Source organism: Lactuca serriola, chromosome 6 (genome assembly GCF_051521515.1).
Source record: "Lactuca serriola cultivar US96UC23 chromosome 6, Lser_US96UC23_V15, whole genome shotgun sequence".
NCBI classification, from domain to species: domain Eukaryota; kingdom Viridiplantae; phylum Streptophyta; class Magnoliopsida; order Asterales; family Asteraceae; genus Lactuca; species Lactuca serriola.
Window position 1 is genome coordinate 178,751,693 of NC_136413.1, and position 72,089 is coordinate 178,823,781.

Consider the following 72,089-nt stretch of genomic DNA (forward strand, 5'->3'; position numbering starts at 1 on the left):
GGTTGGTCAGCGAGTCGTTAGGAGCACGGAGGTGGTGATCAAGACGACCGAGTTGATTCAGCAGGTCCGTAGTAGACTGCAGACTGCGCAGAGTCGACAGAAGAGCTACGCCGACAGGAGGCGTTCAGACTTGGAGTTTCGGGTGGGCGATATGGTCCTTCTGAAGGTCTCACCCTGGAAGGGTGTCATCAGGTTTCGGAAGAGGGGAAAGCTGGGTCCTAGGTTCATTGGTCCTTTCAGGGTTTTGGCCCGGGTGGGTCGGGTTGCTTATCGGTTGGATCTTCCGGTAGAGCTTAGCTAGATCCACAACACTTTCCATGTGTCTCAGTTGAGGAAGTGTTTGGTGGATGAGTCAGCGGTTGTTCCCCTAGAGGACATTCAGGTTGATAGCAGCTTGAATTATATTGAGAGGCCGGTCGCGATTCTGGACCGGAAGACGAAGACCTTGAGGAACAAGGCAATTCAGTTAGTGAAGGTTCAGTGGCAGCACCGGAAGGGGTCTGAGTGGACGTGGGAGGCTGAGGAGGAAATGAGAGAGCACTACCCGGAGTTATTTGCAGATTCAACCGCAACAGACTTCGAGGACGAAGTCTGAGACAAGTGGGGGAGAATTGTAACACCCCATCTCTGTTATGTTGTTCCCGTGGCATTTATTTAGAAGTTTTATAGAGGGACTCGACGAATCTATGGCCTGACTCGTCGAGTAGGGTCGAGTTTTCGAGCACGTGTTAATCGGCGACTCGGTGAGTCCATATTCGGGACTCGGCGAGTCTGCCTGCCAGGATGAAACCCTAAATCCCCGGGTTGCTCACTATTTAAGCAATGCTATGTGCCCTAAACTCGCCTCCTTCACCCTCAGAGAGCTGTGAGAAACCCTAATCCATTCCTTGATTGATTTAAGTGTTTTTGTGTGGATTCTTGAAGGCTTGAAGAAGAAGAAGGAGAAAGGAACAAGAAGAAGAGGTGTTGAGCAAAGATCCAAGGTCAAAATCAGATTTCTTTGAGGTATTTCTCGGAATCCTCCTGTTTTATGCTTAAAACCTCCATTAGATCATTTCTAGGGCTAGTTTGATGGATTTTCCAACCTTATAGTTGTTTGGATGCCTTAATAGGTCGAGATATCCCTAGATCTGTTCATTATTGAGTTGTAGAGCCCGGATCTATTTCCTTTTTGAAGTTACTTTGCATAAGAACCCTAGATCTAGCCTTTATCATGCCTTTTGAGCCTTATAATCTTCATTGATGCTTTTGGACACGTAAAGATAGAATCTTTACGTATTAATTGGACTAAGGAAGCTCAGATCTATAAAATGTATGCGGTGGTTTTGATCAGAATCGAGTTTTTAGGATCTGCATGCATGTGACTCGGCGAGTCGTTCTTCGGACTCGGCAAGTCTGGTCGCGAGTCCCCGATCTTTACCCCTTTGAGTTTTCGAGTGGAGGCCAGTGAGCTGTGGGATGGACTCAGTGAGTCGAAGGGTAGACTCAGTAATGAGTCATACTTTGTACCTTTTGAGATGGATTGTTAGCAATAAGTAAGAGTGAAGGAGAAGAGATCACGTGGGAAGAGGGATGGGCAAGAAAAGAAGCTGATTTTTCCTTCTAGCAAGGCCATGTGGGCCCCATATGAGGTTATACCCTCCTTAAGTGCCCAAAAACACACATAACTGAGTGCATCAGGATATATATGTCAAGAATTTTTTTAATGTGCCAATAGATAGAGTTTAATTCAAGGATTTCAAAAACTCAAACAGATTAATTTTCGAGTTACGGGACTCTGGAAAATCGCGTTTAAAGTTTTGTGTCTAAATAGCCTGTAACGCCCGATTTTTCGATTTTCGCAAATATTTTTGCTAAAAATATTTTGAGTATCAAATTAAATATTAGGCTATAGCCTGAGTCCAAAAACACTCTTGGAATTTCCATCAAAGGTGTGTAAGTGACTCAGCGGATCGATTTCGGTTTTACGCGATTAAAGAAACTAGGGTTTTACTGTCTGTTTCTTAAAATTGTCGTATCTTTTGCATACGAACTCTGTTTTGGACGTTCTTTATATTTTTGAAAACATGGGAACATGTACTATAAGGTTTTAATGTTTCTTTCACTCATAACTGCTTAATACAAATTTTCAATTTTTCAGACGCATTACCTAGTGTTACAGTTTGAGCTATTTGATTCGTTTGCCAGTTTACACATTTGGAAGTAAGGTATCGTTTGACATCTTATAATATTTGAAATGAACTCATTTATTTTACATTAGATGCAATAAAACTGAATGATTTAAATTACAAAAAGATTTACTATAATATAGTTGTTCGTAGTCTATGACCTAAATTCCGAGATGTCACACACATGCAACCTAAAAGGATCTATGTCTTCACATTAAGGCAACATACTTTGAATAACAAAACCTAATATGCATCCTTTGGAGAACTTAGAAAGTTAGCACCAAAAGGATGATGCCTCTAATAGCTCACACCCAAACCCGAGAACTAGAAGACACTTGATGAGGGAGGAGGAAAGGTAAATTTTTGTTCATAAGCTTCTACGAAAGAGTAGTCATGAAAATTGATGCCCAAGGGGTCCTATTTATAGTTTAGGTAACTTAAAGACAAAGCAAAATTTGAATAATTAAATAATAAATTTAATTCTAACTCAAATCATTTCCTTATTAACATTCAGGCCTCTAGAAACCATAGTAGGGCTCCCAAAACCATCCACCCTATGATGGTTCTAGAATTGCCTCTTATGTTCAACTACTGAACAATTACAATTCATCATTGCACTTTTAATTAATTCCAATTAATTCCAAATTAAATCCAGATTAATTCTGATTAATAATTAGTCAATTCTAATTTATGTCATATTAATTTACTACTCACATAAATTAACAAATCAATCATTTTAACAATTGATCTCATATTAATTTATTAATCACGTAATAAATTAACAAATCAACTATCTATTTCCAATTACTATATTAATCATATATTATAATAATAAATCATTTCTTCACAATTTTCAATTAGTTTATTAATCATATAATAATCTAACAAATCACCATCTCTATAAATGTTATTCTAATCAAGTTTTAGTTATGAGGGCAACCCAAAAAGGAATTTGCTTCCAATTACAAGAATATACAAATTTAGTTATGAGCTTAGACACCTTAATCCAACAAAACAGTCGCGGAGATTGTCTATCATCGTGTCGTGGAGGCCAATCTTTCATGCCGTGGGAACTGCTTTGGCCATCTTAATGCATTAAGATCTTAATCGCCAAGGCCACACATTTGTGCTTTCCACAAGGCTTTCATGCTCCAAATGCATCATAAAAATCAGTGCTTTATGGACATGCATGTCCAATGCATGTCTATTCCAACTAGGTCAAAAACATGGAAGAAATGAACTCGAACTTGTGCATGAGACGAAAAAACACCATGGAACTCTAGATTTGGAACATATAACCCCAAAGGGACCACAAGGATCCATAAAGTTGCTAACTTTATGGAATCCACTCATCCAAACCAACAAGAACATGAATAACAAGCTTCTAAACCTATATCTAAAAGGTCTGAACACAAAAGATAGCAACTTGATGACTTATAAAAGTCCAGGAGGTGAGCAACAAGATGATGGGGAAGTTTGTTTGTTAGATCAATACTCAAAACACCTTCTTCTTTTCCTTCAAGGTCACAAAACACCACAATGCATAAACAATGAAACAATGGAGGCTAGGGTTTCTTTGAGGGTGAAAGGGATGTGTTGGAGGCTAAGGGTCTGCAAACCCTAGCCCTCACTTCCCTTAAATAGGGGCACAAACCCCAGAATTAGGGTACAACATAAAATGGTTGTTACTTCATGGCCAATACATTGTCACATCGTGGCGCACATTTAAGTTGTGCATTTTCATCATGTACCGCCACGTCGTGGTACTATCATCACGGCCACAAATTTATCCTTATGAGCTTGAAAGCCAAAACAACAACAACAAAAAAAGTAAATACCTGAAACTTGATGTTACAATAATTTTTATATCAATTTCCAACAGAAAGATATTTCTAAAACATAACTTTCTTATATTTCATTTAGGTTTATTTGGGTGATGAATGCTGAACCGACCCGTTCCAACCTTTTAGTGGTTTAAAGAATGTAAGATTAATGTTTAATTGTTCAGAAATAGTTCCATGACTTTTGTTTTGTTTAGAGGACATTTGAAGGTTAAACCAAACACACCGAATCAACGGTAGACCCATGTATATGACTACCCATCAGACTTTTTGGCGTAGTGAAACCTTTTTGAAATTTTTTCCGGCACAGTATAATTTCTTTGGTTTGTTACCTCTAAAATCGTGTATGCTACCACTGACATTTGGAACAGGGACATCATTGCATCGAATGTTAACTTATCCCAAGATGACTTTTCAATGGTTCCATTTAGAGATTACCAAATTACTCCTTATCTTCACTGATTATCCATCTTCACTAATTATCCTCACCGATAAGTAAGTGTTGGCCAAACAAAGACATTTCTGTTTAACGACAAAATTACCTACATTGTTTGGAATTACAAGTGAACTAAAATTGTAGGCAATAATATATATATATATATATATATATATATATATATATATATATATATATATATATATAAAAGTTATGAAAAGTAAATTTGAATGTTTTTTTGTCAATTTTGCCTCTTATTCTTTAGCCATTTTGACATTTTTAGTCATTTCAATCAAAATTTCTATATTTTTTAGGAACCTTTTAATATTTAAAGTTTGGCCACAAAACTTTAACGGTTTGACAACCTTGGTCCATTTTCTAAAAACTTGTTAATTCCTACCCCTTTAATTCTTTAGTCATTTTGATACTTTTGGTACTTGCAGTCAAAACTTTATATTTTTTCATAAAAAACACACACAAAAAAAAATGGTTCGGGGCAAAGCCCGATTTTTTCATCATTGCACTTTCTATGTCTGTCATTTTCTTCATTTGTTATAATTTTTCTGTATTGGTCATCATATATATATATATATATATATATATATATATATATATATATATATATATATATATATATATATATATATATTTGTTTTTTCCTACCTTCATCAAAGTCAACCAAAACAGTCAACAACGTCATTAATCTATAAACAAAAACGAATTCAAATCAGATGCACATGACCCATACGGAATATGGCCAACATATTGGTTGGTTTATGCTTGATAGTTTTTCTGGTCTATAACAGATGCAGAGTTAATGGCCCAGTAATAATTCTTTCAAGAAAGTAACTATAACTAATACACACACAAAACAAAAAAAAAAGTGTTCAGAGAGGTTGGCACGTAATCGTACTAGGTGGACGTGAGGTCTCTTTAGCATTTAATGTAATATAAACTTATAATTACGACAGAAGTTTAGGTAGACCTCTCAGCTTTATTTTTCGAAAAGCTTTTTGGATTCGAATTTGTTTTCTTAATATAATATCAAGAAATTAAGAAATAATTAAATGACTACAATACAATTTTGGTCGCTGTGTTAAGTACATGTTTTTGTTTGGATACAATAAATAAATAAAACTTTTTTCAAATTTGATAATGAGAAAATTTCCTAACTTTTTTTTATTCATATGTCATGTAAAATAATTATTTGATCTCTTTCTGATTTATTTTTCAATTTCTTATTATTTATTTAACGCCAAAATAATTGTTTTATATTAATTTACGCCCACCATCCTATCCACCCCAGAGACCCCACACTTCCACCAAAATAACAACTTCTTCATAGACCTAAAAATCTGCTATGCCTTATCATAAGTACTACTCAAAACTTTCATTTAGTCTAAAGAAAAATCAAATGGGTTTGTTTAGTTTGGGGTGAATTATGTAAAAACACAAAATTGAGGCCCAGTTTTGTCATTTAGATGGAAAATAAGATCTAAAGTAGATGAGAATTGATTAACCATCATTTTAGCCAATATTTGTGGCCTTGGTGGTCATTATAGAACAAAATTCGTTCACGGATTTTGAATATTCGAGAATGATGATAGAAAATGAAGAAGGTGATTCGTGGGTATCATTTTGGTTCAAGATTGAAAACTAGAGGTAAATATCCAACCATATGTTTGAACTTTGAATTGATGTTTTTTGATTTTGAAAACGATGCATACCAATGATTAGGTCAAGTTTTCATGAGATGATAGTGGTCATTACGCTAAGTTTGGAATCACTAGTGTAGTAGTGTTCATGGCCTATAAGTGGGGAAACTCCAAATCTAGGTTGATTTCGAAGCAAATACTATAAATCAATGCAAATGGTTTGTTTCTTTATTGTATTGGATAAAGTAGTTGAAAAGATAATGATGTTTGTATATGAACAAAGTAATGTTTTTTTAAATAAATAAAATGATATTAAATGGTCATTTTATCTTTGAAGCATAAGGGAATTGGATGGACTAACTCTAAAAAGCTACAATAATTTGTTTTCTTGACATTTCCGAGGAGTTAGAGGATATGCAGTCGAAATTTAGTAATACAGTTGGAATCAAAGAAGAAGAACAAAAACGATAGTTTAAAGTTGAAAGAACAAAAATCTGAACTAAAAAGTGCATTGAAATAGAAAAATGAGAATAAAAATGGTATGCTTTACGCCTTCACATCACCAATTTCTACGACCATATATGGCTCCTGTTAAACACAATAATTGCGAAGATAAATCTTAATCATGAGTGCTTAATGTTAGTGTCGTATGTTAGAAAAAGGTCCAATCATGAATTCATGGTATGATTTTCGCAAATATAGCAGTATTTGTTAAATACCAAAAAAGTGGTCCTCTTAAAAGTCTTAAAGGTGATGGGGAGGGCCATAAACTTGACTAACAGTTAAACTTAAAGACCACAAAATCTTGGACAACCTTTGTTAAGTAAACGTGGGCCGAGACCCACTACAATCATTCCTCAAGTCCAATCTACTTTATTGATTTGATTAAATATATTATGGTAATTACTACTATTATATTACTCAATTAATGTAAATAATTATGGTAATATAGGATTTATAAAAATTTCTGGTTGCTTTATGTTTTCGGACATTAGAACTTTTCTGTAGATTATTTTGCGATGCAATATAGTTATGTTTTTTTAAGAAAACTTGGAAAGACTACATGGCAATAAATCTATGTTTTAACACGGTTGATTAAAGGCTTTATGAGATTTTAAAAGTGCTATTGATTATGACAATAATTTCGACGATAAGAAAATATGAAAAGTTTATAAAAGGTGGGGATGGAAAAAAAATCCTTGTACCCAAGGAGGGCGCATCTAGGGCTCGGCTCCTTGATTTTTATATTAGAAGTGTAAATAGCCCATTTTTTATGCTTATTATGGCCTAGATATTAAAAAGTTGGGTTGTGGCCACGTGTGCTTTCCAATAGTCCGAACCAAAGTCCAAAAATCAATCGGCATCTGTCATCGGCACATCGTCATTCGTCCCTGCCCTCGTCGATATATCCTTATTCCTTCACCATTCTCCAGACGTTGTCAAGGTGATCAATGAATCAGTGATCAACTGATCACCGCTCATGCCTCCTCTTCACATCTTCACGCTGTAAGCCTGACATCAACCGATCAGTAAAGCCTGAAATCAATCAGTTATCAGCAATGGACAATCTCAATCAAGTCAGTTTTGCTTTTCATAATTCAAAAACCAGAATCTTAGTTCTCTAAGAAATCGGAGATTTAGAATCTCAATGAATGTGAATCAATGTTTTGAGTTATGTTTTCTCATACAAGTGTTAGTTAATTAATTTTAGGCTTCTGGTTGTTAGGAGCATTTTTGGTTATTTGAATTCTTAGAAATAAGATTTGTAGAATTTAAGATTATTGTTGGTTAATTAATTTAAGAATTTTGTAGAAATAAGATTTGTAGAAATAATCATACAAATTTTGCAGTTTAATGGGAAAGATGAAACGTGAGACAATTATACCTTTATTCAATAACTTTAAATATTTTTATAATAATTTTGTAATGTTTAGTATATATTAAAAAGAGCCAAGTACTCTCTCTCTCTCTCTCTCTCTCTCTCTCTCAATCTATCTATCTATCTCTCTCCCAGCCTGCCACTATTCATCTTTTATTCTTTCTATCTCTTTTCAAAATACAAACACATAAACATACTCTTAAGAAAACACAACTCCATCTCCATCTGTTATCACTGTTGTACACCACTATCTACTGCCAACCACCTCCATTCCCATTATATCTCTTCACCACAACTCTAAACCGTCACTGACATGTCATTACATCATTGCCTGTACCCACCATGACATCATTGAGCATCTCAGTTCAACAAGAAAAGAAATTGGAACCATTCAAATTGTTAATGATGAAATCATTGAGAAGAATCCTAGTTTAGAACAAGAAAATGATCATATATCAACACCCATGAATGATTCACCATCAACCCCGATAAATTAGCAATCAACCAAGGACATCAATATGTCATCATCCAACTCTTATTTACCACAACTAACGATAAGATCTTTAAGAAGTATCTATTCTAACACTCGACCGATTCATTTTGATGAATGTGCATATTTTGCTCTATTCTCTTATTCTGGCCTACTAAGCTTTGAAAAGGCCAGTAAAAGGGAGAATTGGATTCTTGCAATTGATGACGAGATGAAATCCATACTCAAGAAACTTGCGTGATGAAACCCAATTGTGGGAATCACAACCTATTTGTTTCACTTTTGATTTGGTAATAACATACAAAGATCCAGCTTCATGGGTGTTGTTTGCAGATGATCACACCCAAAGCATTGTTGGGATAATGGTTGGGACTTGACATTTGGGTTTTTCTTGACTGTTGTAGATTTAGACGATGGTGTATGTGTGTGTGCAGAGATCCACCTCCGACCACTGTTGCCTTCACTGACTCAAAGCACTGCTGCTTTTTCATCTCTGACCACCATTGTCTTTTTCTATAAGCCACCTTGCAACAACACCCTTGGGTCACCTCCATCGAACCCTTATCTCTCATGTATATCCTTATTATCAGATGAACATAAGGTGTATGTGTGTGTTTTTTGCTTCCTTGATCTGTAACACAGAAGAGGTGTAATTTTGAATTTTGATAACGTACAGAGAGAGAGGGTGGGAGAGAGGGGGGCAGGGGGAGAGAGAGAGATCAATTTTCTTTATTTATTTATTATAAAATAGTTAAAAAGGAAGAAAAATAAATAAATAAATATATATATATATATATATTAAGGGTATTTTAGTCTTTTTAATTTGGGGAGGGAGTTTTTCCACATACAAACATGGTCAAAAGGACCTCCAATCCAAAAAAGTTGAGGTTTGGACCAAAACCCAAAAAAAATACATACCACAGGGACCATTTTTGTAGTTTCGTCTTTATTCTTTGATTTTCCATGTATGTATTTAAATTTGAGTACAAAATTGTTTATAGGTTTTAAGCAATCTTTGGAAATTTTTATGTTCTGTAAAATCTTTAGACTTATGTTGGTAAAATTTAAATTTAGAGTTTTTTCTTACATAAAAGTTTTTTCCTATTAAAATAGAAAAAGAAACCTCTGATCCCCGCTAGGGATCCCAGTCCCTGTTGGGGGTGGAGATTGGGATCCATTTATATTCTCCGATGGGGACGAGGATGTGAAAGGATGACCATCCCAAAATTGATAACCAAAAATTTCATTTTTGTATTAATAAAACCATCAACCATCAAGTTTATAAAAATAAAAAATGAGATCAAATTATGTCAACAATCATCTAGAAATACACCATAGTTAAATAAGGTGGTAAATTATGGTGTGTGCGATGCGATCATCTCGAGCTCTTCCCCTTCGAACCGGAAGTACCTGAAACACAAACTAAAAACCGTAAGCACAAAGCTTAGTTAGCTCCCCAAAATACTACATACCATACATATACGTCAGCTCAAGGCTGTACCGGGTCTATTTCACCCCTGAGTCTATTTCAACTCATATGTCAAAATAAGGCTATATTGGGTCTATTTCACCCTCGAGTTTATTTCAACTCATATGTCATCATAAGGTTGTACCGAGTTTATTTCACCCTACATACATATAACTAACAGGTACATACGCATATAGACATACAACAGGAGTCACAAAGACTACAAGCACATACAGTCGTGTAACGCCCGATTCCTGGTACGCAGTTAATTCAAGCATTTCTTGTGTTTTTCTCTGGGACTCGACGAGTTGGAGGCCTAACTTGTCGTGTAGAGTCGAGATCCGCGGATAGTTTAAGTGACCTACTCGACGAGTCAGAAGACTGATTCGGCGAGTAGGTGCTGTTTGATTAAAACCCAAAATTGAGGGTTTGTATCCTATTTAAACACCTTATCTCAGCCTCCATCATCCCTATCACTCCCAGAAAGTTGTATATCGAAACCCTAGTCGTTCTTACTGTGTTCTTGAGCCTTGTGGTGCTACTTTTTATGTTTGAAGCTTGGAAAGGAGAAGGGGACTTTTGAGACCAAGGGGAAACAAGAAGATCCAGAGTTTGGAGCTCATTTTCAACTTATTGGAGGTATGAAGCTGAACCTTTGTCTATAGATCTTGATTTTGGGCCTTTTCCTACATCTTTCTAATCCATAGAGAGGTTGTATTCGGGATTAAGTGTTGTAAGTTAGTGCATGTGTAACATCCGGATTTTCAAAGGTATTATGGTGTAGGTTAATCTTGTAATCAAAGGAGAGACTCGAAGAGTTAAGGGTCCAACTCGCAGAGTTGATTCCGGTTTCTCCCTTGGATTTAATGAGTGGACTCGACGAGTTCGAGGAGGGACTCACCAAGTAGGTGTTGGGCAGAGAAACCCTAATCTCCGGGGTTTGGGACCTATTTAAAGGCACTTATAGCCTCCTTGGCCCCTTCCCAACAGTGTCTTCGTCCCTTGAGAGAAACCCTAGAGTTATTTATGAGCTAGAGAGGAAAGAGGCTTCTTGGAGGTCATTTCTTTGAGAAGAAGATCAAGGGGGTTGCAAGGATCTCAGAGGAGAGTTGGTGAATCAGTCTCATCTTCATTTCAAGCTTCGGATCTGGTACAACACTTGCCTCCCTTGTGTTTGAGTAGATTTCCTTGGTTGTAAAGTTGGGCTTGTATCCATATTGATGGGGGTTTGGGTGCATCTAAACCCTTTTTCGAGTCAATTGTAGATCTAGACCTTGTGAGGTCCAAAGATCCAGAAAGTAGGCATCCATGAGTGAGTAACCTTGGAGCTTTGAAGCTATGGAGCTTCAATGGAGTCAAAATGGTGTATAGAGCAAAATACACCATGCATGAGCCTTAAGTTTGGACCTTTGTGTGACTGTTGGGTAATAGGAGGTTAGATCTATGAGTTTGGGTTGTAGATCTGACCTCAAATAGCTGAATGAGAAATTTGTGGGAGCCATCTCGCCAAGTCCATGGGTGACTCGACGAGTCGTAGCGGGTTTGACCGAGTAGTCTTAACCCAGTGTTGGCTCTCCGGGTTAGGAGTCAACTCGATGAGCTGAGTGAGTCCTAGGTAGAGTTCAGTTGATGTGAGGGGGCTCGAAAAGTCGCATGGGTGCACTCGACGAGTAGGGTCAAATGTGGACTGTTGACTTGAGCTTGACTTCTGTTGACTTTGGGGTTTTGGTCAACATAAGTAATAGAGGCCTTGGAAGGGTAAAATGGTCTTTTACCCACTTTAGAGAGTTAGAAAGAGAAGGAACCGCCTTCGATTGTCTGAGTCGTGAAAAAGAGTTATTATAAGAGATATTCATCCTATGTGTTAGGCGGTGGGGAGTTTGAGATTCAAGTGTAAGGATAGCTGCTTTCTGCTTGCCAGGTGAGTCTTCTCACTATACTTTACCTAGAGTGGTAATTAGAGTTATGCGACAGAGTATTTTGTATGCTATTTATGTGATGTGATGCACTGCATTATTTCTATGTGATTTATGTTGTGTGTGTGTTCCAAAGTATACAGAGTTATGACCGAAAGGTCCACAGAGTTAGGACTAGAGGTTCCATAGAGTTAGGACCAGAGGGTCCATAGAGTTATAGCCTTGAGTGGCTAATATATGTTTTATGTGGTATCTTGGGTAACTCACTAAGCTTCGTGCTTACCATGTTATGTGTTATGTGTTTCAAGTTCTCAGGATCGTGGGACGGCACCGGTTGATAGTACACACCAGAGAAAGAGTTATGAGGATCCTGGATTAGTAATTACTAAAACATGGAGTGATGTTTTTTGAATTGAACAAATGAGATTTTATTAAAATGTGTCATGAGGATTTTATATGATTTTAAATGAAAATTTTCTTTTGAAAAATTTATGTTGTTACAGCATGCCTTAGATCCAGGTCTGTTGGGGGGTTTTATGGCACAAAGGTGCCCATTTTGTTGCCCTGAATACCCCATGCACCTAGGAGGCCATCTTTTATGGCTTTTTGAGCCAAAGACCCCATGCATGGACATGAAGTTCGTGACTTTTCGTATAAAAGGGACCCTAGGAAGTCAGATTTATGATTTGGATGCATTAAGTCCCACTAAAATCGACTGTATAGTAATGGACAAGGAGGGACTTAGCGAGTCATTTGGGTGACTTGGCGAGTCGAGATGCTTTTTCCCCAAAAACGTCTTCTGGAAATGCTTTTGGTTGATTGGAAGGAATGCTCAGCCTGCTAGGGGTTCGCCTTGGACCTAGAAATCATGGTACTCGACGAGTGCTAAAACAGACTCGGCGAGTCCAAGGCAATCTCCCAACTTATGAAGATGGACTTGACGAGTTCGAGAGGAGCTCGGCGAGTCATAGACTGAACATCTTCTTATCGATGAAGATGAACTCGCCGAGGTCATGAACGAACTCGGCGAGTCGAATAAAGATGGTCCCGATGGTTTGAATGAAGGAGAACCCGTCGAGTTATTTCTGTTGGATCGGGTTAGTGGAGTATGGACTCGACGAGTTGGTAGACCAACTCGGCGAGTCAGGTCAATTAGGTGTTGACTTTGACCAATGTTGACTTTGCCTGGTTTTGGTATTGACCCGGGTTAGGATTGTATGTTCGGTTTGATGACTTGAAGGTTGTCTTGTAGGCATTGAGGAGTCGAGGAGAGCCGACCTCCACGCCAAGGATAGTTCAGACACTACACGACATCGAGGTGAGTTACCTTCCAGTAGTAGTGGGTCTAAGGCACCAAGACCGACCCACTAGTAATTGATAGTTGGGATGATTGTCTTTGTGATAATTGTTTGGTCTGTTATTGTTGGATATGTGAGTATGCTAGATTGCTAGATATGTGAGTATTCTAGTTTGCTAGTTACTATGTTATGTGGGAGAGTATCAGTAGTAGGGGACTAGTCCCCGATCCGGTCGCTAGGACCAATGGGTAAGTCGGACACCTCAGATATGTCTGACAACATGATTATGATATGATATTATGTGTTATTAGTAGGGGTGAAATAGTCCCCATGTTCGGTTGAGATAGACCAGAGGGTAGGTCAACACCCCAGAATAGCTTGACACATGGGTAGGTCAGCACCCCAGAATAGCTTGACATGGGTAGGTCAGCACCCCATAGTAGCTTGACATGGGTAGGTCAGCACCCCAGAATAACTTGACATGGGTAGGTCAGCACCCCATAATGGCTTGACATGGGTAGGTCAACACCCCATAATGGCTTGACATGGGTGGAACGGGCGCCCCAGAATTGCCCGGCAGTATGTTTGCTATGTGGTATGATGAGGGAACTCACTAAGCTTTGTGCTTATAGTTTCAGTTTTGGTTTCAGGTACCTCTTCGTCCAAGAGGAAGGAGCCGGCAGTGTAGCAACACATCACACATACACACATGATTTCCGCTTAAAGTTTTCTGGGATTGTACTATGATATTTCATTACTTTGGATGATTTGGTTTTCAGACATGATATCATGATTTTATGTATTGACATGATCTTGGCAATGTTTCGATAAACTGATTTATAAACCACTTAATTAAAAACGAAATTTTTTGCCTCAATTTTTGGGATGTTACAAGTCGTTAGTGTCCTACAGTATAGTGAGCAAACTCACCTCCATCCGCTGCTAAGCAAATAGATGCTCGGTCATCTGAACCAGAGAATCCTCGGTGCTAACCAATCAAATTACAACCTTAACCAACAATTAGGTCATACAACATAATCGGGACTTTAATTTACTAATCCCGACTCCTAGGGTAAAAGACCATTTACTTTTCCCCTTAATTGGCCCAATTAACCATGGCCCAAACCCAAAAACACATGAAGCCCAAAAATTACCCAAATCCATAAAGGCCTAAGTCATAACAATGGCCCGACTCAATAAAACTTTTAACCCAACAAGATCCCAAAACGTAAAGTCCAAAAGTGGCCTACAACCAAAAGCCCAAAACCGGCCCTGATGAGTACACTTAGCGTACTAACTAGGTATGCCCTGGGTACAACTCTGCAACCAAAGTCTTATGGGACCTCAACTGCGTACGCTCATCATATGATAGACTACTGTGACATCCCCAAAATCACGGCCAGAAAAGACCGGTTTGTTTATGCTTTGTTTAAAAATCAGAGTTACATTTTAAATGAAAGTGTTGTGGAATTTGTCCCAAAACAAAAATATGATAAAGATTTATCAAAAGCATTTCCATAGAAATGTATTTCATTAAAAGACTTGGGATGTCATGTTCGTACAGATCAAAAGCATAAACAGTACAATATAAGCCTTACTACATTATTTCATATCTATAGGCCTATATCCATAATCCCTCGTCCGAAACATCACACCTATGCTCATGCGCCACTACCTGTAATACAAGAAACTGAGTGGGTTAGGCTTGGGAGCCTGGTGAGCACATAGGGTTTTCAACCCACAATAAATAAGTTTATTAATTTCATTAATCAACAATAATCCGATTACCCGTTCCTGTTATCCTCACTTTACATCCCTAAACACCTATCATAAGGGACCTAGCCTAAGGATCATTATTGGGACGGACACTACTGCTAAGGGGATTCCTCAGCAATAAATGTCCTAAAGGCAACCATGTGGGGGATGGAGTACACCAGTGAACACATCGTTCACAAACACCTACAGGTTGCGAGCCTGCTAGTGTTCCACTGGACTGTCTAGAAGAGTCCGTGGTCGTCATCCATACTCCGCTAGATGACAGAATCAACAACATCAACATCGAGGCCTCTCATCATTTTATCACACATCACCTATTACATCTACCCATGTTTTACCCCAACATTTTCGTAGATATAAAATACATATACAGTTTAAATCATTGAAAACATGTATAACAATGTTCATCCGGCATAGATAGCAAGTATTCAAATAATATGCACACATAGCACGTAATTTATATAAAATACTTCATATCTATGTGTAAGCTGAAAGTAACTATGCACTCACCTGATTAGGTGGTGACTCAGCACTCGGACAGCGCTTCGATACTCTCAAAACGATATTCCTTCGATAAAACCTAGTATTGATACCACTAGGGCTTAGTTTAACGATAACCGCGACAAATTAATTAGTCCGAGTATTATTAAGCGTTAATAATACTCGATATAACTCATAATAATAGCCCAAATAATTATTTTAAGGACTTAATAACATTCCTATAATTATTTGAAAGCTATATAAAAAATTGCGTAAGCATAGCACACTTACAGCGAATTTTATCGAAAACCGGGACTTAATTGGAGCAGCGTTCCGAAACCGAAAAACTCCTTTTTCTCGGGACTCCGGGAGCCTCGGGGCTTCCCTAGGGTGCTAAGGGGCTTAACTAGGGCTTAGGGGGTTTATAGCACTTAGAGAGAGAAGTGAAAAAGGTGTGAAAAATGAAGAACCATCGGCCTCCTTTTATAGCCCTGCGAGGCCTCGGTACGCTGGGCGTACCTCAGACCTACGCGGGGCGTAGTTATCGGATAAGAGCGCTTGATCGACTCCAGTTGTTAGCCACTTCGGACCGGATAAGACCGAGGTTACGCGGGGCGTTCCGGATCTCGTACGCGGGGCGTAGGGCGAGGCTTCGTGGCATGATTCGAAGCGAGATCTGAGACCTTCATCGGACGGCCCACAACGCGCCACGTCTCCAGTCTCGCACCAGTTTTCGCATTTTCATACTTTAACTTTTAAAATTCATAACTTTCTCATACGAACTCCGTTTTTGATGTTCTTTATATCCAAGCGAAGGTGGGAATGTACTCTACAACTTTCGTTTAGACTTCGTCGGCTAATTTTTGCTCGATTTTAAATTTTATATTATTAACGGGCCGGGACACGATTGGTCCGTTAAATCCTCATAACTTCTTCATCCGACATCCGTTTTCGCTCATCTTTTTCTCGTTATGCTGCTCTCAACGAGATCTTCGATTCTCGTTTAGGTCGTGTCAGCTAAAACCGCTCGATCTAATATTCGAATTCCGGGCTGTACACTGCTATTCCGAAACTTCAAAAAATCATAACTTCTTCATACGAAGTCAGATTTGGGCGTTCTTTTTATCGATGCACTTAGTGTAACATATTCTACGACTTTCGTTTAGATCGCTAAGGCTAAATCTCGTTCTATCGTAAATTCACTATTCACGCTTCCCGGTATCGTGTCGGTTCTGTCGCGAAACTTCGACGGGTCATAACTTCTTCGTTATAACTCGGATTTCGGCATTCTTTATATGTACGGAAACCTCGAGAAATATTCTACAACTTTATGTAGAGATATTGGGATTATCTCACACTTTAATTTTGACGCTTATTTTTATTCTTTATTAATTATACATTTATAATTAAATAATAAACACATAAACACACATAATTCACATAATACTAAAATATTTCATCTTTATTACTTCAAAAAGAGTTACAAGAGTTGACCTAGACTATTACATTGACAAAAATGCTTAGCCCTAAAACCCGGGCGTTACAACTACGCCTGTCGTACACCCCTGCTTGCCAAAACCTCAATAAGCACTTAATGCTTTAATTCCAAACATCGGTTTTGCAGATCCATACCTTGGGGAATGTCTTAAATGGTGAAGTTACCAACTTGATGCCTTTGCATGGCTCAAAGAGACTCAAACCCTAGATTTGGCATTCTACTTTCACCTAATGAGCATTAACCCATGCATGGTTGATCTACAACCATCAAAATGAAAACTTTCTGGACTAAGGACCTCAAAAGAATCAATAAGAGCAACTCAAAACTTTTGGAGTGACATTTACTCACTAGAACTCATTCATGGGACCAAAATATGTCCAAAACTCCACTAGATCTAGATATAAGCATACAATAACCAAGTTCAAGACTTCATACCTCTATGAAGCTGCAGAAGGTGAGTAAACTTTAGATCTACAAACTCCAACTTGATCAATGCTCCTTCATAAAGCTTCTTTTTCTTCCAGATTCACCAAACACCCACCAAAACACACATAAGGATCAAATCTCTCTAAAATGGGTTAGGTTTCAAAATGAGGCTTAAAGGGGCAATAGAGGCTGGTAATGAGAGAACCTTGGGGAATAAGGTTGTTTAAAAAGGGTCCAAACCCTAAAAATTAGGGTTGGACCCTTAACCACGTACACCCATCGTACTAGACGTACGCCCAGCGTACACACACAACCCCCATGTTTAATTAAATGCCATTTATGACAAAAGTTGCAAGCAATTTTCATTCCAATGGTCAAAATGTAAAATGCCTTGAATCGAGTGTTACAAAGAGGACTAGAATGAGGATTTGGAGATGGGGATTGGATTGGGGTCCTTGTATTTCCCGACCCTGTTTCCATCTCTAATAAATGGTTTACAAAAACAATGATACTTATTTTTGAATTATTGATAATTTTTATATATGGATTTCTTACATTGTAAATGTTTTTGAAATATTTGCATGGACATTCTAAATTTTGTATGGTGGACACTACACTTTTTGGTCAAAGTCGATTATCTTCCGTATTTAAGGTTAAGGGGAGTAGGTTTGACAAACATCTCCGCAAAAACGATGTGGCTTAGCAAAACACCCATTTTTGGGCTTGGAATGTCATGGTTTGGACCCCAACTTAGCAACATCTTACTAAGTATCTCATACATCTATCTTCTCCCACCACTCCTCTCTCTCTCTCTCTCTCTATCTATCTATCTATCTCTCTCCCCTAACACATCAAAACTTCTTCCCTTCAAAGTTAGAGCTGAGGTGGAGCCTGACATGTTCGACATCACTCCCCTCAACCTAACTGGGTCAAAACAAGTAAGAATATAGTGCAAGATCAATTGTAGACACATTAAGATCATTATTTAAGCAAGTAGATCTATCTATGATCATCACTCTAAAATCATATTGGTCGAGTATAAGTTAAAGTATAGATAAAATTCAAAATACTTAGAAGTTTTATAATGATTGAGGTATGTTTTAAAATATAAACATGTAAATTTTTACATATTTAGATAATATAAAACATATAAATATGTAATTTACATCAATGTTAAATTTATTGATTACATATAAAACGTATAAAATATGATTTTAGATATAAATATGTATCTTTACATATTTATACATGTTATTGAGTTATTAGTATATATATATAATGATGAGAGGAGTAGGGTCTTAGTACATTAAGCCAATTTTTGGCTTCACCCATTAAACCTATAAGTCAAAAAGAAAAAAAGTGTTAAACCTTAAATATTAATTTCTAAAACTTTAACACCATCATTTTTTTTGTCATAATATATGGAAAAGTTCAAATTTTTATTCTTATAAAGAAAAGTCCTTATTATCTAATTTACCCGACTATCTTATATTTTATGTTTAAAAATATAGTGAATTTTTCATTAATTTGGTTAAAATATTAGATAATCAAGAATTTTTCATTAACTATGCACTCACCTGATTAGGTGGTGACTCAGCACTTGGACAGCGCTTTGATACTCTCAAAACGATATTCCTTCGATAAAACCTAGTATCGATACCACTAGGGTTTAGTTTAACGATAACCGCAACAAATTAATTAGTCCGAGTATTATTAAGCGTTAATAATACTCGATGTAACTCATAATAATAGCCCAAATAATTATTTTAAGGACCTAATAACAATCCTATAATTATTTGAAAGCTATATAAAAAATTACGTAAGCATAGCACACTTACAGCGAATTTTATCGAAAACCAGGACTTAATTGGAGCAGCGTTTCGAAACCGAAAAGCTCCTTTTTCTCGGGACTCCAGGAGCCTCGGGGCTTCCCTAGGGTGCTAAGGGGCTTAACTAGGGCTTAGGGGGGGGGGGGTTTATAGCACTTAGAGAGAGAAAGAAGTTAGAGAGAGAAGTGAAAAAGGTGTGAAAAATGAAGAACCATCGGCCTCCTTTTATAGCCCTGCGAGGCCTCGGTACGCTGGGCGTACCTCGGACCTACGCGGGGCATAGTTATCGGATAAGAGCGCCTGATCGACTCCAGCTGTTAGCCACTTCGGACCGGATAAGACCGAGGTTACGCGGGGCATTTCGGATCTCGTACGCGGGGCGTAGGTCGAGGCTTCGTGGCATGATCCGAAGCGAGATCTGAGACCTTCATCGGACGGCCCACAACGCGCCACGTCACCAGTCTCGCACCAGTTTTCGCATTTTCATAATTCAAATTTAAAAATTTGTAACTATCTCATACGAACTCCGTTTTTGACGTTCTTTTTATCCACACGAAGGTGGGAACGTACTCTACAACTTTCGTTTAGACATCGTCGGCTATTTTTGGCTCGATTTTAAATTTTGTATTATTAACGGGCCGGGACACGATTGGTCCGTTAAATCCTCATAACTTCTTCATCCGACATCCGTTTTCACCCATCTTTTTCTCGTTACGCTGCTCTCAACGAGATCTTCGATTCTCGTTTAGGTCGTGTCGGCTAAAAACCGCTCGATCTAATATTCGAATTTCGGGCTGTACACTGCTATTCCAAAACTTCAAAAAATCATAACTTCTTCATACGAAGTCAGATTTGGGCGTTCTTTTTATCGATGCTCTTAGTGTAACATATTCTACGACTTTCGTTTAGATCGCTAAGGCTAAATCTCGCTCTATCGTAAATTCACTATTCACGCTTCCCGGTATCGTGTCGGTTCTGTCGCGAAACTTCGACGGGTCATAACTTCTTCGTTATAACTCGGATTTCGGCATTCTTTATATGTAAGGAAACCTCGAGACATATTCTACAACTTTATGTAGAGATATCGGGATTATCTCACACTTTAATTTTGACGCATATTTTTATTCTTTATTAATTATACATTTATAATTAAATAATAAACACATAAACACACATAATTCACATAATACTCAAATATTTCATCTTTATTACTTCAAAAAGAGTTACAAGAGTTGACCTAGACTATTACATTGACAAAAATGCTTAGCCCTGAAACCCGGGCGTTACAATTTTTTCTCCCCTAGGATGATTCATTCCCGGAATCATGCATCGGCAAACAGATGTGGATAGCGACTCATCATGTCATCCTCTGTTTCCCAAGTGAGATTCGGCCCATTCGAATGTTTCCATCGGACTAGCACTAAGTCGACCATCTTGCGTCGTAACTTCTTAGTCTTACGGTCAACAATTGCCTCGGGCTCTTCGATCAGCCTTTTATTTTCATCCATCCTTAACTCTGAAATTGGAATTATGTCGGGAACATCTCCCGTGAATTTCCTCAAATAACACACATGGAAGGTGTTATAAATACCATTGAGTTCTTCGGGCAATTCCAGCTTGTAAGCTTGGTTCCCAATCTTCTGAAGAACTTTGAACGGTCCAATAAACCTTGGACTCAACTTTCCTCGTTTCCCAAATCATATAAGTGCCTTCCACGGTGAGACTTTAAGCAAAACGGAATCCCCAACTTCAAAAGTTATTGGTTGTCTTTTCTTGTCAGCATAGCTCTTCTGACGATCCTGGGCTGCTAGCATCCTTTCCCAAATCACCTTCAACTTCTCAGCAGTCTCATGGACTATCTCGGGGCCCATAAACTGCTTCTCTCCGGCTTCAAGCCAACAAGACGGCGTACGACACTTCTGTCCATACAAGGCTTGATAAGGTGCCATCTTGATGCTCGAGTGAAAACTATTGTTGTAGGAGAATTCTACCAGAGGTAAGTGCTCGTCCCAATTCCCTTGGAATTCGAGGGTACATGCTCTCAGCATATCTTCCAACGTCTGAATCGTTCTTTCGCTCTGACCATCGGTTTGCGCATGGTAAGCAGTACTCAAACATAACTTTGTACCCAACTCCTCTTGTAGACTCCTCCAAAACGTCGATGTGAAACGACTATCACGATCTGATACAATCGTAAGAGGGACACCGTGAAGTCTTACAATTTCCTTCACGTAAGCATTTGCAAGCTTATCCATAGACCACGTCTCGTTGGCTGCTATGAAGTGTGCACTCTTGGTGAAACGATCCATGACTACCCAAATCATGTCGTGACCGTTCTTCGTCCTGGGCAGTTTAGTCACAATATCCATGGTGATGTCTTCCCATTTACCCATGGGTATAGGTAAAGGTTCTAAACTCCCATACGGTTTCTGATGTTGTGCCTTAACCCTCGCACATGTTACGCACTCGGCCACATACTTCACAACATCGAGCTTCATCTGTAACATCCCGAAATATCAAGAGTAGAGTTGAAGGGCTAAAAGAGTAAATTGGGAAAGAGTGACTCGGCGAGTCCATGGATGGACTCGGCGAGTAGAGTCGCGATTTGGTCGCGTGGTAAGTAGCCGACTCGGCGAGTCAATGAGATGGACTCGGCGAGTAAGCGCTGAGTGGAGATAACCCTAATTCTCGGGGTTGATCCCTATATAAAGAACATTATGTTTCCTTCCCAGCCTCTTTATCACCCCTTGAGTCCCAGAAACCCTAATTTCATGGAGAAACCCCATTGTTGAGCAAATTGGAGTTTGGAGAGGTGGTTGTTGAAGAGATCTTAGAGAAGAAGAGGCTTGGGCAAGGGGCTTTGCTTGGAATTGAGTTTCATTGTAGTTGGGTCGTTATTTTGAGCTAATATCTCGTTTTTGAGCTGCTATTTCCTAGATGCATCACTTTGGGGGTATTAGAGATCATATCTTTGGATGTATTGGAGTTTAGAGGTTAGATCTGAGGTTGCTACCTCAGATCCGGAATGGAGAAGAGTTGGAATGCATGAAAGTCCCTGTGTTGAGTGTTGGATGAAGCTATCATGTCTCAAACCTTAGCCCTAATGTGCAAAATGCATAGATCTCTTTGGATTCACGTAAAGTTTGCCACTTTACGTGATGGATGAGTTGTAGGAGGCTAGATCTATGTTTTGGATCAATTGCATGGCTTGGAATGCTTCTGTATGGATTCAGACCGGTGGTACTCGGCGAGTCACATGGGTGTACTCGACGAGTTGCTTGAAGATGAGCTGGAACTCAACGAGTTGGAAGAACAACTCGGTGAGTTGGATGAAGATGGCCTAAAAATCGGCGAGTTGTATGAACAACTCGGCGAGTAGGTTGAAGATAGCCTTAGACTCGGCGAGTTTGTTCTTGGACTCGGCGAGTCTTGTCGAAGAGTCCCAATATTTTCTGGTTAAGTCGAGAATCGGCGAGTCGCGGGATGACTCGGTGAGTTATGGACGAGTGGACTCAAAGTTGTTGGACTCGACGAGTCTCGGGGTGACTCGGCGAGTTAGGTCGCGGATTGAGGGAAGTTCTGAGTATGGGGACTCGGCGAGTCATCGGGTTGACTCGGCGAGTAGAGTCAGTCAGGGGTTGACTTTGACCTTGTCCAAGGGTTGACCAGTTGTCCTTCAGGGGTATTTTGGTAACTAAGGGTATTTATTGAGTGAGTGTGTTGGGGTTCAGTGGAGGAGTTCGTGTCGGAGCTTGGAGCAGCGGGATCTTATCCTTTCAGCCGGCAGTTTCGAGGTGAGTTATCCTCACTATATCAACAGGGTCTAAGGCACCAAGGCCGGCCCTTATCGGATTGAGATCCGGGTAGTTGTTATTATGTTACTGCTTTGATATGTTTGCATCCTGTGAGTTAGGATGGTATATGTTAGAGACCTGATTGAGATCGGTATCCTGAGAGATAGGGAGATGCTATGTTAGTGACCTGTTAGGTCGGTATACTGGTTAGGATGGTGGTATGTTATGTGATCTGTTTGATCTGCTTGTTGACTGTGAATTGCTATATGATTGTATGTATATGTGCACATGGTTGTTTGGACTGGAGTTGGGTTGAGGCGGGTCCTGTTGTGTGCTGTAGGCTAAGATACCCAGGGCGGACCGGTTGTCCCGAAGGCCCAGCGAGCGGTCCAGATAGGCTGTAGGCCCCGAAAGGGCAGACCAAACGTGCCGAAGGCTCGAAGAGTAGACCAGATAGACTGAAGGCCCGGCGCGGGCGGACCAGTCATACTGTAGACTCAGAGAGTGGACCAGGTGGATTGAAGGCCCGGGAGCGGGAGGACCAATCACACTGCAGACTCGATGTATGTGGATAGACTCAGAGGGTGGACCAGGTAGACTGTAGGCCGGTGCGGCGGACCAGTCACACAGTAGACCCGAAGTGCATGGCTGTTCTGTGATCGGATATGTTATGGCATGTTATGCGTGTATGGTATTTGTGGTTGGTATTTTGGGTATATCTCACTAAGCTTTCGGGCTTATAGTTGTTTTTTTTATGTTTTTCAGGTTCTTCAGGAGACCGTGGCAAGGCGAAAGCGTGATCGTACCGCTCCTCATGATTTTATAGTGATGTGATTCTGGGAATACGTTAAATGTTTTGTATTAAAAACCTTTTTGTAAAGATTTAATGAAATCGAGTTGTTTTGAAAAATTTAAAATTAGTTGTATTTTTCGGTCGTTACATCATCGTTGGCCACCAGTAGTAGGGTTTTAGGTCCCTATACATTTTAGTGCTACCGGGATGAATCGAGTACATGGTCTTGTGTGCTTCTTCCATCAGAAGATCTCTTATTCCTCCCATCTTAGGTACCCAAATTCGATCTTGGAATACCTTCAGTCCTCGACTGTTTGTTCCGAATACTAACGTTTTGCTCAAACGTTCTTCCGTTCGGTCATTCTTCTCTAAAGCTTCTTTTTGGGCTTTCCTGATAATTTCCACAATAGTCGAGACGACTTCAATTCTTAACGCTCTTGGCCTTTTCCTTTCGAGATTGACTTTCCGACTGAGAGCATCAACAACAATATTTGCTTTACCTGGGTGGTAAAGTATCTCACAGTCGTAGTCCTTGAGAAGTTCTAGCCAGCGTCGTTGCCTCATGTTCAACTCCTTCTGATTAAAGAGATACCGGAGACTCTTATGATTAGTGAATAGCTTGCACTTCGTGCCGTAGAGGTAATGCATCCATATCTTTAAGGCAAAAACTACCGCTGCCAACTCCAGATCATGAGTGGGGTAGTTCTTTTCGTGCTCTTTCAATTTTCGAGATGCGTATGTTATCACCTTTTCTCTTTGAGTCAGAACACAACCCAACCTGACTCCAGATGCATCAGTATAAACCGCAAAGTCTTCAACTCCATCGGGTAGAGAAAGTATCGGTGCTTCACATAACTTCTTCTTTAGCTTCTCGAATGCCTCATCGTGCTTCTCACTCCACGTATACGTAGCTCCTTTATGGGTTAACGCTGTTAATGGAGTAGCTATCAAAGAAAAACCTTGGATAAATCGTCGATAATATCCGGCTAATCCTAGAAAGCTTCGAATCTTCGTTGGACTTTTCAGACGTTCCCACTTCATCACAGCCTTGATCTTTGCGGGGTCAACCATTATTCCCTCCTGGTTAACAACATGACCCAAGAATTGGACTTCCCGTATCCAAAAGTCACATTTGGAGAACTTTGCAAAAAGCTTCTCCTTCTTCAACACTTCTAATACTTTCCGTAGATGCTTGCCATGCTCCTCTTGGCTTTTCGAGTAGATAAGAATGTCGTCGATGAACACTATCACGGATTTATCGAGGAATGGTTTACAAACCCTGTCAAATCCATGAATGCTGCGGGAGCATTGGTTAGCCTGAATGACATAACCAAGAACTCGTAGTGTCCATATCTAGTTCTGAATGCAGTCTTCTCAATATCCTGCTCTCTTACCTTCAGCTGATGATATCCTGACCTAAGATCGATCTTTGAGAAGTAGCTCGAACCTTGCAGCTGATCGAATAGGTCATCAATCCTCGGCAATGGATACTTGTTCTTCACTGTTTCCTTATTCAGCTCTCGGTAGTCTATACACATTCTCATACTTCCGTCCTTCTTCTTCACAAATAACACCGGAGCTCCCCAGGGTAATGAACTAGGTCGAATAAAACCGTTGTCCAACAACTCCTGAAGTTGCGTCATGAGCTCCTTCATCTCCGTCGGTGCTAATCGGTAAGGTGCCTTTGCTATCGGTGTTGTTCCTGGTAACAAGTCTAAACGAAATTCCACTTGTCTATCAGGTGGTAATCCGGGAAGATCTTCGGGAAAGACTTCCGGATAATCACACACAACCGGTATATTCTGCACCTCTTTCTTCTCCTTCTTAGCATCAATTACGAATGCCAAGTACGATGCACATCCTTTGGACAAACATTTCCTGGCTTTCATCAGGGAGATGATTCCAGAATTCACTCTGCGTTTGTCTCCGTACACCATAAATGATTCCTTTCCGGGTGGGTTTACCTTTACTATTTTCTTTCGGCATTGAATCTCAGCATCGTTGGCGCTAAGCCAATCCATACCCAAAACGATGTCGAAACCATTTAACTCTATGGGTAATAGCTCTTCGTGGAATTCGTTTCCGTTTAGGTCAATGACGATGTTCCTAATACGATTACTAACAGGTACGAATTTGCCACTGGCAACTTCTACAATCAGGGCATTATCAAGTTTTTCTACGGGCAATGCTAATTTCCCACCAAATTTATGCGACACAAAGGAGTAGTTGGCTCCGGAATCAAATAGTATATTTGCAGGCAAACCATTTACAAGAAAGGTACCTGAAGCGACGTCTGCTGCCTCCTTCGCAGCCTCGAGCGTCATCTGGAAGGCTCTCGCCTTCGGCTTCGGTGGTATGTTGGGTCTTCCTGCCTCCTTCTTCTTCGGGCAGTCCTTCAAGATGTGCCCTTCTTCATTACACCCATAACAGGCCTTCTGGTCGAGGGTGCATTCATTGGCATAGTGCCCAGGCTTTCCGCATTTGTAACAAGTGACCCCTCCGTTACACTTCCCAGAGTGCTTTTTCTTGCACTTGTCACACCACTTCGCTTCTGATCCTCCTCCTCTCGAACCAGACTTCGAGAACCTACTCTTCTTGTTGGACTTCGAGGATCCATCGAACTTCCGTTTCTCACCAACCTCAGCCCTTTCCAGACCTTTTTCCTTTTGTTGGGTCTCCACGTTCTTAGCTACTCGAACAGCTGATTTCAGAGTGGTTGCCATCTTGACTGTTGGGCCAAAGTCAGCCGGCAGTCCGTTTGCGAATTTCTCAATTTTGGAAAGTTCGGTTGGCACTAGGTATGGAAACAACTTCATCTTTTCCGTAAATGCAACAGCATAGTCATCGATGCTCATTCTCCCCTTCTTCAAATTTTGGAACTCATTGTGCAGATCAATCAGGTCTATCTCTGAACAGTACTGCGCCTTTAGTTGTTCCAAGAAATCATCCCATGACATTTTCAGAGCTTCTCCTCGTGGCATTGTATCTGCCAATAGCTTCCACCAGCTCAAGACTCCAGTTTTCAATTGTCTTACAGCGAAGACAGTCTTCTACTTCTTGCTGCAGTCGCAGCTCTCAAACACCATCTCCATCTCGGAGATCCAGTCCATAATCTCAACAGGCTTTGGGCATCCTGAGAGACTTGGTGGTTTCGCACCCAAGAAATTTTTGTACATCCGTCCATCCTTGTTGTTTCTCCCTTTCTGGGCCATCCCTTTGCTCACCTTGAGTCCCTACTTGACTCACTTGGCGGCTATAGTTCCCTTCCTCAGATGGCTCGAGAACTGGCTCCGTCGGTTCAACATGTATGGTAGGTTCGTCCCTATTTTCGTGGAGCATCCGTCTCATTTCTTTCCTTTGTTCAGCTAGCATAGCCTGAATCATGGCTTGAACTCCAGCCATGGTAACTGGCCCAGGTGCAACTTCTTCAACAACAGGTATTTGTTGAACCACTGGGGGTTGGTTCCTACCTCCATTTGCGTTCACGTTTCCGCGGTGGGTCCTTGCCATCTTGATCTATACACCGAATAAGGTGAATTTAGATCTTTATTTAGGATAGACGTTTAAATCGTCCTTATCACTCTGAAACGTTTACATGATAGTTCTAATATCGTAGTCGTACGTTTAGAATCCTAAACACATAAGGTTTCCAGATCCGGTCGACAACAGACCATAGATCCGAACAAATAACAGCATATCATGCACAAAACATTTAGCACATAAAAGCAATTTAGGCACAATTCCTAAAATAAGCAAGTGCTCACACCTCACAATCATCGCTTAGCATTCTAAGTTTAAGTCTAGAAATCCAACAAATTCCTAGTTCACTTAAACTAATGCTCTGATACCAACTGTGACATCCCCAAAATCACGGCCAGAAAATACCGGTTTGTTTATGCTTTGTTTAAAAATCAGAGTTACATTTTAAATGAAAGTGTTGCGGAATTTGTCCCAAAACCAAAATATGATAAAGATTTATCAAAAACATTTCCATAGAAATGTATTTCATTAAAAGACTTGGGATGTCATGCTCGTACAGATCAAAAGCATAAACAGTACAATATAAGCCTTACTACATTATTTCATATCTACAGGCCTATATCCGTAATCCCTCGTCCGAAACATCACACCTATGCTCATGCGCCACTACCTGTAATACAAGAAACTGAGTGGGTCAGGCTTGGGAGCCTGGTGAGCACATAGGGTTTTCAACCCACAATAAATAAGTTTATTGATTTCATCAATCAACAGTAACCCAATTACCCGTTCCCGTTATCCTCACTTTACGTCCTTAAACACCTATCATAAGGGACCTAGCGTAAGGATCATTATTGGGACAGACACTACTGCTAAGGGGATTCCTCAACAATAAATGTCCTAAAGGCAACCATGTGGGGATGGAGTACACCGGTGAACACATCGTTCACAAACACCTACAGGTTGCGAGCCTGCTAGTGTTCCACTGGACTGTCTAGAAGAGTCCGTGGTCGTCATCCATACTCCGCTAGATGACAGAATCAACAACATCAACATCGAGGCCTCTCATCATTTTATCACACATCACCTATTACATCTACCCATGTTTTACCCCAACATTTTCGTAGATATAAAATACATATACAGTTTAAATCATTGAAAACATGTATAACAATGTTCATCCGGCATAGATAGCAAGTATTCAAATAATATGCACACATAGCACGTAATTTATATAAAATACTTCATATCTATGTGTAAGCTGAAAGTAACTATGCACTCACCTGATTAGGTGGTGACTCAGCACTCGGACAGCGCTTCGATACTCTCAAAACGATATTCCTTCGATAAAACTTAGTATCGATACCACTAGGGTTTAGTTTAACGATAACCGCGACAAATTAATTAGTCTGAGTATTATTAAGCGTTAATAATACTCGATATAACTCATAATAATAGCCCAAATAATTATTTTAAAGACCCAATAACATTCCTATAATTATTTTAAAGCTATATAAAAAAATGCGTAAGCATAGCACACTTACAGCGAATTTTATTGAAAACCGGGACTTAATTGGAGCAACGTTTCGAAACCGAAAATCTCCTTTTCTCGGGACTCCGGGAGCCTCGGGCTTCCCTAGGGTGCTAAGGGGCTTAACTAGGGCTTAGGGGGGTTTATAGCACTTAGAGAGAGAAGTGAAAAAGGTGTGAAAAATGAAGAACCATCGGCCTCCTTTTATAGCCCTGCGAGGCCTCGGTACGCTGGGCGTACCTCGGACCTATGCGGGGCGTAGTCATCGGATAAGAGCGCCTGATCGACTCCAACTGTTAGCCACTTCGGACCAGATAAGACCGAGGTTACGCGGGGCGTTCCGGATCTCGTACGCAGGGCGTAGGGCGAGGCTTCGTGGCATGATCCGAAGCGAGATCTGAGACCTTCATCGAACGGCCCACAACGCACCACGTCACCAGTCTCGCACCAGTTTTCGCATTTTCATACTTCAACTTTAAAAATTCATAACTTTCTCATACGAACTCCGTTTTTGACGTTCTTTATATCCATGCGAAGGTGGGAACGTACTCTACAACTTTCGTTTAGACTTCGTTGGTTAATTTTGGCTCGATTTTAAATTTTATATTATTAACGGGCCGGGACACGATTGGTCCGTTAAATCCTCATAACTTCTTCATCCGACATCCGTTTTCGCTCATCTTTTTCTCGTTACGCTGCTCTCAATGAGATCTTCGATTCTCGTTTAGGTCGTGTCGGCTAAAAACCGCTCGATCTAATATTCGAATTTCGGGCTGTACACTGCTATTCCGGAACTTCGAAAAATCATAACTTCTTCATACGAAATCAGATTTGGGCGTTCTTTTTATCGATGCTCTTAGTGTAACATATTCTACGACTTTCGTTTAGATCGCTAAGGCTAAATCTCACTCTATCATAAATTCACTATTCACGCTTCCCGGTATCGTACCGGTTCTGTCGTGAAACTTCGACGGGTCATAACTTCTTCGTTATAACTCGGATTTCGGCATTCTTTATATGTACGGAAACCTCGAGACATATTCTACAACTTTATGTAGAGATATTGGGATTATCTCACACTTTAATTTTGACGCTTATTTTTATTCTTTATTAATTATACATTTATAATTAAATAATAAACACATAAACACACATAATTCACATAATACTAAAATATTTCATCTTTATTACTTCAAAAAGAGTTACAAGAGTTGACCTAGACTATTACATTGACAAAAATGCTTAGCCCTGAAACCCGGGCGTTACAACTACGCCTGTCGTACACCCCTGCTTGCCAAAACCTCAATAAGCACTTAATGCTTTAATTCCAAACGTCGGTTTTGCAGATCCATACCTTGGGGAATGTCTTAAATGGTGAAGTTACCAACTTGATGCCTTTGCATGGCTCAAAGAGACTCAAACCCTAGATTTGGCATTCTACTTTCACCTAATGAGCATTAACCCATGCATGGTTGATCTACAACCATCAAAATGAAAACTTTATGGACTAAGGACCTCAAAAAAATCAATAAGAGCAACTCAAAACTTTTGGAGTGACATTTACTCACTAGAACTCATTCATGGGACCAAAATATGTCCAAAACTCCACTAGATCTAGATATAAGCAAAAAATAACCAAGTTCAAGACTTCATACCTCTATGAAGCTGCAGAAGGTGAGTAAACTTTAGATCTACAAACTCGAACTTGATCAATGCTCCTTCATAAAGCTTCTTCTTCTTCCAGATTCACCAAACACCCACCAAAACACACATAAGGATCAAATCTCTCTAAAATGGGTTAGGTTTCAAAATGAGGCTTAAAGGGGCAATAGAGGCTGGTAATGAGAGAACCTTGGGGAATAAGGTTGTTTAAAAAGGGTCCAAACCCTAAAAATTAGGGTTGGACCCTTAACCACGTACACCCATCGTACTAGACGTACGCCCAGCGTACACACACAACCCCCATGTTTAATTAAATGCCATTTAAGACAAAACTTGCAAGCAATTTTCATTCCAATGGTCAAAATGTAAAATGCCTTCAATCGAGTGTTACAAAGAGGACTAGAATGAGGATTTAGGGATGGGGATTGGATTGGGGTCCTTGTATTTCCCGACCCTGTTTCCATCTCTAATAAATGGCTTACAAAAACAATGATACTTATTTTTGAATTATTGATAATTTTTATATATGGATTTCTTACATTGTAAATGTTTTTGAAATATTTGCATGGACATTTAAATTTTGTATGGTGGACACTACACTTTTTGGTAAAAGTCGATTATCTTCTGTATTTAAGGTTGAGGGGAGTAGGTTCGACAAACATCTCCGCAAAAACGATGTGGCTTAGCAAAACACCCATCTTTGGGCTTGGACCCTAACTTAGCAACATCTTACTAAGTATCTCATACATCTATCTTCTCCCACCACTCCTCTCTCTCTCTCTCTCTCTATCTATCTATCTATCTCTCTCCCCCTAACACATCAAAACTTCTTCCCTTCAAAGTTAGAGCTGAGGTGGAGCCTGACATGTCCGACATCACTCCCCTCAACCTAACTGGGTCAAAACAAGTAAGAATATAGTGCAAGATCAATTGTAGACACATTAAGATCATTATTTAAGCAAGTAGATCTATCTATGATCATCACTCTAAAATCATATTGGTCGAGTATAAGTTAAAGTATAGATAAAATTCAAAATACTTAGAAGTTTTATAATGATTGAGGTATGTTTTAAAATATAAACATGTAAATTTTTACATATTTAGATAATATAAAACATATAAATATGTAATTTACATCAATGTTAAATTTATTGATTACATATAAAACGTATAAAATATGATTTTAGTTATAAATATGTATCTTTTCATATTTATACATGTTATTGAGTTATTAGTATATATATATATATATATATATATATATATATATATATATATATATATATATATATATATATATATATATATAATGATGAGAGGAGTAGGGTCTTAATACATTAAGCCAATTTTTGGCTTCACCCATTAAACCTATAAGTCAAAAAGAAAAAAGTGTTAAACCTTAAATATTAATTTCTAAAACTTTAACACCATCATTTTTTTGTCATAATATATGGAAAAGTTCAAATTTTTATTCTTATAAAGAAAAGTCCTTATTATCTAATTTACCCGATTATCTTATATTTTATGTTTAAAAATATAGTGAATTTTTCATTAATTTGGTTAAAATATTAGATAATCAGGAATTTTATATTCAAAAAAATAAGAATTGGGACTATTCCATAAACTATGAAAAAATAATGAGACTTTTCTAACATTAACCCTTTTTATAACTATTTTATTTTCTCATCTCTTTAGAGGTTTCACGTATCAATACCACAATCACATATACAACAATGACTTGACCTTTCTTCCAACTTTATGAAACAATACTGGTGGTGCATTTGCAGTGAGATTGGCGGCACAAGCAGCCATGTTGATGTCTCAACAAGTAACTGTAGACTATGTTGCCCCACTAGGGTTATGATGATTGATGAGTTGACTAAAAAGTGGGAGCAAGACATTATTAACCTATGATGGTGCATCAACACCATTACTATACTATGTTTATTAACAACTTTCTTTAAATCCCACAACCACTTCATCTATTGATATATGATTGTCTGGTTTTCTTCTTGGAGTATTGGGTACCCCATTTGTGAACTCCAGTAAAAAAATTCATGGCGGGTGTTGTGGCATTGTTTCTCTTGTCATGTCAAGGGTATATGCATGGTATTGTCCATAGTTTTCAATAATTGTGGTTGTTAGTAATTGTAACATCCCGAAATCCAGTTAAAGCTATTTAACCCTTCCATTTTATCAAGTTGTCAAATTTGGTCCTTTGTGAGAATTAGTCTAGCAAATGAGTACGTTGGGCGTACTGGGGAGTACGTTGCGCGTACTCATGCGCTTAATTTGGACGTAGACTCGCCTGGGTACGCTGGGCATACCCAGGGTTACGCTGGGCGTAATGGGTCCAGATGCAAACCCTAAATGTTTGGCTTGTCCACTAATTAAAGGATGCCAAGGCTCATTTCCTAGCCTCCATCCAGAGAGTGAAACCCTAAGAGAGAGCCTCCATTGTCCATAGCTTGAGTGTGTGTATTTTGGAGCTAAAAGTGTCTTGTTGTGCTAGTGCAGAAGAAGGAGAAGAGCTTGTGGAGGCTAGGGCTTGAAGTGTAAGGTTGGATCTGAGATCTTTCGAGAAAGGAGCTTCATCTAGAGGTATAAAGTTCAAAACATTCCTCTTTATTTGGTTTGATGTTGCATGGACCATTTCTAGGGTTAAAAGTCCCAAAGATGGAGACTTTATGAGTGTAATGTGCTCCATGGACCAAGATCTGTCCCATTTAAGTGGTATTTGTGTTATAGATCCATAAAGATTCCATCTTGGTCGTTGATATGAGGTCGTGCTTGAGTATTGAGCTTTCTAGAGTTGGGAAATGGAATATTATGGGTGTTAGCGACTTGTCCAGCCATGCAAAGGCTTAAAGTCACCAACCTAATGGATTAAGAGGGTTAGAAATGGTCAGATCTAGAACTTGGACGTGGGTCTTAACTGAATAAGACCCCAAAAGCTTAGAGTCTGAAACTGGGAGTTACATGGGGTGTAATCCCAACGTAAATATTGGGTACGTGCAGGGTAACCCGGAGAGTTGACTTTTGTTGAATTTTAGGGTTTTGTCAATTTTAGGGTCTTGGAGCCATGAGAGGGGTAAAATGGTCTTTTACCCTTCTTAGAGTACTAATAGAGGGAATAGTCTAGCCTTGAGAGATGTATTGATTTAGAGTGTTTATTTCATATGATTAGGCGGAGGCTAGACTAGATTTTTACAGAGTTCGAGATTTACCGAGTTACCCGAGGTGAGTCTTCTCACTATACTTTACCTAGAGTGGTAATTAGAGTTATGTGATAGATTATTTGTATGTTTTTGCAAGATGAAATTTCTATGTGTTTTATGCTATGCATGTTACAAAGTTTACAGAGTTTGGACCATAAGGCCCACAGAGTTAGGGCGAGAGGGCCCACCAGAGTTCTGGGACTGGAAGGTCCCACTGAGACACATTGACCAGAGGGTCAAACAGAGTTATAGCCTCGAGTGGCTAATATGTGTTGCGTGTGGTATTTTGGGGAACTCACTAAGCATTTATGCTTATAGTGTTATGTTATGTGTTTCAGGTACCAGTGAGGATCGCGGGAAGGCATCGGCTTGATCAGTACACACTTGAGGAACTTTTACATATTTTGATCTTGGGTTGTGATGTTATGAAATGATTATGTGATACAATGATGTTTTTATAACAATTATGAATGAAAATGTGTTTTTAAAAATGTGAAAAATTATTTGAAAATTTGGGTGTTACAGTAATTGTATGTTTTTTTGGGTTATTGACATAAAATCCCATAAATTTACACTAAATGTTCAGTTTTGTCCCATGTTCACCATATCCATCGCCACAAGACCGTCTACTACATTAGCCTATTATAGTAAGATGATAAATTTAAACCAGCTAAAAGTCACCAAACCATGTTTTGTTCTACTTGGTTTTCCAACAGAGAAACATAAACACATGAAACATCATGGAAAAAGGATCAAAAGCTACACATATAAGTATCATTTGCTTTACAATTCAAAAGAAAACACCAAAAGGAAATTCTTGATGACTCATTCCGCACTCTTAGTTTTCAATCCAAAAGAATACATACATGATTATATAAAATAATCAAAAATCATAAACAAATCAATAAAACTTCATATGTAAAAGGTTCATAGAAGAATGAATGAGAGGGTAAGGTCTTTGATTCAACCCTCAAGACCATCAACACCACTACCCTTATCCCCTGTTCTCGCCATCGACACACCACTATCTCCAATGGTGGTTGTCGAGGCCAAAAAAAAAATAACCCTAAATCTTTTACACTAAAATAGTGTATAGTGATATAGGGGTCGATCCACAGAGACTGGTTCAATTTATATCTCTCTGGAAAATCCTTTTTTTTTTTTGCAAAAGTACTTGTAAAATGACAATAAAATAAAATTGGGGGTTTTTTGATCTTTTTGAAATATTTAAATTAAAACTAGAATTAAACTAGAACTTAAATGAACAATTAGGCAAAAATAAGAATTTGATGTGAAATCAATAAGAGAAAGATGGTTGACTTAAGGTTTCCTCACTTTGACTTTTGATGAACATATCATTAGAATCCAATGATGCATTACTTGATTTAAACCCTTAATTTGGCTATAGTAATCCAAGGAGCTTGAGATTACCTAGACTTTTCTTAGTTGTTGAAATGGTTAGAGAAGCTCATAACAATTTCCTTAGTCAAAGTCACTAATTCCAATAAGCATGTAATTAGTGAAAGTCAACTAGCATTAAGAACCAAAAAGTCACCAAATCCAAGAGGAGTCAAAAAGCTTCCACTACCATGTTGGATAAAATGTTTTTATAATTGTGTGAAATAAAACTAACACAAGACTCACTTGTTGCTTGCTAATTTTAAGATCGTTTACTTAATCAAGAAATTAGCCAACTAATCACCACAAACACATTTAAACTCATGAATAGAACATACAAGCAATGATAAGATGTTAAAACACAAAACATTTTCATAAAGATTCAAACACAAATTCATGGATTCTTCAATATTCAACAAAAAGTTCAAAAAATTCAACAATAGTCAACCAAGATTTGTTTAGCCAAGCTGTAACAACATAAATTTTCAAAACAATTTTTCCATTTCAAAATATAATAAAATTCATATGTAATATCAGAATCCATGTATCAACATCATCTCGATAAACAAATCCCAAGATCTCAATGTAAATAAAACTTCATCTGTGTGTGTACGATTATGCCGGCGCCTTCCCACGATCCTCATTGGTACCTGAAACATATAACACACAACACGGTAAGCATAAATGCTTAGTGAGTTCCCCAAAATTCCACATACAAGACATACACCACTCAAGGCCATAGCTCTATGGGACCTTCCGGTCCATGTGTCTCAGGGGACTTCTGTCCCAACCCTGGTAGACCTTCCGACTCTACCCGTAATGACCTTCCGGTCCTCATCATCTTGACCTTCCAGTCCATACACTATTGACCTTCCGGTCCATATCATAATGACCTTCCAGTCCATACCATACTCGTAACATAACATAACACATACATATCATATGACAACATATATCACATTCTACTCATAGCACATAAGACCTTCTGGTCACACGTAATTACCACTCTAGGTAAAGTATAGTGAGAAGACTCGCCTTGGGTAACTCGGATAATCTCGCACACATATATACTGATCTAGCCCTTGCCTAATCACATACACAATATCCTCAAACAAATAATGGCTCTCAAAGGCTAGATTAAATCCCTTTATACAATCCTACAAAAGGGTAAATGACCATTTTACCCCTCCTTGACCCAAAAGTCCAAATGTTAACTAAAACCCTAAAAGTCAACGAAAGTCAACAATGGGCAGTACGCGACACGTACCAGCCCTTGTACGCGGGACGTACTCTGATGATTCAGAATCGGGGTCTCAGACCCTTACGCTGCGCGTATTGAGATTTACGCCCAACGTAAGTCTCAGTTTCATGCATTCAGGGATTTTTGGTCTTAAACGGTTATGACATGTTCTCAAACTCCAGATCTGACTTTACTAAGGTCCCTTAATCCATAAAGTTGAAACCTTTAAGCCTTTGCATGGTTGTAAAGGTCACCAATCACTCCAAACACCTTTCCTCTTTCCTCATTAAGCTAATATCTCATGCATGACTTAATATTCACATCTAAGATTGGATTTTTATGAACCTACAACTCATATTGCTCTGAAATATGGCAGATCTAAGCTTATGGAGACCATTTGCTCACAAAGTCTCCACCTTGGGACCAAAAACCCAAAAAATTGGTCCAAGAAGAACAAATCATAAATAACAAGGAAAGATTGGAGCTTTTTACCTCTAAAAGAAGCTCCAACCTCTATAGAACTCAGATCTACTCTTGTCCACCAACTTCTAGCTCCTATAATGGCCTCCTCTTCTCCTTCACCACCTTGAAATGGCACTTTCAAGATTAAGAGCACACGCACAATCTTATAACAGGTTTTTGCTCTCTTAGGGTTTCACTCACTGAAATATGATGGTTGGGGTAAAGGCCTTATCATTCCTTGAAAAGTGCACAAGCCACAATTTAGGGTTTGCATCTGGGCCGGTTACACCCGGCGTAACCTTGGGTACGCCCGGCGTACCGAACCGGGTCCGCGTCCATTGTAAGCGCATGAGTATGTGCAGCGTACACTTCAGTATGCCCAACGTACTCATTTGCCATAACATTCTTTTAAGGGCTAAACTTTACAACTTGGAAAAGAAGAAGGGTTTAAGACATGCACCTGAATTTCGGGATGTTACAATTCTCCCCCACTAGAACCAGACTTCGCCCTCGAAGTCTCATGCCGTAAACAACTCCGGATGCTGCTCCCGCATCTCAGACTCCCACTCCCAAGTCAGCTCGGACCCCGATGTTGCCACTGGACCTGAACCAGGGGCACCTCCTTGTTCCTCAGACCCTTGATCTTTCGATTCACAATCGCGATTGGCCTCTCAACATAATTCAGGCTCACATCCACCTGAATGTCCTCTAGCGATACAACTGTCGTCTCATCGGCAATACACTTCCTCAACTGAGACATGTGGAAGTTATCATATATTTGGCTCAACTCCGCAGGTAGCTCCAAACGGTACGCTACCCTACCCACCCTAGCGGTCACCCTGAAAGGACAAATGTACCGGGTCCGAGCTTGCCCCTCTTCCGGAATCGGATCACTCCTTTCCAAGAAGAAACCTTCAGGAGTACGAAGTCTCCTACTTGGAACTCGAGCTCGGACCGTCGCCCATCTGCATAACTCTTCTTGCGACTCTAAGCTATTAACAACCTCTGTCTGACCTGTTGTATCTACTCTGTCGTCTGAAGCACTATCTCAGTGATGCCTATCACTCGTTTCCCTACCTCTCCCTAGCAGATGGGAGTCCGAAACCTCCTCCCATACAACAACTTGAAGGGAGGCATACCAATGCTCGAATGGTGGCTGTTGTTATAGGATAACTCAGCCAATGAAAAATACGTGTCCCAACTTCCTCCGAAGTCCAACACAAACGCTCGAAGCATGTCCTTGAGCATCTGAATCGTCCACTCACTCTGTCCGTCCGTCTGTGGGTGGTAAGCGGTACTGAAATGCAGCCTCGTGCCCAACTCCTCATGGAACTTCTTCCAGAACTTGGAAGTGAAACGTACATCTCGATCTGCCACAATTGAGATCGGTACTTCATGTCACGATACCACCCCCTTACATACAAATCTGGTAGTTTCTCTACAGAAAAGCTCTCACTGATAGCAAGGAAGTGAGCGCTCTTCATCAACCGGTCGAGAATCACCCAAATTGCATCGACACCCCTCACGGTCCTCGGCAATTTGGTGATAAAATCCATAGAAATCTGTTCCCGCTTCCACTAGGGAACCTCAAGTGGCTGCAACTTGCCATGCGGACACTGGTGCTCGGCCTTCACCCTGCGACAGGTCAAGCACCTCTCAACGAACCACACAACATCCCTATTCATACAGGGCCACCAATAGTCTCTCTTCAGGTCTAAATACATCTTAGTGGCCCCGGGATGGATCGAGAACATCGACCTGTGCGCCTCCTCCATCAGAATGGTACGTTCCCCGCCTATAAATGGCACCCAAATCCGACCCTGAAAGGTCATAAGCCCTTGGCTATCGGTAACGAACTCAGATACCTGCCTGATCACCCGCTCTCTCTTGCGGTTCTCCGGTCTCACGGCCTCTGCCTGGGCCTCCCGAATGGTGTCCAACACCGGATTCATCACCGTCAATCTCATACAAACGTCTCGTATCTGGGCACTCTTCGCTTTACGGCTCAGGGAATCGGCTACAACGTTAGCCTTACCCGGGTGGTACAAGATCTCATAATCATAATCCTTTACCATATCCAACCATCTCCTCTGGCGCATATTCAGGTTGGGCTGATCCATCAAATACTTCTAGCTCTTGTGGTCCATGTATATGGTACACCGAACCCCATACAAATAGTGACGTCACATCTTAAGGGCGAACACCACTGCCCCAACTCTAGATCGTGGGTGGGATACCTCGTCTCATGAGGCTTCAGCTGCCTCGATGTGCATGCTATCACGTGCCCTCTCTGCATCAGCATCGCACCCAACCCCAATATCGATGTGTCATAATACACCACAAAATCCTCCATCCCCTCCGGAAGGGCTAACACCGGGGCTTCGCATAATCTCTGGCGAAGTGTCTCGAATGAGGCCTGCTGCTCAGGACCCTAACTAAAAGCCATGCCCTTCCGGGTCAACCTGGTGAGAGGAACGAAAATCTTGGAGAAATCCTTGATAAATCTCCGATAATAGTCGGCCAACCCCAGAAAACTCCTGATCTCGATGGGGGATCTCGACACCTCCCAACTCATCATAGCCTCAATCTTGGACGGATCGACCAAAATCCCATTCTGGTTGACGAGATGCCCCAAGAACTGGACCTCTCGTAACCAGAAATCACACTTGGAGAATTTGGCGTAAAGCCTCTCCGATCTCTGAACTCTGAGGATCTCCCTCAAATGCTCCTCATGCGGCTCTATGGATCTCGAATAGACGAATATGTCATCGATGAATATGATCACCGAACGATCCAACATCGGCCTGCATACCCTGTTCATGAGATCCATGAACGCCGCCGGTGCATCGGTGAGCCCAAAAGGCATCACCACGAACTCGTAACGCCCATAACGAGTCCTAAACGCCGTCTTCTAGATATCCTCATCCCGCACTCTCATCTGATGATATCCAGACCTCAAATCAATCTTGGAGAACCAAGACGCTCCCTACAACTGATCGAACAGATCATCGATCCTCGGTAAGGGGTAACGGTTCTTGACTGTCAGCTTGTTCAACTTCCAGTAATCAATGCACATCTGGTGTGAACCATCCTTTTTCTTGAGAAACAGGATCTGCGCTCCCCACGGCGAGCTACTCTGTCGAATAAACCCCTTCCTAGCAGCTCCTGAAGCTGCGATGATAACTCTTGCATCTCTGGAGGCGCAAGGCAATAAGGCGCCTTGGCAATAGGTGCCGCTCTCAGGACTAAATTGATACGAAACTCCACCTGCCTCTCGGGAGGCACACCCGGCAACTCCTCGGGGAAAACGTCTCGGAGCTCTCGCATTATCGGTACATCATCAACTGAACTCGGTCTCTCTGTGGCCACTCGTGTGTCCATCACATAGGCCACAAACCCACTACAACCCTGTTGTAGACTCTGCCTCGCTCTAGCAGCCGAACAGAACGCTGACCCAGAACAGGTACCCTCTCCGTACACCGTAAGAACTCCCCCAATAGGGTCTCATATGGTCACCAGCTGTCGCTCACAATCGATAACCGCCCCAAATCGACTCAACCAATCCATGCCCAGTATAACGCAAACGTCCCCCATCACAATCAGGACAAGATCTATCGGAAACTCAATGCCGAAGATCTCAAGTATACATCCTCAGATCACATCAACAGCAAACACCGCTCGCTTGTCAGCTATGGAAACTCGTAGAGTTCGACTCAGCACCTCTCGTCGAATACTGATGTGCTGACTAAACGCTAACGACACAAATGATCGACTCGCACCCGAGTCAAATAACACCAAAGCAGGTACGAAATTCACAAGAAAAGTACCTACGCATATCATAAAATAAGCACTATATCTCAACTCAACATAAATAAATGAAAGAATACATACCAGCCACGACATCGGGCGCTGCACGGACCTCCTCCATTGTCAATTGAAAGGCTCTCCCGTGAGCCTTCGGTGCCTCAGCCTTCACTGGCCGACCCTCAATAGCTCGTGCAGTGGAAGGGGCAGATCCTTGTGCTGATCCCTGTAACAACAGCGAGCACTCGGCCTTCTGATGGCCCGTCTGGTTTCAATGAAAGCAAACCATAAATCCCTTGGGGCAGTCCTTGGCAATATGCCCATCCTTGCCACATTTGTAGCAAGCACCGACCAACAGACTCCATCATGTCCCTTTCCGCACTTCCCACAAGTATGGCCCTTCTTGCCTCCTGATCTCGCATTGGCGGGCTTAGCCCGCTTGGCTGCTGGCTGAGACTGGATCGGCCGCCTATCCCTCCCCTAAGACTTGGCCTCCTCCTTGGCCTAAGTCTCCATCTCAATCTCCCTCTTCAGGGCATTTTTATGGAGCTCAGAAAATGTCCGGTAAGTCAAGTTCACCACGAACTTCCAAATGTCCCTCCTCAGAATGCTCAAATATCCGCTCATGAGTGCCTGCTCAGACGACACGTGCTTAGGGAAAAACAACGCCCTCTCATGGAACATCCGTGTAATCACAGTCACGGACTCCGTCCCCTGCTTGAGGGACAAAAACTCCTGCGCCAACCGTTCTCTCTCCACCGGGGGCACATACTCGTCTCTGAAAATGGCGGTGAATCTCTCCTAGGTCAGCTCCGAAATCTCTGCAAGAGTGAAGTTCGTCGTTACGAACTTCCACCAGTCGTTCGCCCCCAAGCGAAGCTGGTTCAGTGCAAACCGAACCCTCAGATGCTCCGGACACGAACATGTGTAGAAGCATACCTCGATATCAGAAACCATCTCATCTCAGAAATCGGGTCCTGTGTCCCATCAAACTCTTATGGCTTCGTGTTGTTAAACTCCCGAAACAGCAACGAGTCACCCTCCTAAGGTCCAGTAGCAGCCATAGTTGCAGTAGCTGCAGCAGCTGCAGCCTCAGTAACTGTTGCATATCTCTCATCAAACGTCTCAATCAGCGTATCTCTATGCGGATAGCCGCAGCCACCTCATCGTGGATCATCTGACGAAGCTCCTTGTCACTCACGCTGCTCGTCTCTGGTCTGTGGCGTGTCCTAACCATGATGTCTCTAAAATACAACATAAAAATATCAGAGACTCGCTCGAGTATACTCACACTCGATAACTCAACCCTACTTGTTCCTTAGTACCCTAAGGAGTTTTACTTGGGATGTGCACTGATGCGTTGTCTTCAGTAGTACGGGCCCTATACTAGTGTCCACACCGCATCAATATTCACCCCAAATCTTCATCCTAGGATCCCAGATCACAAGTACTCTAATCTCGCTATGCATAGGCTACTCTCCAGCAAACCTCTCGTAAGCTCCTCGCTACTACCTACTCACTCTCAAGCATCTCATTGTAGCAGTAATCTCCTAGGCTAAGGCATCACAAATCAGGCCACTCTATTCCTAATATGAATACCTATCCTAATCTAGCATGCATACCATATCATATCTCATAACACATAATGTAAGGGTATTTTGGGAAATCACCGTTCGGGCGCTGGCTGATCGTACACATTGCTCTGTTTTGCTCATTTCAAAATCTTTTACTCTTTTAGAAAGATTGTTTTATTGTGAAAATTTCTCAAATCCTCAGTTTGAGTTCAGATACGCCCGAAGGTGCATCCGAATCCCTCAAACCAAGGCTCTGATACCAACTTGTAACAACGTAAATTTTCAAAACAATTTTTCCATTTCAAAATATAATAAAATTCATATGTAATATCAAAATCCATGTATTAACATCATCTCGATAAACAAATCCCAAGATCTCAATGTAAATAAAACTCCATCTGTGTGTGTACGGTCATGCCAACGCCTCCCCACGACCCTCACTGGTACCTGAAACACATAACACACAACACAGTAAGCATAAATTCTTAGTGAGTTCCCCAAAATTCCACATACAACACATACACCACTCAAGGCCGTAGCTCTATGGGACCTTCCGGTCCATGTGTCTTAGGGGACTTCCGTCCCAACCTTGGTAGACCTTCCGACTCTACCTGTATTGTGTTCCGGTCCTCATCATCTTGACCTTCCGGTCCATACACTGTTGACCTTCCGGTCCATATCATAATGACCTTCAGGTCCATACCATACTCATAACATAACATGGCACATACATATCATATGACAACATATATCGCATTCTACTCATAGCACATAAGACCTTCCAGTCACACGTAACTACCACTCTAGGTAAAGTATAGTGAGAAGACTCACCTCGGGTAACTCGGATAATCTCGCACACGAATTTACTGATCTAGCCCTCGCCTAATCACATACACAATATCCTCAAATAAATAATGGCTCTCAAAGGCTAGATTAAATCCCTTTCTACAATCCCACAGAAGGGTAAAGGACCATTTTACCCCTCCTTGACCCAAAAGTCCAAATGTTGACTAAAACCCTAAAAGTCAACGAAAGTCAACAGGGGGCAGTACGCGGCGCGTACCAGCCCTTGTACACGGGGCATACTCCGGCGATCCAGAATCGGGGTCTCAGACCCTTTCACCGCGCGTACTGAGATTTACGCCCAGCGTAAGTCTCAGTTTCATGCATTCAAGGATTTTTGGTCTTAAACGGTTAAGACATGTTCTCAAATTCCAGATCTGACTTTTCTAAGGTCCCTTAATCCATAATGTTGAAACCTTTAAGCCTTTGCATGGCTGTAAAGGTCACCAATCACTCCAAACACGTTTCCTCTTTCCTCATTAAGCCAATATCTCATGCATTACTTAATATTCACGTCCAAGATTGGATTTTTATGAACCTACAACTCATATTACTCTGAAATATGGCAGATCTAAGCTTATGGAGACCATTTGCTCATGAAGTGTCCACCTTGGGACCAAAAACCCTAAAAATTAGTCCAAGAAGCACAAATAAAAAATAACAAGGAAAGTTTTGAGCTTTTTACCTCTAAAAGAAGCTCCAATCTCTATAGAACTCAGATCTACTCTTGTCCACCAGCTTCTAGCTCCTATAATGGCCTCCCCATCTCCTTCACCACCTTGAAATGGCACTTTCAAGCTTAAGAACACACACACAAGCTTATAACGGGTTTTTGCTCTCTTAGGGTTTCACTCACTGAAGTATGGTGGTTGGGGTAAAGGCCTTATCATTCCTTTTTTAGTGCACAAGCCATAATTTAGGGTTTGCATCTGGGCCGGTTACGCCCGGCGTAACCTTGGGTATGCCGAGCGTACCCAACCAGGTCCGCGTCCATTGTAAGCGCATGAGTACGCACAGCATACTCTTTAGTACGCCCAGTGTACTCATTTTCCATAACTTTCTTTTAAGGGCTAAACTTTACAACTTGGAAAAGAAGAAGGGTTTAAGAGATGTACCTAATTTTCGGGATGTTACACAAGCATGGCTAAACTTAAGAAAACATACAAGCAATGAGAAGATGTTAAAACACAAAACATTTTCATAAAGATTCAAACACAAATTCTTGGATTCTTTAATATTCAATAAAAGTTCAAAGGATTCAACAATAGTCAACCAAGATTTGTTTAGCCAAGCATGGCTAAACTTAGGAAAACAAAGTTAGTGAAGATTGTACCAAACATTTAGCAAGAATTAAGAGATGAAATGATGAAGTTCTTGAGGGTTCTTAGCCTTCAAAATGCTCCAAAACTCCAGAGAGAATGCCTCCAAATCAGATGTAAAAGATAAGGCTGAAGAGGCACACCAACGTTCCCAATTTAGAGCTCCAAATGAAATTCCGAAATTGCCCCTGCAGAAACCCACGCGGGCCGCGTGGATTCTTACGCAGGCCGTATGACTATGACGGAGTTTTTGGCTTCTTCAATTTTTGGGCCCCCACAACTATTCAATTGGCCCAGTTCGATTCTAATCAACTTCTAGCCCATTTTTCTTCAATATTTCATCAATTTGAGCCCAAATTGCCTCTCCAAATCACTCGAAGCTTCCACAAACTCCCGATCATCGATCTTCGCAGACTTGAAACTTCTCCCGCACCTTGCAAATTTAAAGTTCAAATCTTCCAAGCCTTCGAGCAATTTACAAGCCCACTCCTTGAATCACCTCCATAGCCATCAAGCATGAAATCCCCATCACCCTTCTATTCCAGTAGCCTCCCAAAAATCCTGCTCCGGTAGTCACCACAAAAATCTGCAATAATGCTCAAGAAACTAGAAAGTACCCGGAATGGTCATAAAATAACAAAAAGTAAAATATGCATGGAAATTAACTAAAATGCGAATGAAATGTGCTAAAATAAACTATAAAAAGAAGTAAATAAAATGAAGCTATCAAATCACCCCAAGCTTAAACCTTACTTTTCCTAAAGTAAGACAAGACTAAAATGAACTCGAGATGAACTATCCTAAAAAAGAAAAAGGAATGAACATCTTAAGTGGAAATTCACAACACTCCCTCAAAATAAAAACATATAATCCATTTTTAGGGGTAAGAATCACTTTGAAGGACGAGCCTTTGCTACCTTTCTAGCAAGGGATACATGTTGATCAAGATGCAAAACGAGCATGCATACTTCACTAGTATGGTTTATGTGACATTGTTTCGTGGTCCGATCTAGCCCACTAGCCATAAGAAAGCGTCCCTTGGTTACTAAGCAACGCCCTAGGCACACCAAATCCCACAAAAACATTAGACTTTAAAAACTCGATAACCATTTTGAAATCATCCGAGTGTGTGGCTTTGGCTTCAACCCATTTAGAAACATAGTCAACTGCGAGCAAGATGTAAACGTTGCGAAATGCAACGGGAAATGGGCCCATGAAATCAATCCCCCATACGTCAAAAACTTCACAAACAAGGATGGGATTTTGTGGCATTTGGTTCTTGTGTGAAATATTTCCCGTCCTTTGGCACTGCTCACAACTTTTACAAAACATATAACAATCACGTGCCATGGTTGGCCAAAATAGTCCACACTCAATAACTTTTCTCAAAGTTCGGCTAGGCCCGAAGTGTCCCCCACAATGAAATTCATGACAAAATTGCAAAATGGATTGATGCTCTTCTTGGGGCACACACTGCCTAATGATTTGATCGGGACAATGTTTCCACAAATAAGGTTCATCCCACACATAACACTTTGCATCACTTTTTAATTTTTGTTTTTGAGCATGTGAGAATGTGTCGGGATACCTTTTTGTGACCAAAAAGTTAACGATATCGGCATACCAAGGAGTCGATTGAGTAAGGGAAAAGAGATGTTCATCCGGAAACTCGTCCCGCAACGGGAGAGGAGTTTCATTTGAAATGATCCGACTTAGGTGGTCGGCAACAAGGTTCTCGCATCCATTCTTGTCCCGAATTTCCAAATCAAATTCTTTCAATAATAAGATCCACCGGATAAGTCTTGGCTTTGCATCCTTCTTCGTCATCAAGTACTTGAGAGCCACATGATCCGAATACACTATAACTTTGGTGCCAAGTAGATATTGCCAAAACTTCTCCAAAGCGACCACTATGGCCAATAGCTCCTTCTCTGTGGTAGAGTAGTTTCTTTGAGCATTGTCTAGTGTCCTTGATGCATAGTAGATCACATGGGAGGCTCTTCCATTCTCTTGACCCAAAATGGCGCAAATAGCATAATTGCTTACATCACACATGATCTCGAAGGGGAGATCCCAATTTGGTGCTTTTATCATGGGGGCGGATGTAAGCAATTCCTTGAGCTTGTCGAAAGCTTCTTTCACACCTCATTGAACTCGAAATCAACCTCTTTTTTCAAGAGTTGGCACATCGGTCTTGTTATCTTTGGAAAGTCCTTGATGATTCATCGGTAGAAATCTGCATGACCCAAAAAAGAACAAACTTCCAGAACACAAGTCGGGTAAGGTAAGCTTTGAATAACATCAATTTTGGCATTGTCTACCTCAATTCCTTTCTTTGACACAATGTGACCCAAAATGAGACCTTGACTCACCATAAAATGACATTTCTTAAAATTTAAAACCAAATTTGTTTCAATGCATCTTTTTAAAATTTGGTGAGATTGGTCAAACATTCTTGAAAAGAGTTCCCATATACCGTAAAGTCATCCATAAAAACTTCAATTATGTTTTCGACATATTCAGAAAAAATACTAACCATGCAACGTTGGAAAGTGGAATGGGCATTACACAATCCAAATGGCATTCTCCGATATGCGAAAGTGCCAAATGGACATGTAAATGTTGTCTTTTCTTGGTCTTCCGGTGCCACCGGGATTTGGTGAAAATCGGAATACCCATCGAGACAACAATAATGTGATTTCCCAGCCAACCTTGCTCACATTTTGTTAATGAAAGGTAATGAAAAACGATATTTTCTCGTGTTTGCATTGAGTCTGCCGTAGTCAATACATACTCTCCACCCGTTTTGCACACGGGTGGGGACCATCATACCTTTGTTGTTCTCGACCACCGTGATTCCCGTCTTTTTCGATACGACTTGCACCAGGCTCACCCACTTACTATCCAAGATTGGATAGATCATCCCCGCATCAAGAAGCTTCAACATCTCTTTCTTCACAACTTCCATCATAGGTGGGTTTAATCTTCGTTGCGCATCCCAGCTCGGCTTGCATTCATCTTCCATCGAGATCTTTTTCATACAAGTGGAGGGGCTCAATCCCTTGATATCCGCAATCGTCCAACCCATGGCTTCCTTATGTTCATTCAACACCTTGAGGAGTTGCTCTTCCTCAAATTCAGTTACATGAGTCGAGATGATAACTGGAAGAGTCTCATTCTTGACTAAGTAAGCATAGTTCAAGAGTTGAGGTAGGACATTCAGTTCTAATTTTGGTGGTTGAACAAGGTGTTGGATTAGTGTCTAAGTCCACAACTATAATTGGTATGTACTTGACCCGATTGGCATGGTCAATTTGGGTTGCATGGCATCATGCATTTGGATAGACTAAAATGAGAGAAATAACACTTAAGGTTTGTTAATATATTATAAGTTCTAATATATTAATAAGATTATTTAATTAGTATTGAGCAAAAATTAATTTTGAATTAATTAAGTTATCAAAAGGAGACTAATTAAATATATGGGTTGATTGTGTAAATCATCCATACTTGTATAGTGGGCTAATACTCCATAGATTATCAAGTTAAGCTAAAACCCATAGGATGCTCCATGGTGTTTTGTACCCATGGATCATGGAAATGAAAGGCCATGACAATTAGGGTTTACATGGTGTAACCCTAATTGTGACACGCTATATATGCATCTTATTCTTCCCAAAATCGACCACCATGAGATGACTATGATGGAATGTGAGGTATAGCCGATTTCATGAAGTGGTTCATTTATCTCTAAGTTATTCCTAGTGCATTTGATGTTGTGTGAACCATTTGAGGTGTCACACTTGGGGCACTAGGCTCTTAAGCTTCATGGAATCAAGATACATCAAAAGGTATGTCTTTTAACTTGCTATATTACATATGAATCAATGTTTTGTATACTAGTTAGGGTAATACCTTGGAATATTCATATTTGCTTGTATAATAGAGAAAACATAGATCCAAGGTATTTAGGGTTACACTTACTGTCACACCCCCGAACCAGACGACGGAAACGTCCGAGGGCTGTCGTGACTCAATTGAATACCATAACATTGAATATATGAAACATAACAACATTCGTCACCATGCAGTAATATAGTACAACCAGTAGAATTTACATGAAGTATATTGTTTAAACATTACATTCCCAAAAATAAATTGTTCGATTCGTACATCAATACACTGCAAGCCATCACTGAATATGATTTCCTTTGGTTCACTGGTTCCCTGAGAATACAAGTATTTTGAAAAATGTCAACATATGAAATGTTGGTGAGTTCATAAGTAGTGTTTGAAATCCAATGTTTGTATTGTTTGAAAACCACCAGAAAATCCGATATTTTCTGAAAAGAAAAAGCTTTTGAAAACGTTTGTGAAGATCCATAGGTATGCTTGTTTGTTTCTATACTTGTAAAAAAAATTGTTCATTGAAGTTGTATGCATTTCAAATCTGTATGTATTGAAAACCCTAGGAAAACCCGATGTTTTCCTAATTCCTTGAATTACATGAAGTTACATTGAAACCATTGCATAGCGTATAGTGTCAGTCCCAGGTGACGTTGGATTATTTTGAGCATGATTAGTTGCTACAAACACGCATTACACAAACGACCAGTTTATAGCTATACTAACGATCCCGTAGGCGTCGTCCGTACTAATCACGTTATCCAACCGCCCTGACTATGTGTAGTCCCACATCCGAAGAGAAAGAGGACACGAAGACCTCTATGACTCTATTAACCGGTTGGGGATAAAATGTGTACGAGGGGTCCCCGACCCGCCTCGCAAAAAAATGTAGACTTTACTAGCAATACCAAAGGACCCTTGGGGACCAGTAGTATACAAGCCATTGAAAGTCCCTCTACGTTGTGCCAAGTCGGTGAAACCCAACACTTCGTAGAAAAAAAAATGTCTTCGGGCCTTAAGATCAGGTCGTTGGGCTAGCTAGGCCCAACAAACAAGATTTTACACTTTTGGGGCCCAAAGATGGTGCGTAGACGTATGTGCACACTCGCATGTAAATTGAGTTCCCAAACGTTATTTGTATGTATCGTAGTGTCGCCATGTTAGTAGTTTCGGATTTTCATTGGTTCGAGACCGAACCAATTCGTTTTACAACGATTTTGGTATTGTAGTGTATTGTATTTCGTCGATAGTCGCGGTACCATTGTTTGATCAAATTGCATGTATTGAATTAGCCTTGAAAGTTTTCTGTTTCAGCCCCTCATTGTTTGTAAAATTTACTTTTTCACCCCTTTAATTGAATACTTTCCGGTTTGGTCCTTAAATCAATTTTCTTGACATTTTAACACCAAAAATTATTGAAATTAATATTTTTCAGCATATTTTTCATAGAAAACAGTTTAAGTCCCTGAAAATGCAATTTTCTCGGTTATAACCCTTCTTTTTCGCAACTTTGACAATTTTGGCCCAAATTGTAAGATTTTTGCAATTTTGGTCCTTTTTAAATTTAAAAGCATTTTAAACCTTTGAAAAGGACTTGGGACAATTATAGTCCACTGTTTTACAGAAAAATACAGTTTTGACCCTCCAAAACAGGAAATCTCGCATAATGGGCCTCATTGGGCCGAAAATGTCATTTTTAGCCCATTAAGCTTGAAATTTATGTTTTTAATCCTCTAAATGAGTAAATTTCCAGAAATTGTTTTATTGAAACTGTTTTGGCACACCTCATCCATCAGAATTCGTGGTATGTCAATTTGGGCCCTTAATTTTGTATTTTTCACATTTTAGGCCCAAAATTTGTGTTTTTAGCCCAATGAAAATTGTTACTAACTACTTAGCTATTTTCTTGAAACACTTTGTATGTAGAAATATATTTGATGCTAAAATCATTTAACATAAGATATATCTCGGTTTTGAGGGGTTTTATGGCTAGATCCAACATTATAACACACAAAAGCATACATGTAAGCATGGAAATCATACAAGGCATACAAAACACATATAGATCTACACTTTCACTTGTATTCCCCCCCCCCCCCCACAAAACTCATAAAAACAAGCTCACCTTAGGGTGTGATTTTCGGTTTTTGGAAGAAAAGATGGAAGAAAACTTGGTGATTTTTGGCCTTAGCACCTTTCCTTGGTAGATCTCGAGTTTGAGATGGTTCTAGGATGCAAGATCACGATTTTTGCATAGATTAGGAAGGGATTTTGATAACAAAAAGAATCTAAATCATAGATCCATGCATAATCTTACCTTAGATGAAGAATTTGTGGAAATTTCTTCTTGAATGCTTCCTAAAACTCGAGATTTTTGAGTGGAGAGGGGGGGATGTTCTTGAGAGAGTGTGAGAGATTTTTGTGAGTGTGTGTGGGTGTATGGCCGAGAGTGAGAGAGATAGGAAGAAGAGATGTGATCTTTGAAGTGATATGCTCCTAGAAGTATGAGTTGTGCATGGAAACATGTTGGATATTAATGAGGTGGCAAGCAAATAGTCAACTCTTCCATTTCTTCTTGGACTTGGGCCTTGGGCCGAGAATTTGAAAGGGAAAAAGGAAGAATTTGGGCCTTTTCCCTTAAGCCCAATATTAGAGTTAATTTGGGTGAATTTTCTCATAAAAGAATATAGTATGATTTTTCCATTTTTGTTGAACTAGTTTAGGGTATTCATGGATCAAAGCTTTCAATTCATTTCATTCTAGGCCCAATATGGCCCAAAATGTTGAAATAAATTAGTGTGGGTCCAATTAGAGCCCAATTAGGGTTCTAAGCCCATGATAGTCTAATTGGAAGCTTATTGGTCCGTTTGGATCCAATAAGGGAGTCCTAGTCCAAAGTGGACTTAAACAAGGACTTCTAGGGTTTCCAATTGTTTGGTGACTATTTGTAGTACTTGTATAATGTATTTGATTGAAGTTTTTGAAGTCATAATCATAGGTGTTACACATGTTCTTAAGTTTTTGATTCACATTAGCTTGAATGTATAGATTACATAACACAAAATTTCCAGTTGTGACATCATCCCCCCGTTAGAGGGAATTTCGTCCCGAAATTCTGTTGAAAGCTAGATTTGAGAATTGCTAGAATAGGTGAGGGTACTTTTGCTTCATTTGATCTTCGCGTTCCCATGTGAATTCTGGCCCACGCTTTGCGTTCCACCGTACTTTCACGATCGGGATGCGACTTTGCTTAGTACGCTTCACCTTCCTGTCCATGATTTCGATTGGTTCTTCGACGAACAGGAGATTCTCATTGATTTCGATTTCGTCAAGAGGAATGACAAGGGTTTCATCTGATAGGCACTTCTTCAGATTAGAGACATGAAACACGGGGTGTACACCGTTTAGCTCCGCGGGTAGTTGTAGTCTGTATGCTACTGGGCCTATTCGTGCGACGATTTCGAAAGGTCCAATGTATCGCGGGTTCAACTTTCCCCATTTTCCGAAACGTATAACCCCTTTCCAGGGTGAGACTTTCAACAGTACTCGATCACCGACCTGGAATTCTAAGGGTTTTCGCCGTTTATCGGCGTAGCTCTTTTGCCGGTCACGCGATGCTTGCAATCGAGCTCTGATCTGAACGATCTTTTCTGTGGTTTCGCGAATGATCTCCGGTCCTGTTAGTGCCCTGTCCGACGTATGCGTTCTTGCTAGTTGGGTGTCACCTACTTCAGCCCAACATAACGGTGATCTACATTTACGCCCGTACAGTGCTTCGAAAGGAGCCACCTTGATGCTCGAATGGTAACTATTGTTATATGAGAATTCGATCAACGGTAGGTGGGTATCCCAAGACTTTCCAAAGTCTATCACACATGCACGAAGCATGTCTTCAAGCGTTTGAATGGTTCGTTCACTTTGACCGTCCGTTTGTGGGTGATATGCGGTGCTCATATCGAGATGAGTTCCCATTGCCTTGTGGAGTGATTGCCAAAAGCGCGATGTGAACCTACTGTCCCTATCCGAGATGATAGATTTTGGCACTCCATGGAGTCTTACGATTTCTCGTAGGTACAACTGCGTCAGTCTTTCCATCTTGTAGGATTCTTTGATTGGCAGGAAATGGGCAGATTTCGTCAGTCGGTCGATTATTACCCATATGGTGTCCAGTCCATCCGACGTCTTGGGCAGCTTGGTCACGAAATCCATAGAAATCCCCTCCCATTCCCACTCAGGGATTGCCGGTTGCTGTAACAATCCGGAAGGTTTCTGGTATTCCACCTTTACTTTGGCGCACGTAAGGCACTTACTAACATAGGTTGCGATTTCCGTCTTCATGTTAGGCCACCAATAGTGTTGTTTAATGTCCAAATACATCTTGTCCGAACCGGGATGAATGGAGTATCGTGTCTTGTGGGCTTCCTTCATAACGGTCTCCCTAAATCCTCCGATTTTTGGGACCCAAATACGGTTCGTGAAGTAGTATACCCCATTCTCTTTTGCTTCTAGGTTCTTCTCCATCCCGCGCAATGCCTCGCTAGTTCTATTTTCCGCTTTCATAGCCTCTGACTGGGCTGATGCAATTTGAGTGGCCAGATGAGACTGAATGGTTATCGAGTGCGTTTTCGTACGGCGATTAGTGTACTCCTTCCGACTTAATGCATCAGCTACCACGTTGGCCTTACCTGGATGGTACTTGATCTCGCATTCTTAGTCGTTTAGCAATTCCACCCATCTTCGCTGTCTCATGTTCAGCTCCTTCTGATTCAAGATGTGCTGGAGGCTCTTGTGGTCTGTGAAGATGGTGCACTTTGTATCGTACAGGTAGTGCCTCCAAATTTTTAGAGCAAAGACCACGGCTCCCAGTTCTAGGTCATGGGTCGTGTAATTTACTTCGTGCGTCTTTAGTTGGCGGGACGCATATGCTATCACTCTTCCACGTTGCATGAGAACGCAACCTAAGCCCTGATTCGACGCGTCACAGTAGACTATAAAATCTTCCGTTCCTTCAGGCAGTAATAGTACAGGAGCGCTACAGAGAGCTTGCTTCAAGGTTCGAAACGCAATCTCTTGTCGGTCTGTCCACTTGAATGGCACGCCCTTTTGCGTAAGCAAGGTAAGCGGCTTGGCGATCTTAGAGAAGTTTTGGATGAATCTCCTATAGTAGCCTGCTAGGCCTAAGAACTGACGAATTTCTGTGGGCGTGGTCGGAGTTGCCCATCCTTCCACAGCCTTGACCTTAGAGGGATCCACATGAATTCCGTTTTGGCTAACTACGTGGCCTAGGAAATTCACACTCCGGAGCCAGAACTCGCACTTGGAGAGTTTGGCGTAAAGCTTTTCCGTTCGCAGAGTCTCTAGGACTTGTCGGAGATGTTGGCCATGCTCCTCTTTGCTTCGAGAATAGACGAGGATGTCATCGATAAACACAATGACGAAGTTGTCAAGGAACGGTCGACAGATTCGATTCATTAGGTCCATGAATGCGGCAGGTGCATTTTTTAGACCGAAGGGCATTACGACGAATTCATAATGTCCGTAGCGGGTTCGGAAAGCGGTTTTAGGAATATCCTCTTCTCGGACTTTGAGTTGGTGGTATCCGGACCGTAAATCTATTTTAGAAAAATAACTAGCTCCTTGGAGCTGGTCGAATAGATCATCGATTCGTGGGAGTGGGTAGCGGTTTTTAATAGTGAGCTTATTTAACTCTCTGTAATCGATGCACATTCTGAAAGATCCGTCCTTCTTTTTGACAAAGAGCATCGGAGCTTCCCATGGCGAGTAGCTAGGTCGGATAAACCCCTTGTCCAGAAGCTCACTGAGTTGGCTGGACAATTCCTGCATTTCAGCAGGAGCCAACCGATATGGTGATTTAGCGAGAGGAGTTGCTCCTGGAACGAGGTCGATTCGGAACTCAACCTGTCTCTCTGGGGGTACTCCTGGAAGATCTTCAGGAAACACGTCCGGAAATTCACACGCTACCGGAATATCTTGGATGTTAGTTTCTTCTTTGGTCTTGTCCACTATGTGAGCCAAGAACGCCAAATTGTTCTTTCGCAGATGTTTTTGTGCTTTGATGCACGAGATAAGACGAAGATTCGTGCTAGGTTTGTCTCCGTAAATTACTAGGGTTTCATGATTCGGGAGACGAAGGCGAACGGCCTTCTCGTGGCACATAATCTCAGCATGGTGGGGGCTTAACCAATCCATGCCGATAATCACATCGAAACTCCTAATTGATACTGGCATTAGGTCTATTCGAAAAACGTGTTGGTTGAGGGTTAGGGTACATCCGATGTAGATTTCCCTAGTGGATTCGGTTTTCCCATTGGCCATTTCCACCGTATAGGTTTCATTTAGCTGCTGGGGTTGTTGTTTTAATAAATGTTTAAACTTCTCGCTTACGAAACTTCGCTCCGCTCCGGTATCAAATAAGATGCATGCATAAGTGTGGTTTAGGGGAAACGTACCGGTCACAACTGCGGGGTCCTGAACTGCATCACTCTGACCCATAGTCAGCATTCTTCCTGCTCCCCTGTTTCCTGAGTTGTTGTTAGGGCAATCCCGGCGGAAATGCCCCGTCCTTCCGCACCCGAAACAGGTGTGGCTAGGCCCTGCATTGTTGCCGCCGGCATTGGTGTTGTTGTTATTGCGGTGGTTGTTGTTGTTGTTGTTCTGATTGTTTCCCTGACTCTGATTTTGGGAAGGATAAGTCCTGCAGAACCCTGCAGTGTGTCCCCTTCGGTTGCAACTGGTGCAATGGAACTCCCTACATTCTCCATGGTGATGGAAACCGCACTTGTTGCACTTGGGAAAATTACCGGAATAAGGTCTTGAAGCATTTGAAGCAGCTGAGGCTGGAGCATGTGGTGTGGTTGGAACCGGTGCGGTGACAGCGTTAACTGCCACTGTCTGCTGCTTTTTAGAGGCCTCGGGGCCCTGACGCCCCTTTCTCTTGTTGTTCCATCCTTTCTTACCATCACCCTCCTTCTTCTTCTCAGTCTCCACTAGTTTCTCGCCCTTCTTGTTGTTATGATCATATAGCCTCTTTGCCAATCTCTTCGCACTGTCAAACGTTTCAGGGTTTGCAGCTATCACATTCCCCTGAATGGGAGGTGTCAGTCCCCAGATGAATCGTTCGATCTTCTTTCCTTCTGATGTAATCATACCCGGGCACAACAGAGATAGTTCTCTAAATCTCGATATGTAGGCATCGATGTTCGCATTCTGCACAGTGAGGTTCCATAGTTCCTGCTCCATCTTTTGTATTTCGCCTCGAGGGCAGTACTCAGCCATTAACATTTCTTTCATTTCTGCCCAGGGGATAGAGTTGGCGACAGGGAGCGTCATAACTTCCACGTGTCCGTTCCACCAAGTGAGTGCTTGGTCCACGAAAGTGCAGGCCGCGAACTTCACTTTCATCTGCTCGGGGCAATCACATATCTCGAATACCGACTCTACCTTCTCGATCCATCGCTTCAGAGTGATCACTCCTCCAGTGCCGTTGAAAGTTCGTGGTTTGGCGTTTGTGAAGTCCTTGTAGGTACATGTTTTGGTAGGTCCTTGATTCATCCCGTTGTTCGAACTTCCTGCCCCTTGCCCGTTGCCTCCTCCATTATTCCCCTGATGGAGTTGTGCCATAGCTGCGGTGACCGCAGCAGACACGGCTGCCTGGAATGCTGTGGAGTCAACTTCGGGTGGAGTTGGTCCTGGGTTTCCGCGAGTAGGTCGGAGAGGCATCTTTCTGTCACGGAACGGAAAGATGTTGAGTGTACGTGGTTTTTTATGAGGTTGTGATCCTACTAACTAGGTGTATGGTACGAACCTAAACATTACTACCATCGGGCATACAATCATAACGTCTCAACACATAACAACTGGTAGTATCATAGCAAGACACACGAAAGTTCATTAATATTATTCACATTTAATACAAGAAAATTTGCTCGTAAGAGCATACATAAGTGACACTAATCCGACAGCATAACGGCTCCATGAGTAGTGTAGTCACTTAAACATAGAGCCGGAGTACATAATATAGTTCCTAATGTCCTACCATGATAAGTCCATCCCTAATCGCGATGTGCTGCGTCTGGAGGTGGTGCCGAAGTCATATGCCGAAATGTTGCGCCAGTAGCTGCGCCATCTGTGCCATGTCTCCAATAACCTCATCCCTCTCATGTTCGGCTCGCACTGCCCGAGCTTCCATAGCATACAGCTGTTGTCGCAGTGCGGCGATCTCAGCTTCGAGGGAACGGTTCTCTCTTGGGGGGGTTCACTGGTGGAGCGGGGTGATCTGGTTGTGTCTTGTTCTCGCATGACAGGACGGGGTCCTGGTCCCCGACTTGACCTTCCTCGTCGTCGTCGTCGATCTCTCCAAATTCGTAGTCAGTGTCTACATATTCGTCGGGTCCGACGTGGTGTGCTTCCTCCGGATTCTCTCTCGGTTCGTCCTCAAGCATCCCGTGAGCTGCTAGAGCCTGATGAAACTGGATACCCTGCTGCTCTTCCTCAGGCTCCTCCTCCTCCTCTAGCCACCCGTTGTTTCCCTGATTAGGGAAATAGGGGTCTCCAGGGTGATGAAAACCAGCCATGCTGTCTGCGCGAGTACGTAAATATGCTAACATTATTCCTAGGATGCTATGACTATTGTACAGACCAAGCAAACGTTCTCTTTTTGGTGATAAAGGGTATAGTTTTAGGTTCCCTAGCTATCCCGATCTCATCAAGACGTGTGTTAGTTTTACTTTGGAGAGAATGTAGTTGATCAGGCTACATTCACTCCTTGGTATCACTAAGAACAGTCCCGAATTAACCGAGATACCAGCATTATTGTGTTTGATTCGGCGTTAGGTTCTTATCCCTAATGCAAGCAAGCGTGTTTTATTTACTTGTTTTGTTCAGAGTTCTGTTAGTCCCTCTTTTTGGTTTATAGTTGCATATCAATGTGTGGCTCGACATGCTAGTTCACTATAAACAAAGCTCTGATACCAACCTGTCACACCCCCGAACCAGACGGCGGAAATGTCCGGGGGCTGTCGTGACTCAATTGAATACCATAACATTGAATATATGAAACATAACAACATTCGTCACCATGCATTAATATAGTACAACCAGTAGAATTTACATGAAGTATATTGTTTAAACATTACATTCCCAAAAATAAATTGTTCGATTCGTACATCAATACACTGCAAGCCATCACTGAATATGATTTCCTTTGGTTCACTGGTTCCCTGAGAATACAAGTATTTTGAAAAACGTCAACATATGAAATGTTGGTGAGTTCATAAGTAGTGTTTGAAATCCAATGTTTGTATTGTTTGAAAACCACCAGAAAATCCGATATTTTCTGAAAAGAAAAAGCTTTTGAAAACGTTTGTGAAGATCCATAGGTATGCTTGTTTGTTTCTATACTTGTAAAAAAAAATTGTTCATTGAAGTTGTATGCATTTCAAATCTGTATGTATTGAAAACCCTAGGAAAACCCGATGTTTTCCTAATTCCTTGAATTACATGAAGTTACATTGAAACCATTGCATAGCGTATAGTGTCAGTCCCAGGTGACGTTGGATTATTTTGAGCATGATTAGTTGCTACAAACACGCATTACACAAACGACCAGTTTATAACTATACTAACGATCCCGTAGGCGTCGTCCGTACTAATCACGTTATCCAACCGCCCTGACTATGTGTAGTCCCACATCCGAAGAGAAAGAGGACACGAAGACCTCTATGACTCTATTAACCGGTTGGGGATAAAATGTGTACGAGGGGTCCCCGACCCGCCTCGCAAAAAAATGTAGACTTTACTAGCAATACCAAAGGACCCTTGGGGACCAGTAGTATACAAGCCATTGAAAGTCCCTCTACGTTGTGCCAAGTCGGTGAAACCCAACACTTCGTAGAAAAAAAAATGTCTTCGGGCCTTAAGATCAGGTCGTTGGGCTAGCTAGGCCCAACAAACAAGATTTTACACTTTTGGGGCCCAAAGATGGTGCGTAGACGTATGTGCACACTCGCATGTAAATTGAGTTCCCAAACGTTATTTGTATGTATCGTAGTGTCGCCATGTTAGTAGTTTCGGATTTTCATTGGTTCGAGACCGAACCAATTCGTTTTACAACGATTTTGGTATTGTAGTGTATTGTATTTCGTCGATAGTCGCGGTACCATTGTTTGATCAAATTGCATGTATTGAATTAGCCTTGAAAGTTTTCTGTTTCAGCCCCTCATTGTTTGTAAAATTTACTTTTTCACCCCTTTAATTGAATACTTTCCGGTTTGGTCCTTAAATCAATTTTCTTGACATTTTAACACCAAAAATTATTGAAATTAATATTTTTCAGCATATTTTTCATAGAAAACAGTTTAAGTCCCTGAAAATGCAATTTTCTCGGTTATAACCCTTCTTTTTCGCAACTTTGACAATTTTGGCCCAAATTGTAAGATTTTTGCAATTTTGGTCCTTTTTAAATTTAAAAGCATTTTAAACCTTTGAAAAGGACTTGGGACAATTATAGTCCACTGTTTTACAGAAAAATACAGTTTTGACCCTCCAAAACAGGAAATCTCGCATAATGGGCCTCATTGGGCCGAAAATGTCATTTTTAGCCCATTAAGCTTGAAATTTATGTTTTTAATCCTCTAAATGAGTAAATTTCCAGAAATTGTTTTATTGAAACTGTTTTGGCACACCTCATCCATCAGAATTCGTGGTATGTCAATTTGGGCCCTTAATTTTGTATTTTTCACATTTTAGGCCCAAAATTTGTGTTTTTAGCCCAATGAAAATTGTTACTAACTACTTAGCTATTTTCTTGAAACACTTTGTATGTAGAAATATATTTGATGCTAAAATCATTTAACATAAGATATATCTCGGTTTTGAGGGGTTTTATGGCTAGATCCAACATTATAACACACAAAAGCATACATGTAAGCATGGAAATCATACAAGGCATACAAAACACATATAGATCTACACTTTCACTTGTATTCCCCCCCCCCCACAAAACTCATAAAAACAAGCTCACCTTAGGGTGTGATTTTCGGTTTTTGGAAGAAAAGATGGAAGAAAACTTGGTGATTTTTGGCCTTAGCACCTTTCCTTGGTAGATCTCGAGTTTGAGATGGTTCTAGGATGCAAGATCACGATTTTTGCATAGATTAGGAAGGGATTTTGATAACAAAAAGAATCTAAATCATAGATCCATGCATAATCTTACCTTAGATGAAGAATTTGTGGAAATTTCTTCTTGAATGCTTCCTAAAACTCGAGATTTTTGAGTGGAGAGGGGGGGATGTTCTTGAGAGAGTGTGAGAGATTTTTGTGAGTGTGTGTGGGTGTATGGCCGAGAGTGAGAGAGATAGGAAGAAGAGATGTGATCTTTGAAGTGATATGCTCCTAGAAGTATGAGTTGTGCATGGAAACATGTTGGATATTAATGAGGTGGCAAGCAAATAGTCAACTCTTCCATTTCTTCTTGGACTTGGGCCTTGGGCCGAGAATTTGAAAGGGAAAAAGGAAGAATTTGGGCCTTTGCCCTTAAGCCCAATATTAGAGTTAATTTGGGTGAATTTTCTCATAAAAGAATATAGTATGATTTTTCCATTTTTGTTGAACTAGTTTAGGGTATTCATGGATCAAAGCTTTCAATTCATTTCATTCTAGGCCCAATATGGCCCAAAATGTTGAAATAAATTAGTGTGGGTCCAATTAGAGCCCAATTATGGTTCTAAGCCCATGATAGTCTAATTGGAAGCTTATTGGTCCGTTTGGATCCAATAAGGGAGTCCTAGTCCAAAGTGGACTTAAACAAGGACTTCTAGGGTTTCCAATTGTTTGGTGACTATTTGTAGTACTTGTATAATGTATTTGATTGAAGTTTTTGAAGTCATAATCATAGGTGTTACACATGTTCTTAAGTTTTTGATTCACATTAGCTTGAATGTATAGATTACATAACACAAAATTTCCAGTTGTGACACTTAAGAGTGTTAGAATGCTAAAAACCCAATAGTGGTATCAGAGCCTAGGCTTGTTTTCTTGTTATACTTGCAAAATTTGCTGAAAAATCGAAGTTTGTTGCTGTCTGCTTAGCAGACTCACCGAGTCCATGAAGGGACTCGACGTTTCCAAGGCTAAATTCATCCAACTCGGCGAGTTGGTTCATGCACTCGACGAGTTGGACCCCAGACAACATATCTTCGACTTTTTTGGCTGGAACTAGACTAGGAACATTACCTTAAGCTGTTTTTCAACTTATAAACTCGTTTTTGATGTGGTAATGTTCATGCTAATCCAATTTCAAAGATAATTGTCAATAGATTCATGTTTTGTACTAGTTTAATGGTTAGGCTAATTACATGAAAAAGTTTGAATGAATTATCTTGTTCTTATGAGTTGCTTAGATTAATACAACTGTTATGTGAAATTGGTGTTCTAATCCAAATTAATCTAAGAGTTGGTTCTAAAATGTGTTTTTGTAACTTGTCCTCAAGTTATATGAAAAGTCACATTTAAGATTCATAAAACTCATAAATATTTCCATAGGCTATGAATAAAAAAAAGTCATATTCTTTTAATAGTTTAAAGTCTTCCATAACTTGTCCTCAATTTATGGAACTTGAAGAGTTTTTTGAATTAAAACTACTTTAAACACATAAGTTATGGAATTGAATACTTTTGAAAAATTTCAAAACTTGCCCTTAAGTTTTGGAATTTATAAATTTTTCCCTTATGAATACTTTAATTCTAAGTTAAGCCCTTAGAATTTTAAAAGTTAAAATTCAACCCTTATACTTTATAGTATTATAAGTTAATAATATATATATATATATATATATATATATATATATATATATATATATATATATATATATGTTTGTATAAGAGCAAGTCAGTCTTACTGTTAGTAGGCATCATTCACAAAGCCAGTCTTTAAGTGGGGTATTAGGTTACTGCCTGTAAAATGGCAGTTTAATGGGTGTCCACTCTCACTCACGGCTTCCTTGACTGGTGGAGGCACACCAACCTCCCAAAATAGAGCTCCAAATGAAATCCTGAAATTGCCCCTACAGGAACCCATGCGGGCCGCGTGACTATGACGGAGATTTTGGGCTTCTTCAAGTTTTGTGCCCCCACAGCTATTTAATTGGCCCAGTTCGAGTCTAATCAACTTCTAGCCCATTTTTCTTCAATATTTCATCAATTTGAGCCCAAATTGCCTCTCCAAATCACTCGAAGCTTCCACAAACTCTTGATCATCGATCTCCGCACACTTGAAAATTCTCCTACGCCTTGCAAATTTAAAGTTCAAATCTTCCAAGCCTTCAAGAAATTGACAAGCCCACTCCATGAATCACCTCCATATCCATCAAGCACGAAATCCCCATGGCCTTTCTAGTCCAATCGCCTCCCAAAAATCCCGCTCCGGTAGTCTCCACAAAAATCTGCAATAATGCTCAAGAAACTAGAAAGTACCCAGAATGGTCATAAAATAAAAAAAAGGAAAATATGCATGGAAATTAATTAAAATGAGAATGAAATGTGCTAAAATAAACTATAAAAAGAAGTAAATAAAATGAAGTTATCATCCGCCGTGATCACACACCAAACCTAAGACCGACTTAAGCCCACTAAAAACTGGTAGCATTAGTTCACCATTTCAGCACCATCCTCTACTACCAAACCATCATCACAATCAGAGACGACAATGTTGAGAAATTATCAAATTCCTTTAGAGACTTGTTTGGATGGTTTAATTGGAGATATTATCTGATGACTATTTGTGTCTTTGAACATGTAAAAAAAAACATTTACAAATAAGGAGCTTGTGAATTCTGTTAAACTGGAGATATGCTCAAAAGCACTGGGAGCTTAAAGTTGAATAGAATCACACCCCTTCTTCAATTGAGCACCAAAACCCACCCCTTATTGCCTCTTGTTTAATCAATTATCAGGCATGTATGATAATCAATAAGAAGCAAATGGAAAAGGCAATGAACAATAGAAGGGGTTTAGAGTTTTTCTCCGATTCATGTTTTGGAGAGTAGAGAGGTGAATGAGAAGATGGTGATGAACAATCAGTGGAAGAAATAAGAAGAATGAGGTATGTGGAAGAGAAGAAGAAGATGGTCGAAGAGAGGAGGTTTGGGGAGAAAGGAAAGGTGGGTGGGGAATGTAACCGAATAGTTTACCTGTTAAATGGCTTGGTGACCTACTGTAAGAGGTAAAAGTTGGGTAAAAGGCAAAAGTGAAGCAATTTTCCGGTTTGTTATGGTATTAACACACCAAAAGATTGACATGCGACAAAACTGAACATTTGTTGTAAAATTGGGGGCTTTTATGTCAATAACCTTTTTTTTTTTAAGATTTATGTTACAAAGTATGTTGTTGTTTTAGAGAATCAAATGATATGATTGGTTAGTTTATTATAGATTATAAATATGATTAAATTAAAGTTTAATGTACACTTGTTTATATAAGGGTAAATACTGTCGCAGCACAATGAAGTATTATTTTTTAATCAATTTGGTCACTAATGTATTTTTTGCGCAATAAGTTATTAAATTTATAAAACCAATGTTAATTAAGTCATTACAAAACCAGTGTTAATTAAGTCATTATAAGGGTAAATACTGTCACAACACCACCCTCACTGCTTCTCCATTTATGTTCTCTCTGCTATGTCACCAGAAATGTCGGAATCACCATTTTCATTTTGAGATGATATATTAAGGCCTTCTAATTATGTGTTTCATAGCTTGAACTAATTCGGAACCGTATCACTTACATAATCGCTTCTCATGATGCAATCTAGAGGTTATGCAATCAGATTTCAATGCTAGAAGTGGTTTCAGAGATTGGGCGACAAAGGTGAAAGAATGTGACTTGTTTTTAAAAAGGGGATTAAGAGCAAAATAGGTGGTGGCCAATTAATTGTTTTTTGTTTTAGACTTTTAGGGAAAGTTTTCTTTCCATATGGCTTATTCGTCACCATGTCACCATGGCAACAAAGCATGTTCATTTGAAAACCGATGTTTTTGGGGTTGATCCTCTATTTAACAAATTTAATATAGTCTTTTTTTTTTTTTTTTAACGGTAAATACAAAAATATACTAATTAGTAACCAAATCTTGTAAAAAGTAATACTTCATTGTCATGACATTTTCCTAAAGTTGTAAATTGTAAAAATACATCATCGTATATATTTCGGCTACTTTCACGAGTTAAATGGATTAAAACTAGCTGTTATGAATTATGATCTGTCTTTAGTTTTTATGATTGAATTGGGCTGGAGTATAGGCTTTGTAAATGACTCATTTTTGGCTTTGGGCTAACCTAATGCTCTTAAAACATCATTAAAAGTTTGTTTGGACCTTTACACATCGGATATTTCATGATGTGAAATTAAGATGGTTTATTTTTCAAATGATCTTTAAACCGGAGGATCGCAAGAAGCTTCCTTACTTTTTGTCTCCCACGTAAATATTTACCTTACTTGTTTTTTCCTTACCAAAAGTAAGGATATGAGTGGGAAACTTTCTTTATTTTTTTTACTAATATATATATATATATATATATATATATATATATATATATATATATATATATATATATATATATATATATATATATATATATATATATAATACTCATTTTGTAAGAAATTTAAAATAATGAATTTTGACATTTTTCTTATAACTTTTTAGAAGGTATAGAATTTAATAAATATTAAAAAACAAAAAAAAAAAATCAAAAGCCTGACCAATTAATACAGAAGAAAGAATGTGAAGTCTTTTTCCCCTACTCCTATCCCTCACCTCCATTCTCGCAGAGCTGGTGTTGTGTTCCTATGTACGGGAATACTTCCCGCTACACACCCTACAACCTTAGTATGTGTGAAGACCCATTAGAATGGAATGGTGTAAACAAACTTGAAGATAACACATTAAACATAGGATATTTTATCTTTTTCTTTAGATATGGTTTATACGTATGTTATACAATACCCATGATGTGACATATATATATGTAGGACCCATATATGTCACATCATTGAATGTTCAAATAAGATACCTTATTTATAATAGAGATACTACCTTATGTATGTAAATGGTTGAATATCTTATACTTATAATTATATATTAATTAAAAGTCCCATAAAAATTATATTTTATAAAGCATATTACAAAAATATTTTTATTTTCTTTTTGTATAAGATACTACAAAAAAGCAAGCAACACATTATTGAATACACAATTTTTTACTAGGTTCTATTGCGTATTTGCGTACTTGACCATATCATCAAAGTCTTTTTCTAAGTAACCAATTGCAAGATTCTTTGAAAATTAAATAATAAAATTACGATGTGTAACTTGATCTACAATCTTTTATCTGTATTTAACAACTTATTAAATTATAACCTTTGTTTATAAATATGAATTTAAAGTTTTATAAGATGATCTACAACTACTAAAAACTCAATGTTGTTAATATTTTATAATATGTGTTGTTGTTTTTTGACGACATTATTTCTTATTCGCGCTTCTGGATTAACAGTGGCGTAATATTGTAATTTTGTGGCTATAAAACCATTCTATTGCTTCTATTGCCAACTCTATGTACTTGTAATGAATTATTAGTTCCTTGATAGTGTTTTAATACAATCTTTACACATGGGTTGTTTTACACTTTTACTAATATGATTATTCATTGTTGATATACATTCGTCGGATTTAACCCATTGTCTTTATGTTGTTCTAAACAAATTCCAATTAATTAAAGCAACAAACATTTTATTAAAAAAATCATTCACTCTAGTTTTAAACTTTGTGTAGATGGAGACCAATGATTTTGGTTTCATTTGCAGCGTGGAATGACATAGAGGGCATGATACACATGGAATATTACAGACATTTTTCTTTTTATATATATATATATATATATATATATATATATATATATATATATATATATATATATATATATATATACCAATCAAGATCCATTAAACAAATATCCTTTTAAATTTGGCGTTTTAAAATGTTTACAAGCAAACACAGTTGTTTGATCTCGTGATGTGATTGTATTCATTGACTTACAAAAATTGACTATAAATGTTAAATAGTGCGAGGGGCTACCAAATGTTCAAACAAAGGAACGTGTTCTAACTAACTAAATTTATTATATATTTGTTTTAAACTGTGATGCATGTTTGATGTATTAACACCACTAAGGTATGTAATTTATTTAAAATGTCTTTTTTCTATATGAAGCCGATAATGAACATGGGCTTCAAAAATTGCTTGAAATCGACACCATTAAACTTGCACTTTATTCATCTTCTCTGTTCCTTATATTGTTAAATCGTTTTCAGTAAAGAATGTTTATCCATAAAAGTTCTAGTGGTTGTCTATATCTAATTTATCAACAAATGAATCGAATTTGGGACACCACATGACAAGCCTAGTTATTATTATTTTTCATTTTTTTTTTGTTTTTGCAACAAACACATCCTCTAAATCATACTCTTAAACTACACCATTTTTAAAATATATATACACTTTACCATTAAATTGAATATGTATTTAAATATATTTAAGAATGGTCACAGATACACACTCATTATTCTACTTTTAAATCTATACATTTTATTTCTTGTCTAGAATTAAACCTTCAAGATTTGCCTGGACACCTATCCATCAATTTTTGATACCGATACATTATAAGTCATTTGGTTTTTTAATTAAACATAGTATTTATTCTAATAATGTTAATTTGACATCTATGTGTTAGCATCTCAGGTCTCAACAAGTTTTTTGTCACCTTAACCATTCAAAAAGAAGATTTTAAGAAGTTAGAATTTGTAAATTTTCTAAACTTTTTATGGATTTTTGAATTGTAAAAATCAATCTTAAATATTACTAAAAGAGAAACTTTATAACATCATCTTAAATAATCTAGACCATTGATTGTATTTCAATCTTATTTTTTCCACTCTTAGATCAAATTGCTGACATCATCTTCCCCATATGGAATGTATTTAATTTCAATAAATGTTTTCCAATCATCAATCAATAACTTACATTTGTTGAAATGAAATGTATTTAATTCCAATAAAAGCTTTCCATATTTTACATCTTGAATTTTCAGTTATAAAGATTTTAATATGGTCAATTTTAAAAACATATTACTAACAAATCATTTCAATCAAGGCCTTAATATCAACCATTAATATGAATCCGTTTATATTAGCAAACCATTAATATAAAATCTTTTTTTTATTAAGAAATAATTAATACCGAAAAATCATATTCAAATTGTCACATACATATACGATTCATCATTGAATCTGCGACTCATATTTATTTTCAATCGTTTCTTTTCTTCAAATCTTCTCATACAACATCGTTAATATTGCTTATAACTTCCATCATCATTATCTGCTATAAACATTCGCTCTTGTGCGCTAGAAGGTCAGCACCTTCTTTCACTTTTTATATTTTTTTCGATTATTTTTTGTTCCTATATCAAATGTATGTATTCATATTTTTCGATTTTCTTTGTCACAAATTACATGAAATCAGTTAACTACTTTTCTGAAACTTTTCAAATAAACATGAAACGATATTAGGTACCTTTAACAAAACAAAAATTAACTATCTTGGGAACTGACATTAATTACGAAAATGTTGCTTTTATATATTAGAGATGATTATGATTTTTTTTTTTTTTTTTTTACTTTTTATGTCATAAGAATCCGGTTAATTTTGGCATGATTTTAAAATATCATTGAAATTATTATGTTTTTGTATATCATATCAACCTACTTTTTTATCTTTATATAGTAACAATAAAATTTATTAATTTATACAACAAATATAAATATTTCAAATTTTGTAATATTATTATACCTTACAAAATACAACTCCCTCCAAAATAAATTTTCGCCAATAATTTCATCCATAATTTCAACAAATTTAAATTTGTATTTTCTTCATATAATTTTTTTTTAATGATCCTGATTTTTTTTCTCCAAAAATATATCAAACATTTACGTCTTAGATAATGCTGCCCTATTATAATTATTATTTTCCAAAAATATATCTGTTTAATGAGGAATTTGATATAATAAAGGAAGTGAATGTTAATTAAAATTAGATATATATTCCATAATTATTACATAAGTTTATTAAAAAAATTAATATCAAGGTGTAAACATTAAACATTTTTAAAGTGAAATTTCAGAATACATACAAACAATGATGTTGTACAATGAAATATAAGTTGAATAGACTGAAAAAAAAACACTATTAAAGCAGCCAATCTTGAAAATAACATAGTTATGAAAAGTTATAAAGTAAGATAAAAATTATAAGATATTAGGAGATTTGTAAAAAGTACATTTAGAAAAAACGTTACGGTTATTAGAAAAAATAAGACCGTTAAAATTAGTGAAAATACAATATATAAAGTAAATTATCACAATAGTAATGAAATGTCATTATTTGATATTTCATATAATTGAAAGATATATCAAATTACATTGATGATATACTAAAATTATTCAAAGTTGCATCAAAACTAATGCAAAATTCTTGCGAACACCAAATAAATAAGAACAAACATAAAAGCTAGCATTTATATTCATAATCAATTTAAATAAACCAATCATGATTTAGAAAAGAATCTCCATTGATGATATACTAAAATTAAATCTATATAACATTTAACATTTTATAAATTATATTACATAACTTTATTTGAATAAATGAAATAGTTGTCAATATTTAATGCAATAGAAAAAACGGTATATTGATTGTCAATATATGTTTAAATTAGGTAACATTATTATGCCAGGAACGTCTAATTAAAAAGTTTATAAATATATAAATATCATAACTATATGAGACGAGGAAAGTCATTCAACTAATAAAACAAAAAATGATGTTTACAAAGAGATCTTTCAATGATTATATATATTTATCGTTTTCAATGTATTTTCTACATATTTCAATAATACCAATAACCATATATTTTTTTTATAATCATTATACAATATCTATAAACGATTACATATTTTTAATGCATTTCCCGCGTTTAACGCGGGCTATAATCTAGTATTACTTTAAAATACATTTAAGCTAAAGTAAACATTTTTTAATAAAACAATTTATTGACTTATTGATTTTTTTCCACCACAAAAACTAATCCATATATTTTTAAAAAATTTATTTTCCTACCATCATAGATAAATAAGTCATTTTGTCTATAAAAATTTTAAAGATGTAAATGCAAACACTGTCTAAGTCTATGTTTTTAAACCATTTTATTCTATTTAGGCTTTTGTATTTTTTTTAGGAAAAGATTAGGCTTTGTATTTGTGATACGAACAAGAAGATATCATCCCTAGTTTATGCTTTAAAAAAAAAAAAAACACATCCTTGTCAACACATCTGAAACTCTAGTGGCATCCGAAACGATTTCTCCTCCATAAGTTTCCATTTTTGGATTTCTCTCCTAAAGTGATGGTCCAGTAACATCTTAAAATGATTTGATTCCATAAACCATTTGTAAAACGGGAAGTACGAAACACTCATTTTCCATTTTGATTTTTTATTTCTTTTATTTCTCATTTGATTGTATTATCCATCATATTCACCAGTTGCATGTCTCTTTCTGGTCAATTAAACAAGAGTTGCAATTTAAAAAAAATCGTTTTTCCCTTCAAATTAACACAACTTGCAGGTTTCCACTGCGTCCCCTGTAACCTTTATTTTCAATTTATCGTGTTCAAAAATTACATCATTTCTTATTAACCTACATGACATCATATGTATTTCTTAAAATATCATCTAACTTTCTATAATAGCTTTCATTTACCGACATGGTACGTTTATAACTTGGTAAACCATAAAATAAGAAATCATTTTAGAAAGTATAATTTTATTTCATAAAATACATATAATGTCATGTAGATAAATATGAAGAAATGTTAGTTTTAACTCGGGCTATTGGTTTAGTTGAAATTTCATTCAATAATTGGTGGCTTTTATTAACCGAAATAAAATATAGTGGTTGAAATGTTAAAATATAAAAAAATTAAAACTTTAGTTATTTTCATGTATATGCCATAAAAAATAACTACAACGACAATGTAAACATGCACCGTTAATCCCATTATTATGGTATAAGGAGAGGTAGATGTTGATAACCAAGAGCGACAAACATGCCCTCAGTGTACATTATCATATGCCTTCTCCAAGTCGATGACCACCATATATAAATCTCTAATTCTTTTTCTATATTTCTCTATAAGACGTCTAAAGAGATGAATCGCCTCATTCGTCGACCTTCTAGGCATTAAACAAAATTTGTTTTCTGAAACACATGTGAAGCTACACAAAATACCTTTAATACCTTTATAGTTCCTGCAATAACTTTGAGTGTCATCCTTATTTTTATAAATTGGGATCACAATACTTGATCTCCACTCCTCACACATCTTAATAATCTCAAAGATAAAAATTAAATAAGTCTGTAAACCATCTAACTCCATCATCCTCAACACACATCCAAACATTAATAGGAATTTGATCTCAGATCTACGACTTTATTCCTCTCTATCCTCCTTCCTTCCTTGCTACTAATACTCAAGCAAGGACTCTTATTGTTATTTGGGTGCTTTCCTAAAAAGCCCTATATACATATCCATCGTTTCGAAAGAACTATCATTATTTAGAGACTGAAAATAGCTACCCCATTTCCTCCTTAGGTCTCTTTCACCCTACCTCTCTCTTCTTCCAGCTAGACTCTAAAAACTCCTTAAAGTAGGCATGTTGAATCCTAACCTTCACTCGAACCTTTGTGTTCCACCACCATGAAATCCCTAGAGTGTCTTTAGCTACCTCTATAATGGTTTTGGCGATATTATTCCATATATCTTATGCACTCCTCACATAACTATCTCAAGCTTCCACTTCCATGAGCAATTTATCCCTAAAAGCCTCAGTAGTTTAATTCAAGTTTTTCCAAATAATCATTAGTTTATGATTCTTGGTTCCTTCTCTTGCTCACATTCCAAAAAGGAAATTTACAACCAACAATCTATATTGTGATGTATAAATATCACCATATGTAATCAAATAGGCATCCCTCTTCCAAAAGAAAGGGTCTGCGATAAACAAATTATGTGTTGTTGCGAACTTAAGTAAAGAACACCCATCATCTTTTCTTATACCAAAACAAAAATGCCACACCTCCAGGCCGAGGCGGCGGAACATGCCGGGTGGTGCGACTTAGTTCATGGATCACAAGTATATTGAATATATAACACAAGTACAACGATAAACAAAACAACATTTGTATTATATCTTGATGTTTGAATACAAGGTTCTTACATATAATAGTATAGTACATAAACTGATTTATACATGTAGGCAGACATAACAAAAACTAGTAAACTAGATTGCCTGAAACCCATGACCATTCTATCATCTAAAATGCTTTGATTACCAATTTCCTGAGAATACATGTAGTTTTGAGGGTCAACATAAGGTTGGTGAGAGTTACAAGTTTTCTGCTAACAGCAATAATGATACTTTTAAAAATGTTCAAATAATATTTTCTTTGTAAGTAAAACCATACTTAGAACTATGTTTGTAAATAGTATTTGAATAATCTTTGAAAACCAAAAGGTGTCTTTGAATAAGTAATTTCATACTTAAAACTATTATGAGAGAAACCAAGTCCATGGTTTGTAGAGAGAGAGAGAGAGAGAGAGAGAGAGAAAGAAAGATTCTAGTTAATGTTTATAATGAGTCCTATAACCGAGCTATGTGACTGAATGCACCCCCTAAAATGCTTTATTGTACTTCGTAGTAACGATTCTATATACTTATCACCTGCTTCGATTGATCGGTCGAAGTTGTAGCTAGCAATCATAGGTGGGGATGTCAATCCTGTATAGATCTATACATATGTATCTTGCTCCGAGGATTAATAGATATAGTAGTGTGGGTATGCTAAGGGTTTAGACTTAACTGATGAATAGTGTCTCACTATAAAGCCCTTAACTAAGGTATATGAATAGCTCTCAACCCTAACTTATATGTGGATAAGTCACTAGGCATAATGATTTGCATAGAGTTTATAAAATCTGAGTATATTTGGTGTATACGTAAAAGTGTAATCTCACACACACACACACACACACATATATATATATATATATATATATATATATATATATATATATATATATATACATGCATGAAATAAGTTTAGCTTTTGAAATACTACAAAGTGGTAAAGCTTTATAACATGCTTTTTATGACATAAATTGTCACATAAAATCATAACTAGCATATGTTCTCATGACTAGTTGTTTTATTTTAACAACATAACAAATGAATATATCAAGGTTTAAGTCTAGTTTATGTGTACATAACATGTGTTTGTCAATAACATTTTTATAAACTAAGTAAGTTGCATTTTCACATAAAATGATAACATTTTATTGTATGTTTTGCATAAACCAACATATGAACACATGTACCCCCCCTCCAAGATATGTAAAAACATTTAAAACGGGTCGTAATCACTCACCTTGAATGTGTGATTTCAGTTTAGACATGAGGATGTGATTATGTTCGGGAAACACCTCGAGATAGTGCCAATTTAGCAACCCACTTTGAACTTGCTTTGGACTTGATTTAAACCCATAAAACAACACCAAAAACTTGAATCTAGAACTTGGAATAACCTAGAAGTTAGCACACAATCTGCCTAATAGCGACACCATGTGGCAGTGGGGTGGCAGAGCTGCTCCGACAACTTTGTTGCCTCTGTTTTTCACATATTTCGGCAGCAAACAAGAGGAAGGAAGGATGGGTTA

General features: G+C 38.8%; 1 long non-coding RNA gene across 1 annotated transcript; it reads left to right on the forward strand.

Moving 5' to 3' along the window:
• The first annotated feature begins 5,834 nt into the window (after window positions 1-5,834).
• LOC145059159 (uncharacterized) lies at window positions 5,835-34,146 on the forward strand. The gene is made up of 2 exons (XR_013686662.1): window positions 5,835-6,107; window positions 33,974-34,146. It is a non-coding gene; the product is annotated as an uncharacterized LOC145059159 (long non-coding RNA).
• The last annotated feature ends 37,943 nt before the right edge of the window (window positions 34,147-72,089 follow it).